This window comes from Taudactylus pleione, unplaced genomic scaffold (assembly GCF_031769625.1).
Source record: "Taudactylus pleione unplaced genomic scaffold, aTauple2 ptg000934l, whole genome shotgun sequence".
NCBI lineage: Eukaryota > Metazoa > Chordata > Amphibia > Anura > Myobatrachidae > Taudactylus > Taudactylus pleione.
This window is the reverse complement of record NW_028285335.1, coordinates 1762343-1834431: the sequence shown is the minus strand read 5'-3', so window position 1 is coordinate 1834431 and position 72089 is coordinate 1762343. Positions and strand designations below refer to the sequence as shown.

General features: G+C 45.5%; 2 protein-coding genes across 2 annotated transcripts; one reads left to right on the top strand and one right to left on the bottom strand.

The window, feature by feature from the left end:
- The first annotated feature begins 25413 nt into the window (after positions 1 to 25413).
- Positions 25414 to 36269, top strand: PROK2 (prokineticin 2). Its single transcript, XM_088459767.1, has 3 exons — positions 25414 to 25832; positions 31294 to 31419; positions 36140 to 36269. The coding sequence occupies exons 1-3, from the start codon at positions 25752 to 25754 to the stop codon at positions 36263 to 36265; spliced, it is 333 nt and encodes a 110-aa protein (XP_088315893.1). The 5' UTR covers positions 25414 to 25751; the 3' UTR covers positions 36266 to 36269.
- A 22959-nt stretch (positions 36270 to 59228) lies between these two features.
- GPR27 (G protein-coupled receptor 27) lies at positions 59229 to 60341 on the bottom strand. Its single transcript, XM_088459763.1, has one exon. The coding sequence runs from the start codon at positions 60339 to 60341 to the stop codon at positions 59229 to 59231; it is 1113 nt and encodes a 370-aa protein (XP_088315889.1).
- Between the last annotated feature and the right edge of the window lie 11748 nt (positions 60342 to 72089).

Below are 72089 nucleotides of genomic sequence, written 5' to 3'. Positions count from 1 at the left end.
ACAGTGAGGCTGTGTGCAGGGGGGATGGAGGGCAATGAAAATGGAGGCGGGGCTAAAGGGGCCAAATCTCTGCCAGTATAAGAGCCTAAAATGGCCACGGGGGGTGTGGCCAAAACGGCTGTGTCTGCCTCATTAATGGCAGACACTCGCCGCCCTTTACGACCCCGGCCGGCGCCCACCCGGGCTGGGGGGACACTCAGTGAGCTGTGAGGGAGGGAGAGAATGGCCGCGCTACTCGCGGCAGGTCCCGGCGGCGCGTGCGCGGCGGGAGTGACTACGCCTCCCGCCGGAAGAGCCGCAAGCACCACAGGAGGGGGAAATGGTGCAGGCATCAGGTGCGCACTGGCTGGTCCTGAAACCAGCTCAGCCGCTGCGAATGCTGCCAGCGCACCATCGGCGGCGGCGTGAGGGGGCATTGCCGCCGGAGGTATGGAAGGTGGGGGCGAAGGGGCATGTCTTTTAGAAGCACGCCGGGATGCAGGGGGCTGCTGCGCTCCGGAGGAGGGCTGGGGGAGCTGCCCAGCAGGGGATAGATGCCTGTGGACAGCGGAGCCAGAAGACAGGGGGTGAGAAAATTCAGCCAAACGGCTGGGGGGGGGGGAGCGGAGCGTTGCTGTCTGGACATATCAAAACAGTGAAAGGAAAATTTTTCCAAGAATGTAATAAATTGAAAGAAATTATAATGAATAATACTGTAGACAAAATAATATAACCAAAGGGATAATGAATAAAAGAATAAGAATATTATTATATTTAACAGGCCAAACAATTTGACAGGACCAAGTTGTGGCACACAGAACACTTAGCCTTCTGGAATCCTGGGAATCCTGGAGCAAAGAGGAAGTCTTTAGCTTCCACTTAAACCTTTATAATTTCTAAAGACCCGCCGTACCTATGCTCTGATAGGACAAAGAAACACAGGTCCTACTGACCTGTCAATCAACAACTATGTAACCTGGTTTCTTTATTACTATCGGCTCCAAGCCTGTACACTTATGTAGCTTTAGGCTTATGCAGCCTTCAGCTACCTTTAGTAGCTGAGCATCCAAAACATGCATAAGATGCTTCAGACGGATTGCCGTCAGGATTAGTGAGAGGCTGAGCACCGTCAATATTCTAAGGACACTCCAGGCAGCAGCTTTCAAGGCTGCCATTTCATGCACCCAGCATGCTAAATACAGGTGCCATGGGGCAATGACGATGCCACCCCCTAGGTTTTGCGTGGTGACACCACTCACCCACTCTTAGCTAAGGTCTTGTACGAGTCACCAGTGCCTTGCTCTGATTTTTTACCTACATGGAACAGGGTTGATGGAAACTGCTGTGAATATTCTATCTCTCCTCCACTGATAATGGCAATGTGCAGTAACTTCTAAGGTGGGGGGCTGGGAACACAGGACAAGGGGAGAAAGAAGAGAAGCACAAAACAACGGGAATGTATCTCTACAATTCTCCTGTTTGTTTAGTCTGTTTATTTGAGTGTCTTACCTCCTAGGCGGGATATTCAGCCAATGACAATGCACAGTATTTCAACGTAAGAGGGCACAATAGAAGTATAAAGCTGCATACACACGTAAAGATTTTCTGTCCAACCATTCAACTAGTTGATTGGTTGGAATGAAAATCTGGTAAGGTATGAAAGCAAATGACAATCAGCAATTTGCTCCCAAACGCCGGAAAATGGACAAAAACTGTTGTTTGAACAAATTGTTTAGATCAAACATTTAACAAACTTGTGTGACGCCATTTTCATCTGTTTTCTGGCATTTAGGAGCAAATTGCTGATCATCATTTACTCCCATACGGTACCAGATTTTCATTCCAAACAATCAACTAGTTGGATGGTTGGACAGAAAATCTTTATGTGTGTATGCAGCTTTAGAATATAATTTGGTACTGTTTTGGCCCAGGTAGATTTTCTGCTGCTTGTGATACATAATGATGTAATGTAGCAGGGTGGTACTCAAGCTGAAAAACAAACGACAAACCTGTATACCTATAGTCGTTTTTATATTACAAAAAGGCTGCAGCAGATTAGGCACTGAATTTGTCACATTTCGAATCACATTGCAGCATTCATAGGTGATGTGTACTAATGCATACAAAGTTATTAACAATACCCTGTATTAATCTAAAATGGTATGCATTCCATTAACTATAGGGGGTAAATTTACTAAGATTCGAGTTTGGTCGAGTTTTTGTTTTTTTTTAATCTCGAATTGCATCGCCGAATCTCGGGTGATTTTCCCGTATTTTATCTTGCAAATTTGCTAAGTGATTTTACCTGAAAGTGATTTTTCCGATGGTGGCAAATCGAGATATCTCCCCCGAGTTGCAAGTTTAGATGAGATTACTCACCCAAGGTTGCAGTGTTTTCTCTCTGCAAAACTATCCCGAGCTAGCAGCCTGCACATATCAGTGAGATATGCAAGGCTGCTTGTGTCTTAAACCTTTTAATAAAGGGTTAAATCTTTTAAAAAAATTATGTAGGGTCCCCCCCCCCTAAAAGCATAACCAGCCTCAGACTGGTCAGTCTGTCCTGGTTCCAAAAATTAGAGGGAACAAAACGAGTAGGGTTCCTCTGTAATTTAGGGACCAGCACCTGGCTGCAGGGCCAATGCTGGTTTTGAATATAGGGGGAAAATATTGCGTAGGGCTCCCCCTATATTTAAAACCAGCACCGGACCCAAACCGACCGGTGTGTAATGCCACAGCCAGGAGACCCTATTACCGGGTCTCCATGGCCAAAGCATTCTCACCCCAAGCCGATCAGGCCAAGCTGGGGATCTCAGGAAAGGTTGGGACCCCCCACAAAAGGGGTCTCCCCTCTCCCGAAACCCCAGGCTTGGTCTGAATCCAGGGGCTCTTTCTCGCACCCCTGGGCTGTGGATACGGGGGGTAATAAAGTGTAAAAGAGTATTAAGCTATTATATTTTACAGTGGAACTACAGGTGCCAGCATGCCTGCACTTTTGCACTTGTGGAACTACACTGTAAAATAAATAGTTAAATAAATACAGAACACACACACACTGCATATAGTAGAGCTTTATTACATACATACATCACTGACACATACTTACTTGCTGCCAGATGTTCATGTCCACTTGTCCGTGTAGTTCCCGTTTGGTGTACCTGAAAAAAAGATCTTATACTCACCTCTATCCTCACGCTGGTCTCCGTAGCATCCAGGGGTCTTGGCAAAAGAAATAAAAAATGCCTCCCGAACAATATACTTACATTAGTATGAATAGTATGTGGTCACACACATACACCGCTACTCGGGCTCCTGACTCATCAGTGTGAACTGTCAGGAGCCGGCAGCCAATCAGCGGCCACTAACTGTAGAGTAGCCGCTGATTGGCTCCAGCTCCGGACTCACTGACCAGCCCATGTGGGAACTGTCAGGAGCCGGAGCCAATCAGCTGTTTTTCATCATTTGCGAGATGAAATACATGCCAAAGCTCACCCGAGATTGTCATCTCGACTAAACTCGAATCTTAGTAAATGTACCCCTAGGACACAATACTGTACATGAAAATAAAATTATATCACAGAAGATGCCATGACATTTTCAACTTCATTTCTTGCGTCTGATTAACTTAATATAGCTGTCACAGTGATTTCAGATGATGTAGTTAACGTTGGTGACTGGTTCTATATTTAAAATGATGGAAAGAGTTACCCAGGTGAGATTAAGGACATTAGAGATGGTAAATAGTGAGCACAATGGAGCAAGCTGCCATCAACTGGAAATGGTCATCATCACCAGATGAAATTATTTTATACATCTTCACAGTTAATCAGGAAGATAAACAGGCCTACAGTTATTAATTCACATGATTCTACAAATTTTAATTCGTTTGTATCATAGCCCTTTGACTGTGGACAGAAATGTAACGTGAGTCACACGTCAAAATTGATATAAAGTATAGTTTGGTTAACATTGTTTTTTGTTTGTGTGTCCATCATACGTTTAGGGTATTATAAGTGTACAGTACAACAATCATATTGTAAAATAATTAGGAGAGCATGGTTAAATAAATATATAAGTCCCCTCAATTCCTATGTCCATTCTGTTGTAACATGAGTCACGCATATAAACAATAAAATTTAACTATTGAGTGTACATTTTTTTTCTGCTTCTAAGCATTAATTATGACTACCCCATATATTATTGTCATACTTTTATAATGTTGAATTTCAGCTTCACTTTTGTGTGTGGTGCAGTTAAACTTTAAAAATTAATATGAAATGTAACATGAGTCACATGGAATGACCTAATTACATTCCATTTTAAACAAGCACTTTCATTGGTGTAATTCTATACTGCAACAAACATTTTCCAATGCAGAATGCATGCATAGAACACTGATACAGGTGCACCTGGTATAGGATGAACACCACCTAACCCCATTAACATCCTTCTCAAACTGAAAAACAATCCCATGTTATGTTAAAATTAAACAATAGGTATGCGTAAGCATTTTAAACAAGGATTTAAAAGCTCTGTACATGTTTGACACCAAGGACAGAGGCAGACATTGATGTCCTCTTTAGTCAAACATCTCCTGTTCTCGCCAATATTATTTGTATGCCTTGGCTAGAAAGACGAATGATTCCAAGGACATATAGAAAAACAAAATGCCTGTCATTTCTCATTGAACAATAATTTTCTATGCATTAGTAATTCATGACTATACAAAAGATGTTGACAGCATATGACACAAATGTCATATTTATAATAATCTTCAGTAAAATTGTACTTTCAAATTTGTAAAGAAATATACTGAATTCATATACTAATATATACTAAATTCAGGTTGGTAAACAGGGAAACCATTATGTGTAGATGGTCAAAGAACTTTGTTATACAAATCGGTATGAATAGTTGAGGGCAATAAGTAAAAAATATATGATCAACATTCTGTATTACAGAATTTGAAAAAAGGTAATTGTACATATTTTGTATTCAATATTGCATACAGTATAACACTATTTATTCATAGCTGGTGTTAAAACATTCATGATATCAGCATTTTGCTTTGTCCACCGGTTTGAAATTTGTTAGACCAGTTTATACAATCTGAATGCAATTTTCAACTTGCTACTATGCAGGAACGTCTCTAAAGATCATGTACAGTGTCATCTTGGTGTATATAATATACTACACTTGCATGCCTATGATGGTGTTGATCAGCAAAGTAATACTAAAACGGATAAAATAAAAATATAGGCACTAAGGGCCTTATTCCACCATGAATCGCAATTCTACTTATACGCACGCACCGCAGTTGCTAATATCAGCGGTGCTATTTAAATGTTTGAATTCATATTGCGATCGCATCCTGACATAAGGACGCCCACTTCCCCTTACATCCGTATACTAGGGGAACATAGCGAAACCATCGGTAACATTGGACCCATATGCACACTTGCACAAGCCCTGATATTAATCAGAAATTGCTACCAGCCACGCACACTATCAGTGCTTTGGCTTCTATAGCCACGCAGTGGCTAATGTAAGCACGCTCCTGCGTTGAAACGCACTGGCATGCCTGCGTTTGCCCGACCACCCCGTCAGCACCCACATATGGCACTTACTGTCAATCACTGTGCTCTGGGTCTGCGTAGCCTCAGAAATCGCAGTTCCCATCGCAATTGCTAGTTTGAGCACTTCGATGCATACACATGCGTAGAGCACAAACATCGACTGATTGCGTGCGTATTATCTGCGTGCGTATTATCATCTACATTCCTTGCTGAATCAGGCCCAAAGACTGCACTTGACCAAAGAAACAAAAGCTTCAACTGTATTGCTGCATTTAAATTAAGAGTCATAATAGTGGAGGGTTTTACATACCCCCGCTCCCCAGTAAAATACACCACTGCCGCTAGTAAGCCCTCAGTTCTTCTCCGTCCGTAAACTGTCTAGCAGTGGCCTGCAACTGGCAGAAGCACTTTCTGCTAGTAGCACGCTATAATCTCAGTCTCGGGGGAAGTGCTTTCTTCCTTTAACAGAAAGTGCTTCCAATGAGAAGCACCTCTGCTTCCATCACGCCAAAGATGTCTTGTTTTTTTACTCCATGTTAGCTATTTTTTTGAGCTTGTGCAATGCAATCGAGCCCAGAGTCTCCGTTCAGAATGAGGATGAGTCTTCAGTTGGGCACAACCTGGGCTGTAGCCCCCCTCCATTTGAATGGTAAGAGCCGCTACTGGTCATAATGTTAAAAGTACAGATTTCAGAACAGCATCCACAAATATTTCCCAAGTTACGGAATTAAGCATCTTAAACTTTAGACATTTATGAGCAACAGGTTGTAAGGTACATTTGGGGGATCAGATGCTGGTATTCTGAAAATAATAAAATTCAATTGTAGAATTCACACAATGTTTAAGTACAATCAAAGCAATCAAGCACAGTATGAACCATGATCAGACAGTGATGGGAGAAATGTAAAAACCTGCAAGATGCAGCTATCAGCGAGATTCCGGCATGTCTATTCAATGTTTTAAAGTGGAAATAGGTTAAAATGCAAAACCAGGGTGTAGGAAGGATAAAATTACAATATAGTGGCGCTGTTCAGGGTGTAGCACTTATTCTTCCGGCGGGGGGTATAGTGGTACTCACCCTGTTAAACATGTGCTTGGTGGTAGTGTTGCTGCTCCAACATCCAGTTGTTCATGTTCCTGGAGTTATGGTGGACTTTGCTGCTTGAATTCCGTATCAGACTAAGGATAGAGACTTCAAGTGTCATCAGCTCATGGGGTTAAAAGAGCAAACTGTTATACACACTTAGTAATCCAGTGTATCCTAATAAGCTCCCTACGCATTTCGCCCTTGCATGGTCTTCATCAGAGAATAGTTAAAGTGCATAGTTCTCACAGGCCCCTCTTTTATTAGGTCTCTGGTCCACAATTTTTATATCATACTGTACTGATAGTGTCTTATACAGTATCCGGAATTTAACTACGGTATTTTACTAGATCTATTTATGCTAGTTAACACTGTACACAGTATGTGTAGACATTAAATTATAACTGGCAGCACTGACCCAAATAGACCACTTTGCAGCACAGCTTCTTAGGCACTGGAAAATCTATACTCTCTCATAACAGCATACCTCCCCTATCTGTATATCACACCCCTCGTTAGCGCAGTACCAACACAAACATTCATACGCATGAATGTAAACCTGGGTGGACCCTTGGACCCCATTTGCTCTTGGATGGACAACCACAAAAAAACACAGTTGTCAGCTGATATATGTCAGCTGTCAATAAAGAGTTCACTGCCTACAAAGGAGCCATATTACCCAACACAGTTTAAGAATGTAATATGAAGAATGATTTAATTAATCACATAGAGTAAAAGATTAGTGAATATATTCAACCTACCTGTGCCCAAAGGCATGGATTAAGTACAATTTGGTTCAGATAACAAAATGCAAGTAAGCTAGGATAAGGAAGTTTTAGATTTTCATTGTTCAATTAAAGATACACCGAATAGTTTAAAAGACAATTATAACAAAAGAGCAGTTTGAGCTCCAACCAGAAAGACTGAATTTACTGGATTACAGTTGGATGAAAGTTTGTCCCCTGAAGAGATCTGCAAATTAAATTTTCAACTGAAATTTACAATCAAAATGTGACCAGTGTCATCAAGCAATGAGCACCATTGTTTGACCTCAGAGATAAATGTGATTACTGTGGTTCTTCCAATATGAAATTTAACTGATATGGGACAAATCCTGAAGATTATATGAAATATGAATAGATTCCATGCAAGAGTACCAGATTTGTCCTCTGTTTGTGGCCTTCCCACACAGCACTTACAGAAAGTAAAGTCCATAAAAAAAAATTGTGTGGGGAGGGGGACACAGAGATTTAAAAATATCAATAAATGGTACTGGGGAGTAAAAAAAAACAGTTAAGGGCTCTCGAGAAATAATTCTCTGATGTTCCAACGAGTTTTATAAAACACTATGGGGCTCGTGTTGAGTTGGTGCCCTGGCTGCTCGTGAAAATATACGATGATGTTGACATTCGCCATCACTCGTTAGTAGCTTCTGATTGGCTTATCGCTGACACCAATACTTTATTGATAGTGCATATATTATAAAATTTTGCAGAGGTAATTTTGAATACCTGCTGTGTTACTAAGGGTTTTTTAAATTTATATCATACCTAATAGTTTTTCGCTATTAAAACAAAGGTTAAGAACCTTTTCAAGTGGTTATGTGGTTTTGTATAAGTCTGTCTGGGTGTAAGTATGCCTGATGTAAACCAAGTACATATGTGACAAAGCTCCGCATCTTGAGATGCCACCGATTCAGCATATGTGCGTAAAAATGCTATATTTAAATGCTGCTTTTGGAGCTTATTTTATTGATGCATAGATATGCCTCAAACTCAGCATTAGTCCTTATATGGCTAAGTAGTCCAGACTGACAGTTGGGTCAATCGATACGAAGTGGTCCAATTATGAATTTTCTGGTTGCTTGTCCATTTTTTTTTTTTTTTTGTCAATTATCTCTACTATATGCCAATTGTTCAAAAACACAATTTTTTTTTTTTTACTTGCTTCCTTTTCGAAATAGTGACCATCTTTAAATCATGGCAGCAATTTTCGTGTTTCTAGGCATTTACGCAAATGCAAATATCTCGGGACTGGGATATGGGACTGGGATATGGTTGGGACAAAAATCATTCTTCTCAGCAAAGTTTGGGCTTCAGTTTTGGTTTGATGCATAAATTACCTTATTTCACTTTAATGGTGAAAAAAAGGACTCAATAAGAACAAAATTTTACGAAAAATTACTTTTCAGGGTTCCATTATCTCAGCTTGGAAAGAAATATCAGGTTTCAGTTTTTTGGTGAGAGGTGAACTAGTAGTTTGTTACAAAAAATGCTTAAGTCTGAGACTTGAGTTCTACTGTTTTGAAAATTACGTTTTTTCAAAATGTTACCAATTTTAGGCCTAAAAATCTTGGGTTGGGAAAATAGGAAATACAGTTATGGAAATATGTACCTTTGTTAACTCTTTCTTCAAAGTCTATAGGGTCCACAAGAAGACATTGGGGTGTAGGTGGGACCTGGAGGACCAGACACCAACAGCAGAGCTTTTCAATCCCAGGATGTTCCGGTCCTTCCCCCTACACCCCGCCCACAGCCTGACGGCACTTCAGTTTTGTTAACAAGCCCAAGACAAGAGCAGGACAGGAGAGAATGCAGACTGGTACACTGAAGAATCACACTCTCACACAGAGATGGAAACAAGTGACCAAGAGAAGAAACTCATAGAAGCCAGGTACGTCAAGGCGGGTGCCCTGTGAACCCTATGGACTTTGAAGAAACAGAGTTAACAAAGGTAAGTTTTACCATAACTCTCATTTTTAGGGTCCATAGGGCTCCACAGGGAGACATTGGGGATATCCCACAGCAGTTGTTCAAGGGCAAGAACGCTCCTGTGCTGATAGAACCCTACTCCCGAAGGAAGCATCCTGAGAGTCAAATATATCAATAGCGTAAAACCTAAGAAAGGTATGGACAAAAGACCAGGTGGCCGCCCTACATAGCTGTTCAGCTGAGGCGCCACACCAGGCTGCCTGAGAGGGACCCACAGAGCGAGTAGAATGAGCAGAGACTGTAGTCGGCACAGGAAGGCCCGTCTGCATATAAGCCTGTGAGATAGTCATGCGAATCCATCTGGCCAGAGTCTGTTTGTTAGCTGGCCATCCCTTCTTGTGGAATCCATATAGGACAAAGAGTGAGTCCAATTTCCTGATGGAAGTAGTACGGTCCAGCACAGACCACATCCAAAGATGCCTCACCTGCCGAGAGGTCTGCTGAATTAAAGGCCGGATCCACAATTTCTGTATTCAGGTGGAAGTGAGAAACCACCTTCCACCTTAGGAAGGAAGGTTGGGCGAGTTCGAAGAACAGCCCTATCCTGACAAAATATCAAAAAGGGGGAGCGGCATGAAAGCGCCCCTAAATCTGATACCCTATGGGCAGATGCTATAGCCAGAAGAAACAGAGAGCCTGATTCAAACCCAGACGCTAAGCCGCGATCACTCGCTATGGGCGATTGTCGCCCATCTGTGCATGCGTATGCGTCACAGTGCTTGAGCCAGTCACTGCGCTCGGGAATCGTGTGCTCGCAGTGCACAGACTGGACGCTACCTTGAGTGACAGATAGTGCCGTTTGTGGGTGGTAACAGGGGAAGATGCTTGTGAACGTGGGAGTGGTGGTGTGAACGCAGGCGTGTCTGGGCATCAAAACAGCGTTTAATGGGCGTCCATAATTAGCATGGACGCGTCATTGTACACGTCACCTGGTTGTATTTCAGCCAGCACTGATCGCAGTGCTTGTGGTGGGGTTGGGTCTTCCTCAAGCACTGCATGCAACTCCGATGGCTCTCGATGTTACTGATTAATCATACACTTCCTGGAAATGATGTGTGCTTAGAAAGAAAAGTGGGTGCCTTTACACCGGCATGCGCTAAATCCGCTCTCAAAGACATAGAGGGCATCCTTAAGCCAGACAGTGCGATCGTGGAATTTGCATACCCGGCCTCTGACAGCTGCGAGAGAGCGCAGCTTAGCATCTTGGTCTGAATCTTCCCCAGAATCTTCGCAGTAAGCCATTTGATATCCACCAATACCAGAGGTTCAAATGGAGGTTCCTGAAGTGCTTTGAGTACTACTCCCAAATCCCATGGAGCCACAAGAGGTACAAAGGGAGGTTGTATCCGTAGAACACCTTGCATTAAGGTGTGGACATCTGGCATAGAAGCAATTTTGCATTGAAACCAGATAGATAACTTGCACTTTGAGAGATGCTAAGCGGAGGCCTAGATCCTGTCCAGCCTGAAGGCAAGAATTTAAGAAACTCTAAAGACCTGAAGGTCATAGTCTCGGGGAGCACACCATTGGAAATATGAATGCCAAATTCTGTGGTAAATCCTAGCTGAGGCCGGTTTACGTGTTCGGAGCATGGTCTGGACCAGAGCTAGAAAATCCCTTGGCCTTTAGGAGGGAAATCTCAAAAGCCAAGCCATTAAAGACAGGCGGGCTAGGTCCGTATGTAGACAGGGACCCTGAGACAATAGGTCTACTCGTAGAGGAAGTTGAAGACAGGGATCCTGAGACAACAGGTTACTCGTAGAGGAAGACTGGAAAATCTATGGAGAGTCTTAGAAGATCCGAGTACCAATGACGTCTTGGCCAAGCTGGAGTTATTAACAGGACTGTGCCTCCTTTCTGTCTGAACTTCCGAATCACTCGAGGAAGCAGGGATATTGGAGGGAAGAGATATACCAACTGGAAAGTCCATGTCACTGACAAGACATCTAAGAAGGCTGTGTAGAGGTCCTTTGTTCTTGCTCAATAAACTGGAAGTTTGTTGTTGTAACTTGAGGCCATGAGATCCACTGCTGGAAGACCCCATTTGTCCACCAGAAGCTGAAAGACTTCTGGGTGTAGAGACCATTCTCCTGCATGCACGTCGTGACGGCTGAGGAAATCCGCTTCCCAATTGAGAATCCCCAGGATGAACTCTGCGGAGATGGCTGGGAGATTGCGTTCGGCCCATGTGAGAATGTGGGACACCTTTGTCATTGCTGATTGACTTCGAGTGCCTCCTTGATGATCAAGGTAGGCCACAGCCGTGGTGTTGTTGGACTGTACTTGTACTGGCCTATTTTTCAGAATATTCTGAGCCAGAGTGAGAGCTCTAGATGGCTCCAAGTTCCAGGATGTTGATTGGTAACATTGCCTCTACTGGGTAACCATCGGCTCTGGAAGGAACAATGGCTGGTTACTGCACCCCACCGTCAGAGGCTTGCATCCGTGGTGAGGAGAGCCCAGTTTGGGATAGAAAAGGAACGACCCTGATTCAAATGGGGAGTCTGTAGGAACCAGGTTAGGGACATGCTAACCTCTAGGGGGAGGCTTATCACCTGGTATTTGAGCAGATGGGGTAGTCCGTTCCACCTGAAAAGGAGCAGGTGTTGCAGGGGCCTAGAGTGAAACTGAGCAAATTCCACCATGTCGAAGGTGGATACCATTGATCCCAAGGCCTGCATTGCAGAGTGAATCGACACTTTGTGATTGTGAAACAGCCTGCGTAGTCTGTAATGTAGTATGGAAATCTTAACTGCTGAGAGTCCAGGAGGGCTCCCAAATGTACCATCCTTTGAGACGGTGTCTGGGAAGACTTCTTCCAATTGATCAGCCAACTATGCATTTGTAGAAAGGTAATGGTTACCTGCAGATGACGTTGAAGAGTCTCTGGGGAACTTGCCAACAGCAAAAGATCGTCCAAGTATGGGAGCAGTCTGATCCCCTGACGAAAAACCAGAGGGGCCGTTGAGAGACCAAATGGCAGAGCGTGAAATTGCTCATGTTGCTGTAGTGTAGCAAACCAAAGATATTGTTGATGAGAAGGCACTATAGGTACATGTAGGTAAGCATCCTAAATGTCCAGGGATACCATAAAATCTCCAGGCTCCATAGCTAGGATAATAGAACGGAGAGTTTTCACATGAAACTTGGGCACCCTGATAAACTTGTTCAGAGATCTGAGATTGAGGATAGGCCGATGTGACACATTGTACTTCTGAACTAAGAAAAGGATAGAATAATAGCCCTTGCCCCGTTGTGAGGAAGGGCCTGAATTATTACTCCTGAATTCAGTAAGGACTAAATGGCTTTGTGAAGCAGCAGGGCCTTTGTTGAGTCCACTGGAGATCCTGTGCAAAAGAACTGTTTGGGGGGTCGCCTAAGGGAGGATAGGGCATATCCGTGGGAGACCACGTCTCTTACCCAGGCATCTGACGTGGTTTGATGCCAAACCTGGGCAAATTGAAGAAGTTGGCTTCCCACCCTGGGAGACCTCAGGGAGAGGCCCGCCCCATCATGCTGCAGGCTTGTCCGTAGACTTGGCTGGTGGACATCTAGGAGCCCAGGTCTGTTTGGCCCTAGGCTTGGAGGCCTTGTCTGATGTCTGGTGCCGTGGAAGGAATGTTCCTTGGCTTTTCCTTGAGGGCGAAAGGATGACGTCCGAGGCTTTGTATTATATGCAGAGGGCAGGAACGCAGTCTTGTTAGCCGCCAAGGTAGTCACAATTTTATCTAGCTCTGGACCAAATAGGATTTCCCCCGAATAGAGGAAAGACTCCAGAGTGCTTTTTTCAGTTTTGAATCTGCTTTCCAGGAACAGAGCCAAATGATACGACAGGCCACTACCGAAGTGGCAGATATCCTGGAGGCCAGGAGAACCGTATCCATAGTTGCCTCATCTAAGTAGGAGGCTGCATCCCTAATGTGAGATACATAGGAGAGTTGTTCCCGTGAAGCATCAGGGGGAAGTGTTTCTTCTAGGGCTTCTGCCCAACTCTGAATGGATTTTGCCACCCAAGTCGTAGCCCTAGCAGGATGAGTAATAGCTCCTGCAAGAGAGTAAATAGATTTATGACAAGCTTCTATACGTCTGTCTGTAGTCTCTTTCACGGAGGTAGCAGTGTGAATGGGTAACGTGTCAAAGGAGTTACATGATAATCCACCGCTGGAGGAACTTCCCATTTAGTGCAATCAATAACTGGAAGAGGGTAAAAGGAATTGAATCATTTGGGATTTGAAACCTTTTACCAAGCATGATCCATGTGATCCGATATCTTGTCTGATTGAGGGAACTTTGGTAAAACTACCTTTTGTTGTTTAAAAAGTGCATTCTTTTTCCTAGGAACGGGTTCATCTTCTTCAATTTGTAAGATGGATTTTACAGTTCTAACAAGAGCAGGGTTATCTAGCTTAGAGGGTGGCTCCTCTTCTCCGGAGACGGAGTCAGAGTGAGAGAGGTCTGCATCTTCTGCCTCCCCAGATGATATGTCTGAATCAGATAACTGAATGGAGTGGGATCAAAACATAGCCCGTTTAGAGGGTTTGGTAGGTAAAATCTTGTCCTTGTGTAGTATTTGCTGCAAGGCTGTAAAAGTAGGAGCCCAACTCTGTAATGAGGTAGACAGCATATTTACCCATGGGGTAGGCAAAGGATTTGCAGGGAGTACCTGCTGTGGCCATCCCACAGGGGGAGCCACTACGGGGACCGCTCCGTTTGGAAATATATGGCCAGATATATGGCACAAGGTAGTGATCAAAAACGCTATATATGATACCAGGGAATGTGCAACCACGTTAGATATGGCACCATGTAGTGTGCAACGTGGTACGAAGTATGTGATAACCCTCACAAATGTGAGGTACAATGACCCTCTATACCTTAGTTCAGGAGTTTCCAACCATGGTCCTCAAGGCACACTAACAGTCCAGGTTTTAAGGTTAGCCATACTTGAGCACAGGTGTCTTAATTAGAACCTCAGTTATTTTAGTTTTACCATCTGTGCTCAAGCATGGACATCACTAAAACCTGGACTGTTAGTGTGCCGTGAGGACCGAGGTTGGGAAACACTGCCTTAGTATGACAGGGTATAGAAGAAAGGGATAGTTATAACTGACAGTAGGAAAGGAGAGTTAACGCTAGCACAAGTCACATACAAATCAGAAAGGAAAATCACATTTCTGCAATGGGCACTATTATCGACTACACAGTGGCTGGTCGGATATAGCACTGTGTAACCTGGCCCTTGGGAGAGGTATACAGGGAGACTGGACAGTGTTTCCAAGAGACTACTTGCCTAAAATGGCTGCCGTGAGGCTCTGAGGGGGCAGAAGGTTAAGGAGCAGCCCAGGGAACACCAGGACCACAGTGGAACCGTGCCCTGAGCTGGGGGTGGGCCTGCAGGGAGAGTGCCTTTTCCCCTGACTGACGTTAACCATCAGGTCCCCTGGCCTTAATATATGCCTCTGTGCTAGTATGTTATTGCCCTGGTGGTCTAGTGGAGTAGCGGGCTGCATCCCCAGTGTCCACATCAGAGGACATTGGAGACCGGAGGCAAGACTGCAATATTAAGCAGGTCCACGTGAACGGGGTTCCGCCTTACCTGTCCCCTGGATTCCAGGCTGCAGTCTGGGGATCCAGGGAGCTTGTTATCTAGTCCCCTCTGAACCCTGCCGGGAGTTCCTAGCAGAGGCTTCCAGTCAAGGCTCCGCGGAGGGGTGATGGGGTGGTAGCACAGAAGTCCGGGGGACAGTCTAGTGCCACTCACCCTTCTTGTAGAAATAAAAATTAAATTAAAAAAAATTAAAGCTTGGGGTGCATAAGGCAGCACCGTTATAATGGTGGTCCAGCTGCTTGCCAGACAATAATGAAACTGAAGTGCCCTCAGGCTGTGGCCAGGCTTTTGGGGGAAGGACCGGAGCATCCTGGGATTGAAAAGCTTTGCTGTATGTTTCAGGCCCTTCCAGGTCCCAGGCGGCACTCAGAGACTCCGAAAGTAGTAAACGAAATGGTTTAATATGATGTCAACGTTTCGGAAGACGAGCCTCCTTTCTCAAGACAATACAATACACGGCCTGGACAAACAAACATATAAATACCTTCCACCATGACTCAATCACTCCTCCCTGCCCGATTGAGTCATGGTGGAAGGTATCTATATGTTTGTTTGTCCATTGGTGTATTGTATTGTCTTGAGAAAGGAGGCTCGTCTTCCGAAACGTTGACATCATATTAAACCATTTCGTTTACTACTTTCGGAGTCTCTGAGTGCCGCCTGCATCGTTTGTGCTATTGGAGGGTATTGCGTGTTCTACCCACAGGAGGGCACCGGAGCAAGTATTGTGCTGGAGCACTGCCTACGGAGTGCCGGTCCATTGGATTGTATATATATATATATATATATACACACACATACACATGTGTGATCTATACACATGGATATATACATATACTGTGTATATACAGTATATATATATATATGTGTGTGTGTATGCGCGCATATATACCATATATATGTGTGTATATATATATGTATACACACATATATATAGTGTGTGTCTATGTCTGTCTGTTATTACCCTGTTTTGTTCGATCAATGTTTCCAATTGTAAAGCGCAACGGAATATGCTGCGCTATATAAGAAACTGTTAATAAATAAATATATATATATACACACATACACAGTGTGTGTATATATATATATATTATATATATATGTGTGTGTGTGTGTGGAGCCCCCAACCGATGTCAAACAATCGATTGTTTCTATCGATGGTTGAACCAATCGGCCATAGATGGTACAGCTGTCAATGACCAGAACTACAGTATACCATAAAAATGTAAATTTTTATGGTATATGGTGTTTAAAAAAAAAAATTGCGTTGAAACAGTTTTAAAAGACTGTTCCTGACCTAATTCAATCATACAAAAAAACGACAATTTCGGAGTGGTTTTTGGACAAAAAATTTGTCAGTTAAGTGGTTAATATATTTAATAACAATCTCTTTTATGTACTCACAAGTGATTAAATTTGGTGTTTTCGCAGTAAGTGGGAATATTGTGTGATCGTCCAATTGATGTGGTCAGCTCCATTGCATTCAGTTTCCTCAGAATATTCTTCACAGGAACCCAGGTTAAGCCCTTGTTGTTTTTCTGAAATGAGGTCCTTGGCCCTGATGAATGGAAGAAAACCACAAAATTTTGCTAATATTATACACTTCCCCCAGCCACCACTGTCCATCGTACACACAGGCAACTACTGTGTCTTTCATCCTGATTGATAGAGATTTGCTCAGTTGGACTTCTTCATACTCTGCAGATGTCGAAGTAGCATTTAATCTTGCTCTCTGACAGAGGATCAAATCGATGGTAGTTCCTGGCCCCAGGAACTTGTTGGCAGCTGTCAAATCTTTCTCTCAGTTCTTCAGCATGAGCTTGACTTGGAACATAAAAGTAGATAATTCCTTTTATTAGTGTTCCCGCTAGGCTGTTTTAGTGGGGCGCCACACCCTGCCCGATTCAAAAGGGCAGAATGCGCCGTCCCCTTTGGTGGCGCCCCGCTAAAACAGCCGTCCCCACCCGCAGGTCGCAGTGTCCCGCAAGTGGGGAAAACTGCAGTGTAGCGATCACCGCCGGTTAGAGATGGCCAGAGGCTGGCTGGCAACTTTCAGGCTGGGGGGCAAGCCCAAGTGAATGGCCCCAGGTTTTCTCCCAAAAAGTAAGAGTGGTGGAAAATTACAGTGGAGCAGGCATAACCTATTTACGAACAACACCTGACAAGGACTAATTTCTTTGAATATATATTATAGACTATGAGGGGTATTCAATATGAAACGTAAACTTCGCTGTCGAAGTTTACGTTTCATATCGGAGAATTTCCTGGGATAAAGTATCGGACGCGTGCCCGCTTTATCCCCGCATTCAATATAAAATCTACGAAAACGGGACCCGGCGAAGTGAGATTTGCGATAAAATACGACATTTTCTTGAAAAAAATTGTAGGACCCCCCTAAAGCTGTAAAAACATGGGGATCACTATGGGTACCCCCGTTTTAGCCTGCAAATTAAAGTCGGGGATTTAAATAGCTGCGGCAGGTGCTTTTTTCCCGACATTGAAGAAGTGATGCAGAAGAGCACTTAGGTTATTTTTTTCGTTTTTTAAGTGGTCCCATCACATTTGGGGTACATGAAAATGGGTACTAGCATATTTTTATGTCCCTAAAGTAATTTTTTAAAAATTCTGCAACTGTGCACCTGCCGCTAATAGCCTATTCTATAATACACCTGCCGCATACTTGCAGAATAGCCCTGAACCTATTTCCCTACTGTAAAACAATTTTTTCCCATTTTTTTTTTTCACCCCAATTTTTAAAATATATTTTTTGGGGTATACTATTTTAAAAAAAAAAAAAAATTTTGACACCTATTCAGTGGTGAAAAGTTATCCATGTTTTTTTTCAAAGACTTTTCGAACCTGCGAAAAGTCTTTGAAATTGAATACAGTGTAAAAGCAAAACCTGCGATAATGACGTCATAGGTGCGAAAACATCGCAAAAACTGAGTTTTCGCTCCCATATTGAATACCCCTATATGTGTATGTCTGTGTGTATATATATATATATATGTCACGTCTCCTCAGTGTGCGGTGCGACTCCCAATGGCTCCCACTGCGAGGGAGACAGGACAGTCTAAGGAAAGGAAGACTGGCCGCCGGGGTTAGTATGGGAGTGGTGGGGGGAAGGGAATGCTGGGACGGAACCGTGATGGGGTGGAGTTCGGGACATGGCCGTGACGGGGAAGGAGGTGGGGGTGGAGGAGGAGGACAGTAAAGAGGGAGTGGGACCTTCCACACAAAAGGTGGAGCAGAGCAAGGGAGGGAGGGGGTTTGGGTTGTCAGAGGTGACCAGGTGTTTGAACTACATAGACATATATCATATCTATACATGTGTGTGTATGTACTGTATGTATGTGTATATATATATACATATAAATATACACACATATATATATATATATATACACACAATACAGTGTCCAAATAAATGCTGCTTCAAAAATATAATTTATGTAAGTGCTTACATATCAGCAGCCACCAGGAAACGACACCCCAATCAGCAGAACTGACACTTGAGTCGAGCAGCCTCCACGGAGCCAATGCTGAGCTCTTGCAAATCTTGGCTGTGTTGTTGATGATGCGTTGGTGGGGGCGTCACCTAAGTGACATCACACGGAGGCGCCGATACACTATGCAGCACAGTGAGGACCGGGGCTTGATAGGGAAGCTTTGCACTCCACTGCGCCGCTATATAATGTGTGGAGTGGAAGGCTTCACTACCAAGTCCTGGCCTGGTGCGGGTGGATGGGCAGTCGGGAGGGTGGTACCACCGGTGTTTCAGTGGGCGCCCCGCTGGTGAGGCAGCCGCCGGTGGCTGCAACAGCCTGTCTCCAGCCACCAGGCATTCATGCAGCGTTCGGCTGCAAGAAGCTGGCGGCCTCCCAGGACTGATATAGTCCCGTTTCGGGGGGCAGATGGCACCCTGCCCCCCGGCCCAGCCCGCCCCTGGAGATGGCTAGTGAGTGTCTCAACACACTGACTCGAATCATTCAGATGAGTGAATGATTCGAGTCACTCAGTGTTTGGTGAGTCGAGACACCCAGCTCCCCAGCCTCTGTCAGCAGTAGCTAGTGAATGGCAGCTCCACCCCCTACACTGCTGATCCGACCTGATCATACTTCTGTGCACTGTCAGATCAGCAGTGTAGGGGGTGGAGCTGTCAGCGACTCACTCTGAGTCGTGCAGCTATTGCCAAGGGCTCAGGGCAGTGAACTGACTCCAGAGTCAGTACAGAGGCTTGAGCTGGCCTGGGGGGGCAGAGCTGTCTGCGACTCACTGAGTCGTACAGCTACAGCCAGGGCTCAGAGGAGTTCACTGATTCAAGAGTCAGTGAGAACCCTGAGCTGTAGTGCTGGGCTGCGGGGGGGCAGAGCTGTCAGTGACTCACTCTGAGTCGCTGGCTCCCCTGCTGGCTCCAGCACTTGCTCTATCTAAAGAGCCGTGTCTCGAGACACTTCACTGAGTTGAGCCATGAGGCTCAACTCAGTACAGTGAATCGATCTGCCCATCCCTACCGCCGGTAAGTAGTTGCCTTGCATATGCGCCCAGCATCTATTCACAGAGAAGGAAGAGCTTGGGGCAGCCCGGAATGTCCTTAAGTGTTGAGCACGCCCACAAGAGTGATGAAAAGGTGGTGCGTCAACAACCACTTTTCAGGCCCACATGAGCCGGACTGCACTTTCTCTAGGTCCGGCGCCAGACCTAGAATGAACACTATTTTATGTTTTGTGAGCAAAAGTTGAAGAGATCTACCCCTCCATCACCCAACCCACCTGCTACTATCAGTGCACAAGATCTTGCTTCTTATTTCAAGAACAAGATTGATAATATCCGAAATGAACTAGTATGCACTTCCTCAACCAGGGTCTTGCTCCCTACCTGAACCCAGTGGCACGTTCTCATCATTTGACCTCACTAATGAAGATGAAGTATCTACACTCTTCTCATCCTAATACTCTACTACCTCTCCTCTTGATCCTATACCCTCACAAATCAGTAAAGCTCTGTCTCCTGTGCTCATTCCACACTTAACTAAAATCTGTAATCTCTCTTTCTCTACTGGTATCTTTCCGTCACTATTCAAGCATGCAGTGATCACTCCCATTTTGAAAAAACAAAATTCTGACCATCTCTTTCAAATTATCGTCCTATCTCCCAGCTACCTTGCCCCTCCAAGCTACTAGAGACTTGCCTACACTCGACTCACACACTTTCTTAACACCCACAACTTATTGGACCCACTTCAGTCAGGCTTTCGTTCCCAACACTCCACTGAGACAGCACTGACTAAGGTAGTAAATGATCTGGTCACTGCCAAGGCTAAAGGCCATTACTCACTTCTAATTCTTCTAGATCTTTATGCTCCTTTGACACTGTTGACCACTCTCTTCTCATACAACTACAATCCTTAGGTCTTCAAGACACAGCCCTTTCTTGGTTCTCATCCTACCTGTCACAAACTCACGGGTGGATAGTGGATGCTACCAGTATACAGGGAATTGGCTAGACCTATTCCTGAGGCACGGAGTCTAATGTGCCGGCGGTTTTCACCAGGGACCCTCGCAAGAAGGTATGGACTTGGCTGCGTCTGACACACAAGTCGCGGCCCTCAGGTTGTTTCCCTATATAGGTGCTGGCACTTGGTCGGTATACAGGAGACTTGAGCGTAGTCAACTTAGCCGGGTCAGAACCAAACGGACGAAGCGGTACCAGGGAGCAGACATAAACGGGTCACACGGAATAGCCAAGGTCAGAAACAGATATCAACTCAGAATCAGGGGTCAGGCAGAATCAGAGTCACAAAACACGCCAAGGGTCAGAACCAATGATCAGGATATGCACAGGAACGCTGGAGTATGGTAATGGAACCTATACTCTGGCACTGGAGTGCTCCCAGGAGCTTCCTTTTATAGGTCAGAGTTCAACTATCCCCAATCATCGCTTCCCTACTTTGGTGCCTGTCCCTTTAAATGCTTTAACAGGGCGGCCGCCGGGGGAGAAGAGGACCAGCTGACAGTGGGTGCCAGGGATCTCCCGCCCGCTGTCACACACCAGCCCGGACTCCAGCGTCGCAGCACCAGGTAGGAGCAACCTGGATTCAGCGGCGTTGTGACACTACCTATCTAATCGCTCTTTCACTGTCCGCTTTTCTGATTCTACCTCCACTTCGCTACCTGTCAGTTGGAGTACCACAGGGCACAGTATTAGGTCCTATGCTTTTCTCAATCTATATCACTTCTCTTGGCAAACTAATCAGCTCTTTTGGTTTTCAGTATCATCTGTACGCGGACGATACTCAAATTTACCTATCCTCCCCAGATTTGTCACCATCTGTGCTGGTCCATGTCATTGAATGTCTCTCTGCCATTTCATCTTGGATGTCATTTCGCCATCTGAAACTTAATATATCCAATACATAATTAATTATATTTCCACCGGCCAATAGTGGTTACCAACCTGATATCTCTATTACTTTTGACAACTCGACAATCAACCCCACCTCACAAGCTCGCTGCCTAGGTGTCATCCTTGACTCTGAACTGTCTTTTGTTCCCCACATTCAATCTGTCTCTAAATCCTGTTACATACATCTAAAAAACATAGCCAAAATTCAACCATATCTTAGGCAAGACACTGCAAAAATTCTAATACACGCACTCATTATTTCCTGCATTGACTATTGCAATAGCCTCCTTATTGGTCTTCCCAAAAACAGGCTCTCCCCACTACAATCCATTTTGAATGCAGCTGTGAGGTTGATCTTTCTCACCAAACGTTCAGTGTCTGCTGATCCCCTCTGTCAGTTCCTCCATTGGCTGCCGGTCTTCTACCGTATTCAATTTAAAATACTTACACTCACACATAAAGCTATTAACCAAACCACACCAACATACATCTCTTCACTTATCTCAAAATATCTTCCAACCCGACATCTCCGCTCTGCACAAAATCTGCGTCTCTCATCCCCGCGCATTACTTGTTCCCATGCAGTTACAGGACTTTTTCCGGGCTGCACCCACCCTGTGGATGCCCTCCCCTCCACTGGAATGAGCTTCCTCGCTCGATCAGGCTCTCCCCGACCCTGCAGAGCTTCAAACGTGCACTGAAAACCCACCTGTTCACCAAAGCATACCCTTCCACCACATAACCAGGTCTCTGTCCCTCCCGCCTCAGCCATCTCTACCTTGCTTACTTCCTGCATTCAGGTCCCCCTCTACACACTCATGCCTCATGTCATGTCTCCCCTCTCCCCTAGATTGTAAGCTCCTAGGAGCAGGGTCCTCCTCCCACCTGTCTCACAGCCTTCTTCTCTAGCACTTCTATGACAGCCTTCACCTTCAGAGCTGTACTGTGTATAGAAAATTGTGTTGCTAATTGTTACTTGTGTTCTGTTTATATTTTGGTTACTGTATTGTAATGTAATGTTCTGTGTACCCTTTACTGTATGTACGGCGCTGCTGACCACTTGTGGCGCCCTATAAATAAAATGTAATAATAATAATCTTTCCAAAAGATTTATTTATCATGCCCAATACATTATGAATTTTGGATCAATCCAAATATCACAATGCTGGCAATTATCTTACCTATATACCAATGTATCTTCCTCCACTGGGCATGCATGACGTTTTCTTTTAAAACTTTACTAAATGCGATAAACTTTGCATGCATGACATTTTCCTGACTGCACATGCGTGAAAATTATATCTATCCTGGAAAAGTTCAATATACATTTTATTTTAAGACTATTAGGGCTCTATTCATTATGTTAATTATCGGGGTCCGGAGCAATTAATCATTGCTCCGTTGCGGAGATAGCTGATCCGAAAATCAGCTGTCTCCTACAGCAGGACAAGGGAGGGATCTGAAAGGATCCCGCTTCGCAACCTGGGACTCGTTCCCATAGGAAAAGAGAGGATTGCAGGAGCAAACACCATCTGAAGGTGGCAATTGTTCCCACAGTCAAGCTCCGAAACTCTTATATTTTCAGAGCTGGATTAATTCTATCCCCATACTAATGTATGGGGACAGAGGGCCATTCCGGGAGAGAAAGGTTAGCAGGATTACGTGATATCTCCTGATGAATGGCCCGAAAACTTAATTTGTACAAAGGTAGTTGAAAATGTTCATTTTCACCTGCTTTTGTAAAAATTAAGTGATGAAGACTAGACCTTATGTCTCTGTATTAAATACAGATGCTATTCTTGTATCAATCCAAAATATCAATGCGGTTTTCTTCCATAGTCCAAAACAACACAAATCATTTGGCTTCTGAGAAAAAATCCTTTAGTGCAGTGGTCTCCAACCTGTAGCTCACGAGCTACCGGTAGCTCACGATCTTAATTTTGGCAGCTCACCTAGCTGCAGCACTGGCGAGTAAACTAAGTGCTCTCCCTGTGGTGTCAATGCCATGAGTGGAGCCACAGGCAAGCACATCAGGTGGTTGCAGCAGCTGTGGTTCCACTCATGGCGTCTATGCAACAGAAGAGCAAGCAGGGCCGATGCAAGGTTTCCGGGCGCCCTAGGCAACATTTCACCAACCGCCCCTGCTCCCTTCAATTCATAATATGCCATGCATCAGCCCACCCAGTTTATCATATGCCACACAGCAGTGTCCCAAGTTATTTATTAACAGTTTCTTATATAGCGCAGCATATTCCGTTGCGCTTTACAATTGGAAACATTGATAGAACAAAATAGGGTAATAACAGACAGACATAGAGGTAAGAGGGCCCTGCTTGCAAGCTTACAATCTATAGGGAAACAGGCATTGATACACAAGGATAGGTGCTATATATATTGGAATTTGGTCTGGCCAGAATGCAGAGTTTCTTGGTGGGCTGCATGATCCAGTCACACAGGAATGTCGGCAAAATGTCAGGAGTATGTGAAAGAAAGACAATATGTGAGGTAATGTGTGGACTGTGAGAGGGGATGTGATAAGACATGGAAGCTATGAAGGTTATGTGGTCGGTTCTGGAATCTGATAAGCTTGTCTGAAGAGGTGAGTTTTCAGGGAACGCTTGAAGGATTGAAGAGTAGAGGTAAGTCTTATTGTGTGTGGTAAGGCATTCCATAGAGTGGGTGCAGCCCGAAGAAAGTCCTGTAACCGTAAATGGGAGCAAGTAATGCGTGGGGATGAGAGACGCAGTTCTTGTGCTGAGCGGAGAGGTCGGGTTGGGAGATATTTTGAGATGAGTGAAGAGATGTATGTTGGTGTAATTCGGTTAATGAAAATTAATACAATTAATTCATAAAATACTACATAGATTACACACTGCAGAGCGCCAAAATCATAATGTACCTCATAACACTGTCGCCAATTCATAATATGCCACACAGCTCTGCCACAAATTTATTCTGTGTCACTCAGCCATGAATTATGCCATTTATTTTTTTGTACTCAGCAGCGCCCTCTAGTGGCTGGCACCTTTAGGCGGCTGCCTAAGGTTGCTTAATGGTAGCACCAGCCCAGAGAACATGTGACTCCCGCCTAACCCTGAAGGAAAATCACACAGCAGCCCTACCTATACAGTATCTTGTTCCTCTACTGCACGTGCCTCCTTGGAGCCAGTAATTAACAGTGAAATGTGTCTGTGCGTAAATTTTATTTACAAACTATATCACTGTAATAATTAAATACATTGTTGTTTCCTATTAAATATTTAAAATTTCTTTAAATGAGCTTCAATTGTTCGATTAGCCAGATTTTTCTTTCTACAATTAGGTTTCATTTTACTAAAGTAGCTCACACCTCAATTAAGGTTGGCGACCACTGCTCTAGTGTGCCGTTACAAGACCAACACTGTCTTTCATATATTATCCAAACTGGACATTTAATGTAACTGCTCCTAATATTTGCATTTCTCTTTAAATTTTAATAGATAGGGATGGGCATTGATTTAGTGAATGCCTGAATTATCATATTCCATCCCAGCGTATCTCGATATTGCACTCAAAGCGTTAAGCTGGCCATCCACTATACAATTTTCTGTCAGATATCTGTCCAATCTGGCTGGTTGGAATGAAAACCTGGTTTTAAAATAGCTATCCCTTGGTTTTAAAATATATTTTTTTTTGTTCCAGCCTGTGGTAGATAAGCCTTTCATTGAGATAAAAAAAAACAAAGTAAGGCTTAATCCACGCATATGCATTGCTCTGTAGACGATATTATGTTTGAATGTCACATTTTTCCTGTTCTGATGTTCTATATTACAATCACCCCATCAACGGTATAGTAACAGCTCTGGTGTGTCTCCTTCTGACTTTTGTTCCTACACATCAGCATAAGAGGAAGAGCGTGTCCACAGAGTGTGCAGTAACCTTGGGGGCTCTGCTTCTCGGAACTGAGAGTTCTGCTATGCTAATCTAGCTGCATGCGGCCAATGCAGAGAGGGAGAGACTGGGCTGTGATGATTGGCACTTAGCAGATCATTGTGTTTGCCCTTTATCTCGCTCCCCTCTCTGAGTCATGGAGGACGGTTTGAATGGCAACCCGAGCTTTATAACACCTCAAGTACATGGAGCATCTAGCCGAGCCTCACACACATACACTCTCTCTCTCTCTCTCTCTCTCCAGCTCCCGCGTCGCCGGCAGCATTAGCACGTAGCGTCTCCTCACACCTCAGCCGTCCAGGCCGCCTCTTCCTTTCGTCCCCTCAGCATCCCGGGTCCGTCGCCGACATCCTCCGCGGAGCTCCGTTTGGATATAACCCCTGACTCCAGCCTTCTTTATTATGAGAAAACTGCCGTGCCTGTCGCTTCTCTTTGGCGCTTTCCTGCTTCTGGAGTCCGGAGAAGCCGCGGTCATCACTGGGGTGAGTAGTGTGCGGTGGTTCACGACTCCGAGTTCCGCTGTGACTGAAGTGTGTGTGTGCCTGACTCCTGAGGTAGAACTTCGCGCCCTTTTCTTAGCGCCACGTGACCCACGGAGCCTCCAAGAGCCCTTTCCCGCCCCAAATGTCCTCCGAGGTGGTGATTACAAATGATCCCGCCTTTTCAGAGCTAATAATAATAGGAATCCTTGTGGGGTTTCTAAAAATAACAAAAATTGTGCCGACAAGATAATAGCTGGTTCACAGATTCCTGTCCCATAAAATCATCTGTTGGAATCTCAGCTATGTTGTAGGACTTTATTTCTCTCCCAGCTTTAATAAACGTATAGAAACAGAAGAGGTTATTTTTAATTATTTATTTCTTTTTGCAGTATTGCCTGCATTTGTCTTTTGGGGTTTTTTTTGTAGCACAACTGTTTGAACTTCCTATGTCTCTTCCTTTCAGTCAAATAATTATTTTATATAGCACTTTATTTCACTGTGTAATTTAGTATTTGGTTCTACAACTGATCTTTAATTTATCTTGTTGACCATCCTGGGTCTATTTGTAATCTCTTTTACTGATGTCTTCCATAAATCAACATTTTTTTCTGGATATACTTTGAGCTCAGACATAGAGAATGACTGCTATTTTCCATTTCTTTTTGAATATATGTAGCAGTATTTTGCTTTTTATTTTTTTTTACTTCGAAAGAGTTATAGTTGTTAAATTCTCCAGCAATGACAGTCAATGTTTGGGCAAGGAAAGTATAACTGTTTATTGCTAATCTAATTTTTGTTTGTAAGTAAATAATATCCTAACCTAATATTTATCGATGCTGCTAAATACAAACCCACAGAAATTGAGTAATTAAGTTCACAGATCAGCCCTTCCTGCAGAGATTCATGAGATTATATGTAAATGATGAAGATAATTTATGAATTAGGTTGGGTCAAAAATAAAAATATTGTAATAGCTATATCTTACTTCCACTAGTTAACATTTGAGTGATTAGGATTTTATTTTGAAGATCCTTTTGGAATATCTGAGTTCGTGCAGAGCTTAACATTTTTGCAACTGCTGTTCCAATATATTTTGACATTGCAATTGATTGAGTTGTCTTAATATCATTTCAGGTCAGTGTATTAAGGCAGGATCACTTTTATTACTTAGAACAAGTATCAGTAACACATTCAGTGTTCAATAATATTTCACAAAGTACCATTCTAAATTGAATACAGAAATCATTGAGATATTTGACTTATAGTAAAACTCATGGTTTTGTTTAATTGCTACATTACGCAGCCTATTTTTTTATAACGTAATATGTTTCTAAAAGTCTATAGTACCGATTTATTTTTATTTTTTTAAGATAACCAGGTGTATTTTTTATATATAAGATTTTATATTCTTAGCTGTTTCCTAAAAAAATGGGTTTAGATGCTGTTTTTTTGCAACTCATAGTATAGCTCACCAGTTTACCATACTTGGACTATGAAATGGACTAATTATTGTAAAAATATATTCAATATTGTGTGCCCGGACCTCGGAATATTTGGAAAATTGCAAATCACAACAAATCTGTCAAAGGATTAGCTGATTGGAACAGATTTCGCACAAATTTCACTGTGTTAAAAGACAATACCTTTAAACAAATTGGGCGGAATTCAATTGTATTCGCGGCCCGCATCTCCCGTCTAAAGTGACAGGAGATCGCGGGCCGCTATACAATTGTCCAAGATGTTCGCGCTGATCGCGCCCATAGAGGTCAGGTTTAGCCGCGTAAAGCAGCTAAACCCGACCAAAGTGTTGGGCGCGATCGCGAAAAGTGATGTTTGGGCGCCCAAACATGTCACTTTTCGCACATTTCAGCTCTCATCCCCCAGGGGGTGCGAGCTGAAATGTAGCGCTGGCAGCTGATCGCGCCCGACAGGAGCAAGAATAGAATAGCTCCGTCGGGCGCAATAGGGGATTAAAACAATTGAATTCCGCCCAATGAGTAGCATTTGTAAGTGCTCAACACATTTTTAGCACATTGGCAGTGCTAGAAAAGAATTAATGTTGTAGCCAGATGAAATTTATGACCGTCAGAACACTACTTGCTACTAATACATAATGATATATTTTTGTACTGACAATAGTGAATTTAACCTGGTTGAAGCTTAGAATAATACCCCTTTTACACCTAAATTCTGGGTCTGTCCTGGAGTTGGAACAGGGTTCCAATCCGGTTTAGACCCGGAATTTAGCTGGCGCCGACCCAGTACATTTCCGAGCCGGCACCGTTCACACCGGAGTCGGGTCTGCATAGACCTGGCTTTTCCGGCGTTGAAGTGGACGCTTGGAAATTACGTCATCTCCAAGCGCCACTGAAGCTGGACCAAACGGCCGGCACGCGGCGCGCTAAAGGTCATCGTGACTCGGAGCACACCGTTCACACTATAGGGTTTCACGGGTTACTCCCGTGTTAAACCCTGCAAGTTACCTGGGTTGGATTTGCTGGGTCACTCAACCCGGCGATCCAACCCTCTCCCCTTTTACACCAAGGAGCTACCCAGGTTAACCCTGCAATAACCCGGGTTTTAGCTCCGATGTAAAAGGGGTATTATAATTTCTAGCACTGCAAAGGTGCTTCCACTGCCTGTATTTTATCTAGCAGTGTGATTTGTAGGAATATAAATTACAGCTCTTGGGTGTTTCTAGTTTATTTTGGCCTTTTTGTTATGTTATAGTGGAGAATAAGTAGTGATTCTAAATAAATCCCACATTTGTGTCATTGACATTATTCCACTGGTTGAAACAGCATTAGCATAAAGGATGAAAGTGAGACAAGTCGTTTTTATTTACTGGTTTCAGTAGTACAAGAAAGAGTGACCTGTCAGAAACAGTTTCTGAAAGAAAAAAACAATTACGTACTATTCCATTTTCCATATATCATATTAGCAATTTAAACTCTGTTAGCTCACTAATTATTATTACATGAAAGCAGTGCCACTTGGACAGTCGTAAAGATCTTTGTGTGCATGTAGCTAAACTTGCCAGCACAAGGCCTTTTTTTAATGTACTGTATTTTAACAACATGTTTGAAGCCCCCACCTGAGGTTTGGGGTACATGCATACACTTATTCTTCTTCCTCTTGAGATGCTCATACTCGCCACTTATGCATAGCTCTGTCCTCTTCCTCATACATTGTGGCAAAGTATAACTACAATTGGCAGATGAACGGGCACCATTAAATCTGGCTGTTGACATAAAGACTCTTTCATTGCACCTTTTCCTCCTGCATAGGTGCTTAATCACATCATACAGGTGTCCCCTGAAATTATATTTTCACTGGTCGGAATGGCAACTGTGTCTTGCTCTCTCTCTCTAATCTCAGTGATATCATGGTGGTCTCCCTCCTCACCCTGATCTAACTGCACTTCGAGGGTATCTCTCCCACTATGCTAAACTGCTCTGCCCACACACTGTACTCACATATGCTAGTTCCTACATTCCTGACTTTTCGGGGGCTGATTCTGAGTCGCACACTTTTGCATCTTTTGCCATAGTAATGTCTACGACTTTATGCTAATGCTAGCATCAGACCTTCACCTGTTGTACAAGTTTGCGCCTGAATGTACAAGGACTGGGACGCCCACTTTGTCTGTTTCCTATGCTGTAATACCTCTTGATGCGCCCCCCCCCCCCCCCCCCCCGTCACCTCCCACAAACGGCACTTTCTGTCAATCACTCTGCGATGGGCCTGAGTAGTCACTGCGATCGCAGTGGCCAGTTCGCGCACGCATGCGCAATCGGCCAATTGCATGCGTAATCACAGTTGCGATCGGTAATGAATTAGGTCCTTAGTTCGCAACCAGTTCAGACACGCCTGCGACACTCACATAACACGCCCATACCTCCCAATCACCGCCCAGGAATGCCCAGCGAATGTTCAATACATTTCAATTATTGTGAGTCTCAATTGCAACTGCGCCTCTGTGCGTACATACCATGTGACACATTTGCTCAATGAGTTTTTATGGAATTTCGCACACGCGCAGTAGCAAGATAACGCTCAACTCCATGAACAAAGGCATTGTGTGCAACTCTGAATGAGGCCCTCTGTTTTTTTTTTACCAGCATTTGAAGATCTGTTGGCACTCAAATATTTTGAAGACATATTCTTTATCACTAATGCAAAATTATACTAGGATATAGGGCCTGATGCAGACCCGGTCGCTAGCAAGCGTCCGCTCGCTGCTGCCAATGTTCGCTAATCTGCGCATGCGTAAGCATCGCAGTGCGCAAACTACTCATAGTGATCGGGACCCGTTCGCTCGCCCTGCAAATGCAGCCCAGTGTAGTGATTGACAGGAGAGGCTGTTTGTGGGTGGTAACAGGGGCAGTCCAGTAAAAACGGGGGAGTGAAGGTACGAACGCAGGCGTGCCTGAGTGTCTCAACGCCGTTTCAGAGGCGTGCATAATTAACAGGCAGCGTCATAGTACACGTCACCAGCCTTTTTTTACACTGAAATCATCACAGTACTTGCGGTAGGGTAGAGGCAACCACAAGCGCTGCTATCGCTTCCGATGGTCCTCGATGTACCAAAGTTTTAATACACGTCCTGGAGATGACGTGCACTAGTGGGCGTCTGCATACACAAAGTGATCGCTCGCCAAGACATAGTGGGCGTGCTTATGCCTTGCTGATCGATCGCCTGTCTTGACATCACTTAGCTGAATATGCATACGCAGGGAGCGAGCGGCCACATCTTGCGAACAGGTCTGAATCAGGCCCATAGCCATTTATTACAAATTGTTTGACAAACAGAGATATTTGAACAAAGAGAGTTAAGGGAGTAATTATAAAATATACGTAGTAAAGAAGAGTAGGGATTGGGCAAGGGTTATTACAAAGACGGGCTTGTGACAGTAAATGATTTGAGAGCAATACATATGCAAGGATTTTTAGCTAGGTACTGTATATACTAGATTCATGGTGGCGGATGAGGCAGGGCTATTTGACAAAGTGCTTCAAGGAAAATTATGAAATGTTTTTTTTTCTCAGTATAATACTTTATACTTTAAAATATACTTACTTCATTATAGTACCAAAATAAATCCCCTGTTTACTAGGGTACACAAGGACATTTTAAAAATTATTCTCAGTTTAACTGATGCATGGCTAGAATGTGACATGTGGAGAGGCTGCGTACGAATAATATACTCCCATCGTGAAGGGGTTACATTTTATTTTATTTTACAGTTTGCTGCTATGAAAAAAAACCTTTTCAGATTTTACAATAAAATCCATGTGACCTTCACAGGCTGTTTTGCTGCTATCTTCTTTTAAACAATCGTAATACCTTTTTTGGCATTAAAAGGATTTTGCATGATGGTATTCCACTTAAATGTCATTTTTCTATTATGTATATTTGCCTTTGTTACATTGTAATTATGCTTACCCACTTTATCAACAGGCTTGTGAAAGGGACCTGCAGTGTGGAGGTGGAATGTGCTGTGCTATCAGCCTTTGGATAAGTAGTTTACGAATTTGTACTCCTCTTGGCAATGAGGGAGATGAGTGTCATCCAATAAGTCATAAAGTAAGTTCTTACTAATACTCACTTTTGTTACTAATGCTATATAGTTGTAGATTGAAATGTCCAACACACTTAGGGCAGGATGTACTAACCTTGCGAAGTACATCCCGCCATGCCTCGCATTCCTACTGAACGCGTATGTACTAATATATGCGAACAGTAGCGCAAAGGACTGCTCTTCCGATAAGAGCTGCCCTTTGCGATCTGCTCTGTGCCGTGGACTTCCGGGTTTACGACCCGGGAGTCCATCTGCGCATGCGCAAAGGGCCGCGGCGGCCGCGGGGCATGCTGGGAGGGATCCGATCGGATCCCTCATAGCAGCATGATGCGGTAGAAGCCCATAGGCTTCTATTGGGTAACGCCAGCAAAAGCTGGCGTTACCCTCCGCATCGGAGACCCGGCGGCCAGCTGATGATACATATGGAAAACGCGTTTTCCGTTTAGTACATCCCGCCCTTAGTATAATTCAGACATTGTTAATGGCACATATGAGTATCTAGAGTGTAAGGGCTTTAGTAGCAAACTTGTTGGTGAAATACATTTCCCTACCATCCTTTAGCAAATACAAAGAGTTCCAGTCTCATCGTATGCAATAGTGGGACTAACCAACCATATAAGCTTACATTTTGTTTGCATATAGCGTTCCCGTTAGGCTGTTTTAGCGGGGCGCGGCACCCTGCCCTCCAGGAGGAGGGCAAAAAGCACCCTGCCCTCCAGGAGGAGGGCAAAAAGCGCCCTGCCCTCACAGCCTGCGGGTGCCGTCCTCACCCGCGGGACGCAGTGTCCCGCGGGTGGAGAAACGTGCGGTGACCACTCACCGCAGGAGAATAGATGCCGGGCGCATGCGCCCGGCATCTATTCTCCCTTTCTGCAGCGCTTGGGGGCTGCCCGGCGTGTCCGTAAGTGCCGGGCACGCCCCCAAGTATGACGAAAAGGGGACGCGTCTTATAGACCCGCCCCCTTTTCATGACCATGCCCCTTTTCGGACGCGTGCGCGCCTTCGGCGCGCGCACAAGGTTGCCCTCTCTAGCTCCGGTGTCCTGCCTGCCGCCGGAGCTAGAGTGAACACTAGCATATACTGTACTAATGAACACTTTTCGGTTTTGGACCAATACCTTACCTCCACTACAGATTTTAAGGGCTATTGGGCCACACTGCCCAGATAATTTTAATTTTGCAGTTATGAATGGTGGTAAAGACAATTGACCAATGGCCATAATAGTTATAGTCATCAATCCTTTGAGAGATTTGCCGAAAGTAACCAATAAGCTTCTAACTGTAATTTAATAGACTGTGCTAGATAAATGACAGTTTTATTTAAACACAGGTGATCATTGAGTGATTTATTATACCCCTTTTCCACTGGTCAAAATACACGGCTTTTCTTCCCAGGTCTCGAGCTGGGTTTTACGCAGGTAAAATCCTGGTCAAACTAAGTGGAAATGTGTAACCCGAGTCTTCCGACCAGGGACCCGTTTACAGCATGCTGATTGGGTGCTATTCGGAAACTGTCTGTGACAGCTATCACCGGGGAGAGATTACAGCCTCCCCATATGGTCCCGACCGTTACGGTTTTTACCCCATCCCCGCTTAATAAGGGGATGGCTGTAATCTCTCCCTGCCCGTCACCCCGGTGGCAGCTGTGACATCACAGCCTCCCGAAAGGACACCCCTCCCCAGGAAGGATCCCCTCCGTGTTCCAAATCCCGGGACAGATCCGGGATTTTAGTGGAAAACGGGTATTATAGATTATATATTTTATTGTTTTATTGTGCGCCTGAATATTTATTTGTGCAAGAAGCTGATTGGTTGCTTTGGGCAATTTCTCCACCATATCTCTCTCAGAGGCTTGATACATCTCCTTCCGGACCTGATCAGTTTTACCACATAGGAGTGCAGAATACATCAATTGTTTGCCTGATTTTTTTGGCATGCACCTATGTGCATACATATACAGTATTTCTCATGTCTTATAATTACATGGAGTACTGTGCAGACACAGGGCCTGATTCAGAGCCGTTCGCTATTTGTGGTCGTTCGTTCAAAAACAAGGGGTGGCTATTCAAATGATCCGTTCGCAAATTGCAGTCTGTTCCCACCTCTAAGTCTGAACGAGCGAGCAAAACATACGCTCGTTTTTTTTATAAAAACGCCCCCTGGCCGCACGCACCATACGTCATGTCCGCTATTTATTAGATTAATCGAGTACATCGTACAGCGTATGAACTGCTCGCTATTCTTGTGGTTGGTGTTTTCAACCGCTATTTTGCGAGCAGTTCTGAGTTAAAAAAAACCAAGTGACGTGGTCAATGACGCTGCTGTATTAAATATGCACTCCCTTAAAACGCCCGTTTTGACCTTTAAGCACGCCTGCGTTCTGATCTCCACTCCCCGTTTTCAAGCACCTTCCCCTGTTACCACCCACATACGCCTCATTCTGTCACTCAAAATAGCAGGCACTCGCTATATTGCGTACCAACGATTTTCGGCCGCACTGACTGGTTCGCGCATGCGTACTAAAAACCGTACGCATGCGCAGATGTGCGAACATCGCTCGGAACGAGCGTACTGCCGCTAGCGAGTGGCTCTGAATGAGGGCCACAATCTTCCCAAAAGATACCTATTATTTACAAGTTGAACTCTACGGGGCTACTTGTGACTTTCAAGCAATAGTGTGAAAACTACTTAATAGGAGAAATGTTACTCTCTCTATAAAGTGCAGTATAAATAGCTGTATATCAGTAATGGTGGGGAGGAAATACACTATCACCAAGGTGCTGCTGGTGGCAAGGGGTGGATTTCTTTGCACCTTTTAGCCAAGTTTGGATACTATGCAGAACGGACCTCTTGGTTCCCTATGACTTATTCCAGATATATAAAAGTTACATAAAGGTGATGGTGAGAAGACCATTGTGACCAAAGCAAAGCTGCAATGACTTTATGGAACATTTCAAGACACATCACACATAGGGCCTTATTCAGTGGTAGACGCTGTTGCGTTTGTTTCCGCTGTTGCTGCTGCGATAATATGCAAATGCTAGTAATAGCCTTCCCCTGGTGCACTAGCCTACGTTCGAATGGGCAAGGTCTGAAAAGTCCACTTTCAGCGTCTCTGCACGCAGGTGCTGTTTCTCTGTCTGAACATGGTCTCTGTGACTGCGGCATAGACATGGATATCGGAAGCCCACCATCAAATGATGGCTGGGCTTCTGCCATCAAAACTTTCGATGCGATGGTAACTAACCATTACATCAAAAGAATTTGATAAAAATATATTAATCTGATTAACGCATGTGCAAATAACCCTCGTTTGCGCATGCGCAATAGCGATGTCAAACAGCTGAATTCAGCTGTATTTTAACATCGGATAGCCATTGCTTCCACGTCTTTCGATGGCAGCTACCATTAGAAAGCCTTCATCTAATGTTGAAAAAGCTACCATCGAAAAGAAAACATCGATGGTAGTGAAACATCGGGAGCCGATGTCCATCCCTACTGTGGCACTGCGTCTAAGAACACAGTTGCTTTCACTGACACTCCTATAACGTGCCCATGAGATGGATTCTTTTTTTGCATTCACTTCAAGTCACCTCCCAGTCACTACCCAGGAACGCCCATCACTTTACCGCCCCCCTATCTGATACCACCTGCCCCATTCGCAATAGCTTCTTTGTGTAGTATGGGTTTTCAGGACTTTGTGCGCATTGCGCAGTTGCAAATCACTGAACTACATGAACATCGGCATTCAGTTCGAGTTGCATGCGTAAGGCCCATTTTGTTTCAATTTACGACTTCCACTTTTGAAATTCTCTGAAATGCCTTTTAACTGGCCCAATCCCCTTTTTGTTATGAGTAGATATTTATGTATGCACAGGGGATGTAGTTATGAGATTACATACGGATTCCATGCACAGTCTACAGGACCAGTAACCACCACCCTTTGATCATCAGTTAACATCTTTTGACCAATAAACAGCACACAACTTTCTCAACTTTTTACAGGACCTTGGGACCAGTAGCTAGAACTCAGGGCCTGATTCAGACCCGCTCGCAAGCGCATAGCGCTCGCAAGCGGATTGATGGTGGTCCAGTGCGCACGCGTGGCGTGCGCAAGCCCCGTAGCGAGTGAGAAATCACTCGCTCCGGGGCTCGCAACAAACGGGGAGGCTGTCGATGTTGATCGACAGCTTGCCCCGTTTTCTAGGCGGGGAGGGGGGATGACTGAACAAACGGAGGCGTTCCCGAAGGAACGCCTGCCGTTTGTGGGCGGCCCTACTGACATCACGAGTGATGTCAGTAGTGGACTTCCTGCTCTATTAGAGCAGGAAGTCCACTTGGGCTTGCGAGACCTGAGACCCTACCACAGGGTCTCCTCGCAAGCCCGATGGTCGCGATAATCGCGACCATCTCCTGCGCGCTCGCACTAGCTGTGGGTGGGCACCCACAGCTTTGCGAGTGGACAGGAAAAAAAAAAATAATAATTCCTCCCCGCTCTGAATCAGGCCCTCAGTTAGAATACTCTGCACTTTTTAAAGCCATGGACCTAAACATATATAGAGATATATTTAGAAAAATGGAATGTAGCTATTTTTTGAGTGAGGCAATATAATCTGTGATCATCACCAGAAAAGATTTGTACACAATAAAATTGGCAGTTTATTTTTTTAAATCAATAATTGCATAAATCTAATCTTCTCCCCTTGTAATGTTTTTTTACCCGTAGGTTCCATTTTTTGGCAAAAGAATGCACCACACCTGTCCATGTCTGCCGAACCTAGCCTGTACAAAGTTGGATGACAGCAGATACAAATGTTTGTCGTACCTTAAAAGCATTGATTATTATTTGTAGGAGATCCCAGACATAATGAAAATAATGTGTTTTGAAGGATGAATTTATCCAGCCAAAAATTGTATTGTAAAGTTTTTTGATGGTGAAAGCTAACAAATAACATTATAGAACTGTGAGCCAGATTCAGAGTTGGAAATAGAGTAAGATAAAGCAAGTAACTCTGCAACTTGGTCAAAACCATGCTGCACTGCAGGTGGGGTAGATTTAAAATATTCAGAGAGATTTAAGGTGCGTACATACGGTACTATTAAAATGGACGATATGAACGATAACGATATCAATCATATCATTATCGTTCATATTGTGCATTTTTCGCCCTCCATCGACCTGCGATGTGCGGGAACGTAAGGTCAATATCGACCATCACCCGTGCATGCAGGCCAAGCTGGTCAATACCCATTGGTGGGTACATGGTGTGCTGGATGATCGATAGCGATTGTCCAGCACACTCGGGAAATCGGAAAACGATATCGTTGTCGATCATCCCGTCTGTACGCACCATTAAATGTGGGAGGAGTGTGTTCTAACTGAAATCTAAATTGCAGTGTAAAAATAAAGCTGTCCAGCATTTGTGGGCTACATACAAAAGCAGCCAGTATTTTCCCCACATGCAAAAAAAAATTATGTATTTGCATTCCTTGCATTGCAACATGGTTTGTCCAGGTACACAGTTACTTGCTATTTCTTAAGGTGCATACACACACAACGATTTTTTGAATGATTATCGTTAAACGATATCGTTTAACGATAATCGTTTGAAAAAATCGTTCACTTTCTGAGTCAAACGAAGAACGATTCTTGTTCATGCGCGTTCACGTTTGTAGTTTGTAGTTCAGTCAGACTTGTCAACTCAACGATTTTCATTAAGTTAATATGCAAAAATCGTTTGTAGTTCATAAAAATCGTTCATTACATTTAAATGAACAACTTTAGTAAACGATTTTAGTTCATTTTTTCAAGGTAGAAAATCGTTTACTAAAATCGTTCATTAACTCAATCGTTGTGTGTGTATGCAGCTTTACTCTATTCCCATCTTTGAATCAGGCCCTGTGTTTCCATAACTGAAGCTTTCAAGTCTTCCGAATAGGTGATGTTTTGATGCTACTCTGCTTAACCACTTAACCACTTAACTATCTAATATTTTTCCAGAAAATGTCCCCAAAATTCTCAATTTTCATCATGATCAAATAATGTAAATATCCGCAATACTATCTGGTATGAAACCCGTATCCTTCTTCAAGACCCACCCTCCATTTCCCTTTAAGGATTTAACTGTTTGGCTTGGTTCCGGAATTCCTTTCTTTATAATATGTATGATCTGATATATTGATGTTGTTACCGCTTGTATTCCAAACAGTACAAACATGTATTGACTCCATTTTGTTTATATATTTGTTTTCTATGATATTCTATTTGCATCTAATTGTTATTTTTTCAATATTGATGCTTCAATAAAGAAAGATATTTAAAAAAAAAGTATGTAAATAATAGCTATTTAAACTAGGGGTGAGCGGGTTCGGTTTTACTCGGATTTACTCGGATCTTTTAACGGCATTTTATTGGCTATCGCCTATCATGTGTTTTGGGTAGCCAATATAATAAATCCGAATTTGCGGTAAAGTGGCGATAAGAACCGAGTAAATCCGAGTAAAACCGAGCCTGCACATCCCTAATTTAAACCCCATTCAGTATAATTTTATTAATAAATATGCAGATTTGTTAATACAATTATGCAGAACAAAGGTTAAATACACTGGTGTAACTACCGTAGGTGCAGGGGATGCGGCTGCTATTGGGGCCGGCCCACCTCCGGGGCCCGGCCCTTCCCCTGCACCCAGGGTGCCAGACCAGCTGTGGTCGCATCCTCCAGCAGTGTGCTGCGCAAGGCAGGCACATCTGCCTTCCTGGTCGGCTCCAACTCCTCCCAGCATTAGTCAGTGAGGAGAGATGAAGTCGACCAGGAGAGGAGGTGTGCCTGCCCTGTGCAGCACACGCTGAAGGAGGATGCGACCACCAGAGGTAAGTCGGGGAGAAGGAGGTAGTGCGGAGGGGGGGCAGGGATCTAGGGTGGCCTGTGAAAATGTAGCTATGGGGCCTCCCTAGGTCTAGTTAGGGCCTGATTCAAAGAAGTACACTAAGCCAATGTTTTCACAGTTGAGTTATCAATAAACTGTGCATGCGTCAAAGTCGGTTACCATAGTTGCAAGCAGCGACTTTTTATTCGCAGAGTGATTGACAGGTTTGACAGGGCCATTTGGTGGCTGTAACGAGGAGCCAAAAATGCAGGCATCACTGCGACTGTCGCCAGTAATCAAACTTGAAGCGTGCTCGGAAATTTTTGAAAAGTAAGCCTAAACATATCAGATTCATGTTACACCGAACAAAACTTGACATTTAATAAAATAAAATTAAAAATAGGATTGCGGTCTACATTAGGGGACAATTTAGTGAAAGTGTACGCAGAAAGAAAAGCCTCTGGTTGTGCATGAGTAGCAAAGGAAGCTTGAGCTGCATTAGAAATGACTTGTATCTTTGCACAAATGACATTTATCCAGCTAAAGTATTCTTTATTATTTTAACATTAATAAGAATACTAATGGCTAGACCAAATTACTTACAAAGTAACACGATAAGCCATCAAGATTCTGATCTGTTTTTTTAATTGTACTGTACATGTTACAATAAAATACACTATTTATCCTTCATTCCTTAAAATAAAAACTATTAGCACCTAGAACAACTAGCAGAACACGTAGGTTCCAAAGCAAGAATGTTTGTGAGAACTTAACCCTGGTCAGCACTTGAACGGGCTGTGATCTGCTCTGGTCCAAACACTTTGGTGTCTTTTTGTAACATAGGCTCTGATTGGATAGAGCCATGGCATTGGGATACAATTACTAAAATGTGTACATTTGGACCTTTCTTTGCATGTGAGTTTGCTGCAGTCCTGGCACATTAGGATCGGTGACATGTCCAGCCCTATTTGTTATTACTCCACACACGATTGGAAATGATGGAGGTGAATCACACCCGGACTATGAAAAGTAAAAGAGGCATTGGGCCTGATTCAGAGCTGAACGCTCTGACCAGAGCGCTCGCTCTGAATCAGGGCCCTCCTCCATGAAAATGGAGCGGCCTCCCGGCCGCTCGTATAGCTGTGGGTGACCACCCACAGCATATGCGAGCGGCCAAAAAGATGGTCGCGATGGTCTTGTCCATCGGACTTGCGACGGAGACCCTGCGGTAGGGTCTCCCTGCCACAAGCCCTGGAGTGATTTTGTCTCTATCAGAGCCAAAATCACTCCCACTGACATCACTAGTGATGTCAGTGGGGCCGGCTTCAGACGGTAGGCGTTCCCATGGGAACTCCTCCGTCTGGCAGGCACGCCCCCGGCACGCCCACCAAAGGGGGCGTGCTGTCAATCAACATCGACAGCACGCCCCCTTTGGTGCGAGACCCGGAGCGATGGAAAGCCCGTCGCTCCCCGGGTCTCGCGCATGCGCACGACGGAGCTCCCTCCGTCGTGCGCATGCGCAGTGGGGAACATCGACCCGCTTGCGAGCGTACTGCCGCTCGCGAGCGGGTCTGAATGACCCCCATTGTTCCAAATACAGATGTGTCCTCATACACATTTGCTACAGTCGCGCCAGACAGCCCCTCTTGGCATGCCAGGTCCAGTGTGGCTCTGCTAGTGGGGCGTCTATTTTTTGCATATTTTTTAGCCCAAAAATGTATCTTAGTCGCATTATGATGTACTAGGACACACCAGGAGGCTGAGCTGATTGATAGGTGACACTTGTACATCTGAGTGCTACTGAGTCTGAAACTATATACAAAGCACTACGATGCAGCGGTCGCGGGTTTTTTCCACGCTACGTTCCTTCCATTGTTCTTCGTATACAGAGCCTGATTCACACCTGTTCGCTAGATGCGATCGCTCGCATCCGGCGTATGCAAATTTGTCAAAGTGACGACATGGGAAACGAGCGCTCGCTAAGGCATAAGCACACCCACTTTAGCTGGGCGAGCGATCGCTCTATGTATGCAGACACCCACTAGCGTATGTAGAGACGCCCACTAGCGCACGTCATCCCCAGGAAGTGTATTAAAACATTGGTATATCGAGCTCCATCGGTAGTGAACGCAGCACTTGCGGTTACCTTACCCTACCGCAAGCACTGCGAGGACTTCAGTGTAAAAAACAGGCATGTGATGTGTACTATGACGCTGCCTGTTAATTATGCACGCCTTAAAAACGGCGTTGAAACACTCAGGCACGCCAGCGTTCGCAACTCCACTCCCCCGTTATTAGTGTCCTGCCCCTGTTACCACCCACAAACGGCCTCTCCTGTCACTCATTTCACTGGGCTGTCTTTGCTAAGCGAGCGACCGGCCTGCGATCGCACAGAGTAGTTCGTGCATTCGCAGAACGAAGCGTGCACGTTCGCAAATCATCAGGCCGCTTGCGAGCGTACAGCGCTAGCGAACGGGTCTGAATCAGGCCCACAGACTCATACACAGATATACAAGTGTCACCAGGTCTCATGTTGCGTCCCTGTGCACCACATTGCAACTAAGATGCATTTTTGGGTGAAGAAGAAGCAAAAAAAGACGTCCATCGCTAGCAGAGTCGCATGGGAACTTTGCGTCTCACTCGTACTACATGGCGTATTGAGGCTAGATGTATGATAACAATTCTGTAAAAGCAACATGAAATATTTCGTTCTACTGTAACTTTCTTTCAGTGAAGTGTTAATGTAGCTTTAATGATTGATTTCAGAAGAGAAATAAATTATTTTACCTATATGTTATAATTTTTGTTATCTTTACACAGGAGCTTGATGCATATGTGTCATTATGCTTTTATTTATGCGGCATCTATTGGAAAATACAGCTATGTACCATGCTCTGCTCTGCTAGTCTGTCACTCTATTTATATAACAGTGCAAGCGTTCTGTATTAGAATAACAACATGGGGGGTGATTCAGGAAGGATTGTGATTAATTATGTACTTGCTATTATGCAAATGCAGCAGCAGATGTACGACATCCCTGTGCTGCATTTGCGATCCCAGCGCTGCGACAGAGGTCACGATGGTGGACGGCGCCGGGCCGCCAGCCAGCTGAGTAAGCCTCAGCTTACTCAGGCTGGCCGTATTGTGAGCCCAGGACACTGCGTCGCTCGATGCAGTCCCTGGGCTTGCCACTCCCGGAAAATGGGACGGCCACCCCCCGTTTCCGGGAGCGGCGGCCGCCACCGCATCGCCACTTCAATACCTCTGCCTGTCAATCAGGCATAGAAGGGTCTGCGTGCGACTACACAGGATCCATTCTGCACACTCGCAGAATAGGACCTGCGCAAGCGCAGATTCCCGATAACTTGCATGCACTTCTGAATCAGGCCCATTGTCCCTAGAATTTGTTTCAATATGAGTGTTTTATTTTTAATATCATAATATCAGGTCCATGTTTATTATTTAGCTATATAATTTTTATAGTCCATAAGAAAAAGATGTTATATAAATATTATCTATCCGAACCATTTCCAACTCCATGTCATTTATCGCTTTTGCAATCGCAGCAGCTGGTTCGCGCACTGTGGTCCTTATGCATGCGCAGAACACAAGACATTGACCGGGTGCGTGCAAACGCAGTCTTGCGAACCAAGGTGAATGAGGCCCTCAGTCGCTTTAATCATGTACATTGGAGGCCATACGCCGATGGGGATTTTGCCCCTGTCATGGGGCTGGTGCAGGTAATAATAGTGCTTCCGATGGTTGCGACTGTCTGCAGACGCTCACAGTGGGCATTCAGACACATGCATGTACACCAGGGTAAGGACTGATACTAGCATTAGCTAAACTGGTCGCAGCAGCGTCAGAATCAGCCCTAACGTTGTCTAACATAGTATCACTTACTGACATTAATCTGCCATGATGCTTTCTCTCATTGATATGTGGTACTCATTAAATATAAAGGCACTTCAAAAATGGAAGTTCAGTAATTCAGTCAAATGGGCTTTACTTGCATTGTACAGGAGAGGTTATTTATTGGCCTAAGGCAATGCTTTTTTTTAATAAATAGTCTATGAAATATAGAATAGTCTTTTCAGCACCATAATTAGACATCGGCACACACTTGTTTTAGCTCTATGCTGGAGTGCCATATTGCAGTACAGTCGGCTGCCGACTGGGCGAGTGTGATCGCTCCCCCCAGCACATCACACAGGGAGACAGAGGATTGACTGCTACTGCTGCCTCTCCCCCTTGTCCAGCGCACAGCGTGACAGCAATGTGTGTGCTGAGCTGGGGAGGGAGCCTGCTACAGCAGTCAGACCTCTCCCTGCCCGGAGTACTGCATCGGGGGCAGGGATGTAGGACACGGGCACCCATTGGACCCCTCCAATAGGCCGGGGTAAGGAGTACCTGCTCTGCACCCTTTCAGCACCCCCTTTACCCACATCCACAATACCTTGCAAGACAGCAAAAACATCGGTAACATTCAGAACCATCGGACCCATACACACAATAGAGGTTGACCTGACCTCACTCAGAAATTGCTGTCATTATCTAGTACTCAGGCTGTGTATGCCGTCGCAGGGGCTTGCCCCTGTAACGGCGACCAAACGCACAGGCACGTCTGCGTTTCCCTTGCCACCCCCCCGTCACCACCCACAAAGCACCACTTCCTGTCAATCACTTTATGAGGGGACCGCGTGCTCATTGCAATCTCTTCCCGATCTCAGCGGCCGGTTCGCGCACGCGCACTATGATACATGCACAGAACGCAAACATCGGCCGAGTGCGTGCGCATTCTCGGCTGCGTTCCTTGCTGAATCAGGCCCATAGTTCACAATTCTGTGTATCCTAGCAGTACCAAACTTATATGGAGGATACCCTGGATATTGTTCGAATTTGTTATACTACAAGCGCCTATAATAAGTAATAACCATTTTTTTCAGGTAACTGGGTCTTATTCACAGTCGGTCTGAAACTTATTTAGACCTCTGTGATCTATTTACAGTCAGTCGCATCTGCAAAACTCAAGCTATGAGGGCCTCATTCTGAGGCGGTCGGAGGATGCAAGCGGTCGCTCAGAAACTGGGCGGCCGCTTGCATCCTGATCGCCCGCCTCTGTTTCGGTCGTTAGGGTGTGGGTTTACACCCACAGCTCTAACAACCGCTCGGGTGATGGTCGCGATGGTCAGAGACCATCTCGACCATCGGGGCTTACGACGAGACCCTAGGGTAGGGTCTCACTTGTCATAAGCCCCGGAGAGCTTCTGGCTCTGTCAGAGCCGAAAACTCTCTACTGACATCACTAGTGATGTCAGTGGGGCCTCCCCCAAACGGTAGGCGTTCCCATGGGAACGCCTCCGTTTGGGCTGCCACCCCCCCGGTCCGCCTTCCAAACGGGGCGAGCTGTCAATCAACATCGACAGCTCGCCCCCTTTGGAAAGAGACCCGCTACGACCGGCGCTGTCGGTCGTAGCGGGTCTCACGCATGCGCACGAGGGAGCCGGCTCCCTCGTGCGCATGCGCACTGGCCAAACATCGAGGCGGCCGTGCGGTCATAGACCGTACGGCCGCCTCTGAATTAAGCCCTGACTCCCCCCCCTTTGTCGCACCTGGCTGAGATGAGGCTGGATTGCGGCTGGAGACGTGGCTTCAGGGACAGTACAGAAAGTGCTAAAAATCGCAGCACACAATAGGAATGTATTGGAGTTAATGTATAGGAATGTATTGGAGTTAATGTATAGGAATGTATTGGAATTAATGGCCGGATAGTGCATGTAATAAGTACCTAAGTGGCTTGGAGCATCTTAATTGCTCAGCGAAGCAGGCGCAAATCTAATTTTTTTTTTCTATTTCAACACTTATAAATATGTGTGCAGACTTCCCATTCCCCAATTGTGCATGAATAAGTCTTTAAGGGGTCTATTTACTAAGCAGTGTTAGGAGACGGAGTGAAAAGTGATAAGAAAGTGATAAGGTGCCAGCCAATCAGCTCCTAACTGTCATTTTTCAAACACAGCCTGTGAGATGACAGTTGGGAACTGATTGGCTGGCACCTTACCACTTTCTTATCACTTTTCACTCTGTCTCCTAACACTGCTTAGTAACTAGACCCCTAAGTTTGAAAAACGAGGGTTACTTGCAGTGTATAATAACTTTTAAAACATTGGCCCTGATTCAGAGCCGGACGCTCTGACCAGAGCGCTCGCTCTGAATCAGGGCCCTCCACCATTAAAATGGAGCGTCCTCCTGGACGCTCGTATAGCTGTGGGTTACCACCCACAGCATATACGAGCGTGCAAAAAGATGGTCGCGATGGTCTTGACCATCGGACTTGCGAGGGAAACCCTGCGGTCGGGTTTCCCAGCCGCAAGGCCAGGAGTGATTCACTAGTGATGTCAGTGGGGCCGGCTTCAGACGGTAGGCGTTCCCATGGGAACGCCTCCGTCTGGCAGCCACGCCCCCGGCACGCCCACCAAAGGGGACGTGCTGTCAATCAACATCGACAGCACGCCCCCTTTGGTGCGAGACCCAGAGCGATGGAAAGCCCGTCACTCGCCTGGTCTCACGCATGCGCACGACGGAGCTCCCTCCGTCGTGCGCATGCGCAGTGGGGAACATCGACCCACTTGCGAGCGTACTGCCGCTCGCGAGTGGGTCTGAATGACCCCCATTGCTCCTGCTGCTTTACTACATTTGAAAACGTGTTCGTGCTTTTCTCAGTTGCGACCAACCAGATGCAGTCATCATTAGCAGCTTTGCAGTCATCACTATTCATTTTTACACTTATGCCAGGTACACACTAGAGTCGATATGTCGTCCAATCCGGCCGAATCAGACGACATATTGGGCGCATCGTCAGCAACATCGCCAGGCGGGCCTGCATGCAGGTTCCGACATGCGACATCGTTAGCGAGGGGCATGTTGTCGAATGCAGCACGGCTCCCGCCGTCACTTCGTCGCTGCCGGCATCGACAAGTGTGTACCCACTTGCCGATGCCAGGTCCTGTCGATAACGAGGGCGGTACACACTACACATCGTCTAGTGTGCACTGGCCTTTACTCCAGGGTCAGACACCTTCTGGAGGCTGCGTTTCAGATTTTTCGATGGCCATGTTAGTCTCAATTTGTGATAACATGCCCACACCAGGTCCTTACTGTATTTCCATTGCGACTGCACGCTCATTGCATTTACCAGGCTCTGGAGCTTGTCCAGATGGCGATAGCCGTTATAGCCTATTCTCTACGTTTCACAAAAGTTTCTGGGGGAGGGATCCCCTCCACTCGTACATGCGTGATCAGTAGACCTCCGCATGTGCAGTAGTGCGCCCAGCTTCCGAAGGAGAAGTGATGTGATGGAGCCGCTGTCCCTCCGTGGTTTTTTATGAATAGATTCGGATGATAATTAATAAATATTCCCCTTTGCATGCCCAAGAATGTGCCTTCCTGATCTTGCTCAGTTCTTCAGAAGCACACATGCTTTAAAGGACTTTTCGTAGTTTTCATTCAAATTAAAGGGACTAGAGGAAGGGGAAAGCATGATGTGATAGGGAGGGAAGAAGGGCGGATTTGTGCAACCACTGAGAATGTGCTATAGGAATAGCAGGCAAGACAGATGATCAGCAGGGTTACAGGCGGTATGCAGTCGGGATGCCGACGGTCTGAATGCCGAATGTTGGCATCCCGGCTTTCTAATCCCGGCAAGGGTCTAATGACAGGCGTCGAAATCCCGAAGCCTGTCATTTTAACTACGCCGGGAGCCCGACGCCCAACATCACGATCGAAGGTAATCCGGGCGCGGACAGCCACGCTGGGGGGGTTAGGTTAGGGGCTCCTGGGGGGGACTTTGGGTTAAGCAGCCCCCAGGAGGGTTAGGGTTAGGCTAGGTCAGCCAATTGTTGCGCTCTGCACATGCATCAAAGTGTGTGTGTGTGCGTGCACGGATCAGCCACTGTGATCGGGACTGCAATCGCAGTGACAACGCAGAGTAATTGACAGGAAGTGCGGTTTGTGGGTGGTGACGGTGGTTGGTCGGCGAAATGCAGGCGTGCCAGTGCCGTAGCAAGGGCATGCATAAATTAGCCAGTGCGATGCCCTACGCAGCCTGAGGCCTGATAGCATGCGCTGAAGTTAGCTTTAGCAAGTGTGCGTGAGGCTGCAATGGTACTCGATTGTATCGATGGTTTCTCAGTCCTGCTAAACATTACGGAAATGTGTAAGGTAAGGTGGACGTCTCTGTGTAGTGCTGCGGCGGCATAGCGATCGCAATGGATTAGCATACTGTCGCATTGAGACTGCGTGCGTAATCGCTATTGCAATCGCAGTTGCGATCAGTAATGAATCAGGGCCCTCAGTGCTCATACCAGCAGCAGAGTGGATGGGAATCATAGATACAGTATACAGCTCATATAAATATGCAGTCTCTATATAAATTCTATTCCTATATCCAGCTTGTGGATTCTATTCTGGTGCCTCACATATGATTACAGGATGGCAATTGCTAGGCAGTAATAGAAAAATGTAAGAAACAGATGTTAATCTGATGCTCTGATCTGATGATTCATCTGGAGGGTGAGAAATATTAGGATAAATTGCGAATCTTAAGGATGTGAACAAACCCAGCAGGTATAGACCTACCGTATGAATAAGACTGATTTTTCTTGAAGTGTGCATTACAAGTGAAATTGTACAAAGAGGGCCTGATTCAGAGCCGGACGCTCTGAATCAGGGCGTGTTTTTTTTTTTTCCGTCCGGCATTTTGGACGCTCACATAGCTGTGGGTTACCACTAACAGCTTATGCGAGCGTCCATGATGATGGTCGCGATGGTCAAGACCATCGCGACCATCGGGCTTGCGACGAGACCCTGCGGTAGGGTCTCGGTGACCGCAAGCCCTGGAGTGATTTTGGCTCATTCAGAGCCAAAATCACTCCCACTGACATCACTAGTGATGTCAGTGGGGCCGGACCCAGATGGTAGGCGTTCCCATGGGAACGCCTCCGTCTGGCAGCCACGCCCCTGGCACGCCCACCAAAGGGGGTGTGCTGTCAATCACCATCGACAGCACGCCCCCTTTGGTGCGAGACCCATAACGACGGCTACCCCTCGTTATTCGGATCTCGCGCATGCGCACGACGGAGCTCCCTCCGTCGTGCGCATGCGCACTAGGGCACCATCGACCCGCTTGCGAACGCTAAGCGGGTCTGAATCAGGCCCGGAGATCCTTATTTATTTTCAATACCATGTTTGTTGCAAACCTGCTTCTCAGAACAGTTTTCATGGGCTGCAACCAGACACGAGAGCATATCAGCTGGACAGGTACAATTGTATCCTATGCATAGACCTGAGTTAATTTGTTCTTTCATCTAGGGACACAAAAATAAATCTACCTGGACAATAGAGTTCTCTAAGGCCGGGTGCACACTATGATATCTGCGCGATTTGCCGTTTCCAGGCTTATTGAAAAGACAAATCGTTCATATCGTGCAGTGTATATGCACAATTGTGTGCTCCCGCGGGTCGTACCCGCTCTTTTTTCGTTGGCTGTGCTGTACGGTCAATCAGAAGATATCGTGTACGAGGTGGTGCAGTTTAATGAAGGACGGAACGAGATATCATTTCGTTGTTCATTAAATTGCACAGGGTGTATGGTCCGGGATGAAGGGAGTCGTTCCGACCATCATCCCGATTGCCTGTCATTGAAGTGTGCACCCGGCATAAGGGTAGAGATTCTATTTGAGACCGTGGACTTGGGCTTTGTCCAGAATGAAGAATATGTTATTTTCAAAATAAGTATTATTTCATTAAAACATCTCTGGCTTTTCCTAAGAAGGTGGCATATGAGTGGTCCTCAACAAAATAACTAGTTGGTTACATACCTCCCTAAAGGATATAACGGCAGCAGCTTGGTCACTGTCATATGCGGTGATCAAAGTCTATGCCAGGATGGTGAATAACCACATTAAGCCCTTTGGAACATAGCTGCACAGAAGGCTTCAAATACAGCTAGTACTGCAGCTTTAATGCAGGGTGTACCTATAACTACTGTATAGGACTGATACTAAATTAGCCACAGAAGGAGGATGGCTGGGGACACAGAAATTAGCCACACATGCATTAAAAAAAAAATGACGCTCGAAAAATGTATTAACGCCATAAGATAGGTAGGTGTTGGCAAGAGTGTATCTACCCCTTGGCTAGGATGGCGCTCGCCAGGGGCAGCCGCCATGGGGGGGCGCCATCTGCAGTGCCCCCCATGGCTAGGGGGTAGAATCAGGACAGGACTGGAGGCCTGGGAACGCCCCTGGCTCCTACCCAGGGTAGATGTTCAGAGCCGGACGATGGCTGGGGACACAGAAGGACGATGGCTGGGGACACAGATGGACGATGGCTGGGGACACAGAAGGACGATGGCTGGGGACACAGAAAGGTGATGGCTGGGGACACAGAAGGACGATGGCTGGGGACACAGAAGGACGTTGGCTGGGGACACAGAAGGACGATGACTGGGGACACAGAAGGGGGATGGCTGGGGACACAGAAGGACGATGGCTGGGGACACAGAAGGAGGATGACAGAAGGAGGATGGCTGGGGACACAGAAGAAGAATGGCTGGGGACACAGAAGGACGATGGCTGGGGACACAGAAGGAGGATGGCTGGGGACACAGAAGGGCGATGACTGAGGACACAGAAGGACGATGGCTGGGGACACAGAAGGACGATGGCTGGGGACACAGAAAGGCGATGGCTGGGGACACAGAAGGACGATGGCTGGGGACACAAAAGGACAATGACTGAGGACACAGAAGGACGATGACTAGGGACACAGAAGGACGATGGCTGGGGACACAGAAGGACGATGGCTGGGGACACAGAAGGACGATGGCCGGGGACACAGAAGGACTATGGCCGGGGACACAGAAGGACGATGGCCGGGGACACAGAAGGACGATGGCTGGGGACACAGAAGGAGGATGGCTGGGGACACAGAAGGACGATGGCTGGGGACACAGGAGGATGGCTGGGGACACAGAAGGAGGATGGCTGGGGACACAGAAGAAGGATGGCAGGGGACACAGAAGGACGATGGCTGGGGACACAGAAGGACGATGGCTGGGGACACAGAAGGTGGATGGCTGGGGACACAGAAAGAGGAAGGCTGGGGACACAGAAAGGGGGAGGCTGGGAACACAGAAAAGGGGAGGCTGGGGAGACGTTAAAAGTACAGAATGTAATTCAGAGAATATGGGGGGAAGGGGGCACCAGTTCATTACTTTGCCAGGGGCGCTCAGACCCCTAGATAAACCCCTGGGTGTAGGCATCACAGGATGCATCCAGCTGTTCAACAGTAGAATAAGCGGAAGGTTTTAAGTCGGAGATACATACCGTACATCAGATACACTTATACCCAACCAGGTCATAAGCACATGAAAGGTTTGTTAACATTTAAATTGATAGTGAAAAACATATTCGCTATTTGGTTTGGTTTCATTAGCAGCACATTGCAGCAGATATAATACTTTTTCTTGCGTAGAAATTAAAATAGCACGACGATGGCTGGGGACACAGAAGGACGATGGCTGGGGACACAGAAGGACGATGGCCGGGGACACAGAAGGACTATGGCCGGGGACACAGAAAGACTATGGCCGGGGACACAGAAAGACTATGGCCGGGGACACAGAAGGAGGATGGCTGGGGACACAGAAGGACGATGGCTGGGGACACAGAAGGAGGATGGCTGGGGACACAGAAGGAGGATGGCTGGGGACACAGAAGGAGGATGGCTGGGGGCACAGAAGAAGAATGGCTGGGGACACAGAAGGACGATGGCTGGGGACACAGAAGGGCGATGACTGAGGATACAGGAGGACGATGGCTGGGGACACAGAAGGACGATGGCTGGGGACACAGAAAGGCGATGGCTGGGGACACAGAAGGAGGATGGCTGGGGACACAGAAGGAGGATGGCTGGGGACACAGAAGGGCGATGACTGAGGATACAGGAGGACGATAGCTGGGGACACAGATGGACGATGGCTGGGGACACAGAAGGACGATGGCTGGGGACACAGAAAGGCGATGGCTGGGGACACAGAAGGACGATGGCTGGGGACACAGGACGATGGCTGGGGACACAGAAGGACGATGGCTGGGGACACAGAAGGACGATGGCTGGGGACACAGAAGGACGATGGCTGGGGACACAGAAGGACGATGACTGCGGACACAGAAGGACGATGGCCGGGGACACAGAAGGACTATGGCCGGGGACACAGAAGGACGATGGCCGGGGACACAGAAGGACGATGGCTGGGGACACAGAAGGAGGATGGCTGGGGACACAGAAGGAGGATGGCTGGGGACACAGAAGAAGGATGGCTGGGGACACAGAAGGACGATGGCTGGGGACACAGAAGGACGATGGCTGGGGACACAGAAGGTGGATGGCTGGGGACACAGAAAGAGGAAGGCTGAAGACACAGAAAGGGGGAGGCTGGGAACACAGAAAAGGGGAGGCTGGGGAGACGTTAAAAGTACAGAATGTAATTCAGAGAATATGGGGGGAAGGGGGCACCAGTTCATTACTTTGCCAGGGGCGCTCAGACCCCTAGATAAACCCCTGGGTGTAGGCATCGCAGGATGCATCCAGCTGTTCAACAGTAGAATAAGCGCAAGGTTTTAAGTCGGAGATACATACCGTACATCAGATACACTTATACCCAACCAGGTTATAAGCACATGAAAGGTTTGTTAACATTTAAATTGATAGCAAAAAACATATTCGCTATTTGGTTTGGTTTCATTAGCAGCACATTGCAGCAGATATAATACTTTTTCTTGCGTAGAAATGAAAATAGCAAGACAAATATATATTTTTAAAATGCAACCACAAAATTATATAATATAGGCACTTACATGTTTATAGCTGTCTCTGTGTGGGTCTACCTATGAGATCATCAGATTACAGTACCGTACCAAGAGGTATATTTACTAAAGGTCGATTTTAATAAAGTTTTTATCGATTTAAAAATCGTTCATAACCGATCTACATGGATGTTGTGTTTCTGAGGCTAAATCACACATTTACTAAGAGACAATTTTTTATTTGCCTTTTTAAGTATTAGCAAATGTGTGATTTAGCCCCAGAAGCACACCGCCGATGTTGATCATTTTCCATCCATTTTAAATCTATCAAAATTGATTAAAGTCGACCTTTAGTAAATATACCCCGGATTAAGAGGTAGCGCAAGTGTCACATCTGCAAATGAACATGGGGCCTAATTCAGAGATGTACGGAACTCAGATGTTCACGTACATCACCTGTGCATGAGATCTGCTCATGCACAGAAGCTGCACTGCGCATCTCCCGCGACATTGCTCGCAGTGCCCTGGACGCCTCGGCCTGTTCCGTGTTGGAGCCGGGGACCGTTTGCCAAAACTGAGGCACGTATCCTCCATTCTTTGGGAGTGCCAAGGACAGTGGCTGCGTTTTCCGACGCAGAATTTACTGGCCTTGGCAGCGGAGATGAGGCAGCCATTCTGAGTAGCCTCAGGCTCACTCAGATGGCCGATGCTGCGACTGTTGGTCGCCATGTAGATCCGTTGCTGCATCTTCGGACGCAGCCCTCGGATCTGAGATGCCGGCAGTAGGCGTCTTTTTACACTGGACGCCTCCTGCGGATTTAGCATATTATAGCGCAGCTGCTGAGTATATACGCGGCGGCTGTGCTATTCCGGTCGTCTGTAAATCAGGCCCATAGGCGTGTACCTTTTTTTGTGTGGGCGTGCGCAGTAGAAATTTGCATCCATCCATGTTTAACCCCCTAGGAAACAAAGACTAAATGACATTTAAATTTGATAAGTTTATTGAAAACGGGTAAATATGAAATAAGCACATCACAATCAGAATGTAGCAAAAAAGTTTTTCATTTGTTTTCGTCCGTTTACACAGTTTGCAAAAAATCCCTTCTCAATTTCAAAAGCACACATTTCCAGGTGGTTATATATATATATAAAAAAAAAAGTTCCTTTTAAAAAGATTGCTAAGTACTTTGTATAAAAGGGAGAGAGAAAGTTTCATTATAACAATGCATAAAAGTAGAATAAAATACTTAAATAGTCCTGGAGGCCTAAATATTGAATAAGCAACAAGCGCTTATGTGATCAAATATTTACAACATTCTTATTTAGTATATTGTAAATAATTTACATTCCGTTACATATTTACAGTTATTTAAAATGATGTATATTTGCTAAATACGAGTCAATTTATTTGGAAAAACAATCTCACAATATGTTGCTGATATCGCATTTATACAACACAACAGGTCACTTCACAAAACTACTACAGTATATACATTGATTTTACTAAAAGGATTGGAAATGAGAAATATGGACAAAGATTTCTTCATCAAATGAAGATGGCAATTAATTTCTAATGTGTAGCATAAATGTAAAGATGAGATTCAGGACCTTATTCATAGGTAAACAGCATGCCGATGACGGACGTAGGCGGCCGCTTTAAGTCTGCGAATGTGTGAATCTCACTGAGCATTTGTCCCGGTGGTTACCGATGGGAGTCGCAGAACGAATTTGGACGCAAGACCTGTGGATTACAGTGTTGCGTTGCTGTCGGCGACTGTGTATAAAGACATTCAGATGGATAATCCGCGCCTCCGTAGACCTTACGCAATGTTCGATGGCGCGACCAATGGTGCGTCTTAATATGCACAGTGGCGGATTAGGGCTGCAATTGGCGGGCGTCTCTATCAATATCATTGGCCCCGGCATTAGCAATTAGCATAAAGAAGCAGTTGTGCTGCAGCAAAAAACGCTATCACAGCTGTAATTGCGAGCACTTCTGAGTCAGGCCCTGAATCTAATGATTAATATCATATACCTGCATGTATTTACATCATAAATGGTAGAGTGCTTTCTAGCCTCCTACTTAAATCACCTTTACTATCCTCACCCCACCACCTCTCTGACATCCTGCACTCCAATTCTATCTTACACCCTTTCAGACTTAAACACGCATCAACCCAGGTCTGGCGTAAGTCTGAAAGGTGTGACCCAGGTTGACCGTCGTGGGTCCGCGACCCTGCTTGCTAACAGGGTTTTTCCTGGGACTTGCAACCCGGGTCGACGACCCAGCTCAAGTGTGAAAGCTGCGACCTGGGTCTTGATGATCCAGGTCTCACCTAAAACAAACTGATTGGCCGGGGACAGTGCAAGACCCCGGTCTGGTGTGAAGGAAGGGTGACGACCCTGGAATAACGTGGGTCGCCCCCTCTAAGCGTCAAAGGGGTAGCCCGGTTTCAACCCGTGCTTGGTGTCCCCTGTCCGAGCCGGGAATTTAGGTCTGAAAGTGGTATTAGTAACGCATGCCCAAAGCTACCAATGTGCAGCCTTCCTGTAAAGCTGCGCTGTAATGGTGATAAGAGTGAAATATAGTCCATGGTAAATTGGTAAAAAAAAAATGGGTGTGTTGGGAGTACACTACAGTGGTGACTTAGAGCCCTTTTCTTCATATGCTTATGTTACAATGTAATTGTACAGTTGGAAGTAAAGCAAAAAAAAAAAAGGCTAATTTGCACCTTGTCACTCTGCAGGTGCGGAAGATTTAAAATGTGCAAAGAAATTTAGGGGTCAATACGATTAGCTATGAGGAATGGCAAGTTGCCATTGCAATGGCATGGCAACGCCAACAACGACACCTCAATTCGCACCTCTTGGGGCCTGATCTCGCCCGGAATTCGTGTTTTTAAGTACGCAGCTTTATGGGGCTGCAAACAAAATTCTGCAAGTTTGGAGCTACCGTAAGTGCGGCAAATGAGTCCACCCCTTAGAGTTGGGAGGGGTGTGTCCTTCTCCTCTCTGGCAGAAGCCTGGAGAGGACATGGAGATGACCTCTTTCAGGCCGGGGCAGGGCTCTTTACATCATTAGGCCCTGTCCTAGTTGCTGCAAAATGTGGGGAGGGGCTAAAATGACCCTACGGGTCCCCAGTTCCCGGTATTATCTCCCCATCCTGCCCACTTCACTAGGAATAGGGTGGGATGTGCTAGATCCACTCACTCTCTAGGGGCTGTGGGGGTCTACCCGGAAAAAAAATAGGAGTCTACTGTACCTTCCGGGAGAGTAGGTAAGTGTGATTTATGTGCTACATGCAAAAGCAGACAGTATTTATCCTAAGACAGAAAAATAAAAATGTATTTGCACCACTGGCATATCAACATAGTTTATCCATTGTTTTTCCCAACTCTGTATAAGCACCTAATAGAGCAAGGTGCATGTCAAAAAGCAGGGTAGAATTAAAAACCTTGCACTCTCCCCTGGAAAAGGGGAAACATACTCAAAAAAATCCCTTGCTTGAAAGCTTTTGGGTAATAAGAGCACTGATAAATGTTTTCACATACACTTTAATGTGCATCCACTAAATAATTACTTTTTGAGTATTTTACATGGATGGCTTTTATAGCCATTTAATTTGCTCTCATCTTTACATTTAAATGCTCAGTTAACGGCCTTATACAGTAGTATAATAGCACCAAAGGTCTACGCATATAGATTACCTATCTTTCCAAATTTTATATATCAATTTAATATTATTAATAATCTGCACTCATAAAGGGCATGTAAGCCCAGTGCCCACTAATGGAGATTAGTATTTACCAAATTGTGTATAACTGAGCTACATAATACACTTACATTATATCTATTTTTGGCAGGTGGCAGCTTTAATTTAAACACAGTACAAGAGCCGGAAAATGACCGCAATGACCCAATGGAAAGCGATTGGATCACCCGGAACCTGTGTGTGTAGTCATCTTCCAATTGCTCTAAGTCGAGGACCCAATGATGGAGGAAGTGATCAGGGCACTCGGCGCGATGGGCCGAATGGCCTAATCTCCTCCAATAAATGATACATTGGTCCTAGTGGCCGATGCTTCAGTGGCAGGACCAGCCCATGCAGGGCTGGTTTAAGAATGAACAGTTTATTTGCTCACGTTTCAGATAGGAACATTAAAGGTGCCCATACACGGTGCGATATATAAGCCGATCCGACGGATTGGTACGATGTCACTGATATCACTGCTATATCGTACCGTGTGTGGGCATGATATCGGCCAGTGCGCGCTCCCGGGTCCTACATCGCAAATCCAGATCTTACTGCATGTTCACCAGATCTGGGGATGCCAGGTACGATGCGGAGGGTGGTGCCAGCATATCGGGAGGTCGCCACCCGATGGCTCCATGTGTGGGGACCGCCCGATATGTCGGCTGTCGGATAGCAGCTCAAGGTGCATATCGCACCGTGTATGGGCACCGTTAGCTATACTTTAATAACTTCTCCCAAAAAAAGTAATACCACCAGTAGCCACTGACCTGTAGCTGAGTAAAATAAAGCAAAGGTCTCCTTTTCTTGTCACTCAGGTTAAATAATATAGAATTTAGGGGGAACTTGCCAACTAATACCTCTTTGTATGATGAACAAGTAAAGGGGAGGGATAGTTTGTACATGGAAATCCTAATGTAACGTCCTGGCTGGTAAAAGATTATAGTTACTTACAGCCCTGGGAATATCCTTATTTCACTCAGTAAGAGGGACTACACAAAAAAAAATTAAAAGCATCCTTTAAAAAGAATAGAAAGAGAGTATCTACCTGTTACAAAGTGGCTTTATCCTGGCCTATGAGCTTTACGCTTCCGCGAATCTTATCAAAGTTCCATCTAAAACTTATCACTTATCTATATGATTTCCCAATTGTCAGGCCCATGGAATAAACAACGTGCTGAGTGATTACACTGGTTGTTCAAACCGGATTTATTTAAACAATGTTGGTGATTAATGGGATTAGAAGTGCGGCCTGATCACATCTTTGATCCCGTCTAATATACACGAATGTTATTTATTAATTACCTCAGCTCTCTGGTTATTGAATGGATGATGAATTTATAATTTGTCTCATTTGAAAATCCAGTCTAATATCACTTCAGCTGTGTTTTTTGCCCAAGCACCGTGTTCCTCTACAAGTCAAGGAAATACCAAAATTCAACCCCAAAGACCTGTTGAAGTATATGTGATTGATGGAAGGGCAAAGCTACCATGTTAGCACAGAACTTTTTTAAGCATAACAAAGCAGCCTATCGGGAAGTCTGTTATTCAGACAGATCTGGGGGAAAACCTTCTAAAGAATGGAGGAGTTGCCTATATCAACCAATCGGGTTCTTTCTAGTGTTTACCACTTCAAACTATAAAATGATAGGTAGAAGCTGATTCGTTGCTATTAGCGATTTCTCCAATTGTCCACTTTTTGGAAGGTTTTGTACATCTCCCACAGCATGTAGTCAATACCATAACAATTGCATACATCTTGCTGCCACCAAAATCTTGACATAGCCATATTCAATATAAGCCTGCTTGTCCATGCCTACGCCCTATACCCAAAACGGTCTCCCACCACAACATGAATCTCTGTGAATCTCTCATGTATATAGAATCTATTCTGACATTCTACCATGGTCCTTCCAGGTAAAATTGTTAAAGCGATTTCTTCCTTCAGATAATTTTTGCTTTACTGGTTTATGGACGTAACTATGCTTTGCTTTATCTTTTTGACTCACTTCTGTGCTTTCAGTAAGGCTTTTATATCAGCAAGAAAGAGTTCCTTATCTCTGTTGCCCAGGGACAGGATACAGCGTACCACTGATACGCAAAATGATGTGATAGAGCCATGTGCAACAGTAATAAATAACTGCCTAGATCAGGGGTTCCCAACCACGGTCCTCAAGGCACACTAACAGTCCAGGTTTTAGGGATAGCCATACTTGAGCACAAGTGACTTAATTAGTGCCTCAGTTATTTTGATTAAACCATCTGTGCACAATCATGGATATCACTAAAACCAGGACTGTTAGTGTGCCTTGAGGACCGAGGTTGGGAATCACTGGCCTAGATGATACGAAGGCATTGGTGGAAAATACAGACAGAAGGAGGAATGAGAAATCAAGTTGCAACCCTAGGAGGTCATGTACAAACGGAATCGGTATGATTGACCGCCGGAACCATGCCCGGCGGCTGGAATCCCGACAGCGGCATCCCGGCAGAGGAGGAAATCCCGATAGCCCAAGGTAAGTATTTTCTAACCTAATTCTACCCCCTAACCCTACCTTAGGGGTGCCTAACCCTAACCTTCCCCCCCAGTGCCTAACCCTAAGTCCCCTCTGGGAACCTTAAACCTAACCCTCCCCCCGCGGCTATATCCGCGCTCGGCATAGCTTAGATCGGGATGCCGGGCGACGGTCTCCCGGCATCAGCAAAATGACAAGCGTCTAGATTTAGACGCCTGTCATTCAACCCTCGCCAGGATTAAGCAGTCGGGAAGCCGGCTGTCGGGATTAGTTCCGCCGGCTTCCCGACTGCATACCATACAAATCAATAGATGGAAACCCCCTTTTAAATTCAAATGTCTACTCTTTTTTCAAATAGATCTGGTACTTTTGTTTGGTAAAGGGCGCAACATAGATTACAGGTTGGAAACAAAATGAATTTCCCTATGATCCATAACTCATATTGTCATTTTCCACTTGTAGTTCTAATGAGTTGCTGAATATTTAGCAAATATATTTGTAAACCTATTTGTAGATGTTCTTGAGCTAGGTACACACTTGAACGATGTAACAAACAATGCAATGGTCATTCCAATTTAACTAAACCCAGAACACACGATATCATGTATACACACTGCGCAATCTTCTGAATTACGGCACAATATATTGCGTCAGGGGATTGTATCCGATTAATCGTTTCTCCTGTACACACTGTGCAAGCCTTGGGTAATCCACTGGCAAACAGAGGAAAGATTGTACCAATATATTGTGCGGTTGTATGTACACACTACACAATGTGCACCACATCATTCATTTCATCGTCCCATCTGACGTGCAGCACATCAGATGGGACGATGTGATTAGCGACTGGTGAAAACGACGGATTGGGTGTACACACTATTATGGTCGTACAGACTGGTCGAAAGTACCAAGATTGAACAAAATATATCGTATAGTGTGTACCCAGCTTTAGATACAATACACAACATGGCATCAGTGTGTGTTTAGAGGGGACCATAAAACAATTATTGGAACTTGAATATTTATCATCAACATTAATTTGGGAATGTCACTATTGTGTGTTAAGTTTCCATTTATACAGTGCAGTGTGGTTTATTCTTTTACAGTTGTAATAATACCTCATCAGTCGCATAATGCTGCCCCGTTAACCTATTATTATATGTTGGGACATAGAGAAAGATGAATTAAATATCAATATCAATAGCAGCTGTAGCGGTAATTAAAAAAAAAAACAAAGCAACCTGTCATAACCAGTCCACACTACCAATTTCAGATTAAAAAGGCTATGCAAATACAAAGCAAAGTCTAGGTTGCCAATGAATGAATGAAGTAAAAACAGATTATTAACTATTTACAAAATACTTTGCAGGGGATCTAATCTACAAATTGTCATTTATAACAACTTCATAGGCATTTCCTCACATCATTGTGCAGGACCTCCTAATCAGCAATAAGACATATATATGTATCGTGATGTCAGTGGACACCAGCTGCATACAAAATACTTCCAGGAACAGGGAGATTCCCACAGCTTATCCTCCATAGTTCCCTGTTCCCTGGACACACAGATGAAAGGTGTGCTAGTAGCTAATTTACTTTCCAGCACACAATACTGCACCCAGATAAGACACCAGAGTGTCATACTATGCAAAAAAAAATCATTCCATAGCAGATTCTCTGGTGCAGTGTGTCACTATCTCACCCAAACTACATCTTTGGCTGAGATGGATTTTAATGAAACATGTGATCTCTGCATATTCCAAATACAGTTGTGTAGAAAGAGAGGTTACAATGGATCAATCTTATCAAGGTTATGTATCAATATATGGCTCCCTCTGTGTCTGTGGGTTCCTGCAAGGCAGATTAGCCCTCAAGCACAACCGGACTTCTTTGTTCAGCATGAAGCAGACAATGGGATTCACCCCAGCCTGGGCAAACGTCAGCCAGACTGCCACAGTCAGGTAGCCCTGGGGAAGAGGGGCAGACCTCAGGAAGACCCTCAGGTAGCAGGCCACCAGGTAAGGGGCCCAGAGGAGGAGGAAGAGGAAGGTGATGACATAGAACATCTTGCACAGCCTCTTCTCTTGCTTGAACTCCTCCAGCACCAGCAGCCTCTTGATCTGGCTCTGGGTGGTCTGCCTCATGCCCACCAGGGTGGGTGGCGTAGGGCCCCTCCCGAACCCTGCAATCCAGTTGGCAGCTGCTTGCCCAGCAGCCCCAGGGCCATGGAAGCTCCAGTTCTGGCTGATGGCTGGGGTCAGCTGGGCTGGCTTCATTTTCCGGTGGTCATAGATGAAGAACAGCAGCTTCATGTAGATGAAATGTGTGGCACCCACGATGAAGGCCAGCATGAGTAGGAAGCCCAGGCTGTCGTTGGCTTTGACATAGCGGTGCTCAAAGGTGCACTGGTCCTCCTCCCTGATGAACTTGTAGGTGCCCACCTCGAAGACTGGGGGCAAGGCCATGGCCATGGACAGGATCCATGCCATGGCAATGACCATGGCACATGCCCAGCCCGTCATCCTCTTACAGTAGAAGCGGTGGTGGGCTATGGCCATGTACCTGGTCAGGCTGATGGACAGCAGCATGAAGGCGGCGTGGAAGCAGAGCAGCACCGAACCAAAGGCCATGATCCTGCAGGTCCTCTTGCTGTGCGCCCACTGGGACCCGCTGCTGACGGATTTCAGCACCAAGGGGAAACAAAGCAAGCAGCGGACGGCATCGCCCAGGCACAGGTCCAGCATCAGGTAATAGGGGGCTCTGTGCAGGCTCCTGTCCCGCAGGGTGAGGAGGGCAAACAGCACATTGCCAAGCAAGCTCACGCAGGCGATGATGCCCAGGGATGCCAGCTTGCCCACCGTGCCAGGGCTGAGTTCGGTGGGCAGGATGGATGCGTTGCTCTTCTCCAGCTCCTGACCAGCCATGGAGACAGCTGCAGCCGAAGGGATCCCTTCCAACTCATGTGCAGATAAGGAATAATAATATCATCATTACCAGCAGCAGCAGGCAGCCCAGGCGCCGTGATAATAATGTATGCAAGGTGAACCCACCGCATGCACTGTGCGCTAGATGCACACAGAGCCCACGTCTGATTGCAGCAGGGCCATCATCTATCCCCTGGCACTGGTGCCAATCTCCGGGAGCCGAGCATGGAATGAGGCAGCAGGTCCATTGACGACATCTCCCTGCGATGGCTGCTATTAAGTCTGTGCATCAATGGATGATAGATGTTCTCCTTCTCTGCCCTTCCCTGCAGACGTGTAGTGCTGCTGTTCGGCTATCGTCATAATGCTGCTGCTGTGAGGATGTCTGCTTTAGGAATTAAATGGGAATTGTACAATGTAGGGATCATACTGTAGGTTGGGCGCTGTACTATAACGATTCCGATCAAAATGATCATCAAGGTAATATATGACCACCAGTCATATCGCCTGGTATACTGTAGATCAATAGATGGACAGAATCTGATAGTGTATTGGGAAAATAAGTACAGTACAGGCTGTAAAAACATAGACACATACTTGTATCTATCTATCTATCTATCTATCTATCTATTTATCTATCTATCTTTTATCTATCTATCTCATAACTATCTATCTATCTATCTATCTATCTATCTATCTATCTATCCCATATCTATCTATCTCTCTCACTCTCTCTCTCTCTGTTTATCTATCTCATATCTATCTATCTATCTATCTATCTATCTATCTATCTATCTATCTATCTATCTATCTATTTATCTATCTATCTATCTATAATCAACTTCTGTTTCTTTATCTATTTGTCATCTATCTTCTATCTATCTACCTATCTTCTATCTCTTTATTGATCGATCTATCTATCTATTTATCTGTCTGTCATCTATCTATCTATCTATCTATCTATCTATCTATCTATCTATCTATCTATCTATTTGTCATCTATCTATCTGTCTGTCATCTACCACTCTATCTATCTATCTATCTATCTATCTATCTATCTATCTGTCTATCTATCTATCACTATACACATAGACAGGTCAGGTGCACATGTAGATGAGAGCATTGCCCAGATCCCCTTATGGTGAGGTGGTACTTACATGGATATTGCACTATACACACAGACAGGACAGGTGCACATGCAGATGAGAGCACTGCCCAGTTCCCCTTATGGCGAGGTGGTACTGAGTACATAGATATTGCACTATACACATAGACAGGACAGGTGCACATGCAGATGAGAGCACTGCCCAGTTCCCCTTATGGCGAGGTGGTACTGAGTACATAGATATTACACTATACACATAGACAGGTCAGGTGCACATGCAGATGAGAGCACTGCCCAGTTCCCCTTATGGCGAGGTGGTACTGAGTACATAGATATTGCACTATACACATAGACAGGACAGGTGCACATGCAGATGAGAGCACTGCCCAGTTCCCCTTATGGCGAGGTGGTACTGAGTACATGGATATTGCACTATACACACAGACAGGACAGGTGCGCATGCAGATGAGAGCACTGCCCAGTTCCCCTTATGGCGAGGTGGTACTGTGTACATGCATATTATCTATCTATCTATCTATCTATCTATCTATCTATCTATCTATCACTATACACATAGACAGGTCAGGTGCACATGCAGATGAGAGCATTGCCCAGATCCCCTTATGGTGAGGTGGTGCTGAGTACATAGATATTGCACTATACACATAGACAGGACAGGTGCACATGCAGATGAGAGCACTGCCCAGTTCCCCTTATGGCGAGGTGGTGCTGAGTACATGGATATAGCACTATGCACACAGACTGGTCAGGTGCACATGCAGATGAGAGCACTGCCCAGTTCCCCTTATGGCGAGGTGGTACTGAGTACATGGATCTTGCACTATGCAATCCAACCCAGGTAGCTACCAGGGTTGGACCCAGGATGGACCTGGGTAATGGTGCAGTGTAAACGGCGTAACCCGGTTTATCTGACCTGGGTCATGCCTAAAATGAACTGATTGGTGGTTGTGGATCAGTCACCTCCCACTTTTTATGACTTCACAAGTTTAGCAGGGCAGACCCAGGTTCAGTGTAAACGGGGTTGACCTGAGAATAACCCAGATCGATGGTGCTGTGTAAACGGTGTCTGACCTGGGTCTGACCTGGATTGGACCCAGGTCGGACCCGGGTTTTTGGTGGAAAAGAGGTATAAGGTACCATATATGATGTGTCAACCAATGAAAACTATTGCTTACTAAATGCATTTGTGTTTAAGAGATGAAGAAATGTAATCAGTGGCGTATCTATAATGGGTGCAGTTTGTGCGGGGCACACGGGCTCCCGGGTCCAGGGGGGCACCGCACCGCACACACTGCACCTATATTATTTTAAACGTACCTGCCCGTGGTCCCGCGTCGGGTGGCAGCACTGCTCAGAACAACGGAAAATGGCCACCGATGCCATTATTCCGGTGTTCTGCGCATGCGCAGTAGACCCGGGCACACTCAAGTGTCCGGAGTCTACTAAGGCTCTGGTGGCTGGCTAGCCGCGTCAGTCGGCTGCCAACCACCGGGGAGAGAGGACGGGGCCCCACACGGGAAGTGCACACGGGCCCCCTCCTCTCTTAAGACGCCCCTGAATGTAATCCTTAAGGGTCAGCCATTTCACCATCACCAGTTCTCATCACATCACATGTCTGTAGCTCTTACACAGAATCACTCCCAGTTCACTAATAATAATAATAATAATTATAATACAAATGCTCAATATTTTTTTTGCAGTAAAGTTTTTATCAAGGGACTGCAGTCAGATCCGTATAATACATTAGGGTTCCAAACTGGATCAGACCCGGAATTTAGCCGGTGCTGACCCAGGATATTCCCGACTTGGCGCCGTTCACACCGGAGTCGGGTCTGCAGTGACTCGGCTCTTTCAGCATGGAAGTGGACGGTTGGAGATGACGTAATCTCCAAGCGCCACTGAAGGCGCGCTCCAGGTCATCGTGACCCGGATCGCGCCGTTTACATTGCATGGTTTCACGGGTCATTCCCGTGTTACACCCTGCAAGTTACCTGGGATGGATTGCCGGATCACTCAACCCAGAAATCCAATCCTGTTCCCTTTTACACCAAGGAGCTAGCCGGAACTACCCGGGTTAACCCTGCAATAACCTGGGTTTTAGGTCTGGTGTAAAAGGGGTATTAGTGATAGTAACCATGCTTTATTTAAAAGCAAGATAATACTGAGTATATATTAATAGACCAATACATTTACAGTAAAAGAAAGAGTTACCAATTATGTTCACAAATATATATGTAAAAGTTCCAATATATTGATATATCTTGAACAATCTGATATTTAGACCTCCCTCCCCCTATACCAGTTATTAAATGGCACAAAATGCTCTAATAACAAAGTTACCACTTAATTTAGTATTGCACTTATTTATGTAGATGTAATTGAATAATGAGCAGGGTGTTTCAGTGAATTAAATTGTAACAGTTTAATTTAACAGTAAATGGCAGGAGATAATTAAGTAGCATTTTAAATGTACTCTGTATAATAGTCAATGTCAAAACAAAAAGAAAAGTATTCCCATTACGGGGCACTCACAAACCAAATATTGCTCTAATCTAGTTCAAAAGAATTTTATTTACTAATGACCCATTCTAATAATAGAGATACGTTGGAAACCTTCTCATTGTTCTATAGCCATCCAGGACAAAAGGAGAGAAAGATAATAACAAATGAGGGCACTCGCAATATATTCTACTAAATTCTTTATGACCCTAATTATTATTGATAAAATTCCTAAACCATAACTTTTATTTCCACCTTAAATTAGGTCAGTGAAATATTATACGTTTTTATTTTATCTTTTTGTATATTTTTTATTTTATTATTTATACAGTTAATCTTCACTATAATAAAAATAAATGTGAAAATGCATAAAAAAATTTGCCACCGTGAATGTCTCCTGTCGTCAAATTTCTGATCTAGGTATTATTTACTTATTTTCCCTAAAATTGTTGATATGATATATTAGAGGGTGTCATCAGACTGTCGGACCTATGTGCTCATTTATATTGTCCTATAGCAGGGGTTCCCAACCACGGTCAAGGCACACTAATACCCCTTTTCCACCTAAATTCCGGGTCTGACCCGGAGTTGGAACAAAGTTCCTATCCAGATCAGACCCGGAATTTTGCCGGATATCCCCGAGTCGGCGCCGCACACACCGGAGTCGGGTCTGCATAATCCCGGCTTTTCCGGAATGAAAGTGGTCGCTTGGAGATGACGTCATCTCCAAGCGCCACTGAAGCCAGACCAATCGGCCGGCTAGCAGCGCACTCCAGGTCATCGTGACCCAGAGTGCCCTGTTCTCACAGCAGGGTTTCACGGGCTACACCCGTGTTAAACCCTGCTAGTTACCTGGGTTGGATTGCCGGGTCACTCGACCTGGAGATCCAACCCTCACCCCTTCTACACCAGGGAGCTGCCCGGGTTAACCCTTCAAAAACCCGGGTTTTAGCTCCGGTGTAAAAGGGGTATTACAGTCCAGGTTTTAAGGATAGCCATACTTGAGCACAGGCAGCTCAATTAGTACCTTGCTCTGTTCACTCTGAGGGTGTTATTCTCCCCATGTAATTCACGTGCATTATTAATCATTATACTTGGCCAGTATTCTCAGTGTCTCATCACCAAATTATTCAAGAGCACACTTATACCCCTTTTACACCGGAGCTAAAACCCGGGTTATTGCAGCTCCTTGGTGTAAAAGGGGAGAGGGTTGGATCGCCGGGTCGAGTGACCCGGCAATCCAACCCAGGTAAATAGCAGGGTTTAACACGGGCTTAGCCCGTGAAACCCTGCTGTGTGTACGGCGCACTCCGGGTCTTGATGACCTGCAGTGCGCCGCAAGCCGGCCGATTGGTCCGGCTTCAGTGGCGCTTGGAGATGACGTCATCTCTATGCAGGTCTATGCAGACCCGACTGCGGTGTGAGCAACGCCGACTTGGGAATATCCCGAGTCGGTGCCGGCTAAATTCCGGGTCTGATCCGGATAGGAACTCTGGGCCTGATTCAGACCCGCTCGTGAGCGCTCGCAAGCGGGTCGATGTTGGCCCAGTGCGCATGCGCATGACAGAAGCGGCTCCGTCATGCGCATGCGCAAGACCCGGATAGCGGCGGGCAAGCCGTCGCTCCGGGTCTTGCTACAAAGGGGGCGTGCTGTCGATGTTGAGTGACAGCACACCCCCTTTGGTGGGCGGGCCGGGGGCGTGGCTGCCCAGATGGAGGCGTTCCCATTGGAACACCTACCATCTAGGGCCGGCCCCACTAACATCACAAGTGATGTCAGTGGGTGGACTTCTTGCTCTGTAAGAGCAAGAAGTCCACTGGGACTTGCGGCAACGAGACCCTACCACAAGGGTCTCGTCGCAAGTCCGATGGTCTCGATGGTGTTGACCATCGCGACCATCATCCTGGCTACTCGCACTATCTGTGGGTGGTCACCCACAGCTGTGCGAGCGGCCAGGAGGCCACTCTAAAAATACAATAGGCAGGCATTGATTCAGAGCGAGTGCTCTGAAAGAGCATCCGGCTCTGAATCAGACCCTCTGTTCCAACTCCGGGTCAGACCAGGAATTTTGGTGGAAAAGGGGTATTAGATATATACTCAATTACGTTAACCCTCAATTGTTCAATACTGTGACAAAGATATACTATACATTGGTTATTGTGTCTTCAAGAGCTATTAATTTAGTAATGGCAAATGGTAAATGGAATACAGCGCTCATGAGGACCATATATTAGTTAATGGTAATCAGATGAAGTGCAATAGATAATAAAACTTAAAATATTTAATAGTAAATGTATAAAATTAGCCCAAAATGTGGATTAGATGCGGTTGAAGAGGGGTGCTCAAAACACCTCTTCACCATTGGGACACATCTGGAATATTGACTTTCATGTCAGTCCTGAATTTGGAACAGACTCCGTGGACCATACAATTTCTTGTTTGGGGAATCACCAAGAGACAGACAGACTTCTTCAACCGCATCTAATCCACATTTTGGGCTGCTGTGTTTCACCACTCCAAGGGACATTCCATGAGCGTGATGCTGCTCTAGTACACTTTGGATCCCTATCATCGTGAGTTGGTTAGAGACTTATCCAATTGGATTACATAATATCTTGCCACTGTCACCCAAGGAGTCCTAGAGAATTACATCTCTGATATTATTCCATTTGTATGCCTATTATATGCAGGGGTAGCACTAGTACGGATTGGATTATATTTTATATATGACCTAATTTTATACATTTACTATTAAATATTTTAAGTTTTATTATCTATTGCACTTCATCTGATTACCATTAACTAATATATGGTCCTCATGAGCGCTGTATTCCATTTACCATTTGCCATTCCCTATTGAGTGTGACTACACTCAGTTATTACAGCTGCTGTGGGAACAATTGCCCATTTGAGCGCCTGTTGTGAAGTTTTCTTCACATTTTTTGTCTCCATTAATTTAGTAATGGCCCACATCACCCTAGTGTTATTTTACTTATTTAGGCAAATCCCATTGTATTGTATAGACACTGTCTTGTGATTATGGAACCACTTATTTTACTCTGGTGTACGTCCCTTATACCCCTTTTTTACACCAGAGCTAAAACTCAGGTTATTGCAGTGTTAACCCAGGTAGTTCCGGCTAGCTCCTTGGTGTAAAAGGGGACAGGGTTGGATTCCTGGGTCGAGTGACCCGGCAATCCATCCCAGGTAACTTGCAGGGTGTAACGCGGGAATGACCCGTGAATAATAAAATAGAGAAAAACCTCAGCGGTCAAAAATCACACTTGTACTTCACAGTTAACCTGCAGCGGCCAAAGATTAAAGGGGAGAAACTGCAACCCCACAAAAAGGCATAAATAAAAAAACAATATCGCACTGGTATAAACCATATAATCTATTTAATATAATATAATATACAATGTAATAAAATATAACAATCTAATATATCTTAGAAATTGATTTAAAAAACAATAGGAGATACATGTCTAAAAATAGTATAAACTAATCATACTAACACAATAAATCAGTATAATGCTAGTGAAGAAATAAAGCTGAGTTATAGTTCATTAGAAAATTGTAATGTTCTTAGAAGTTTAAAGAGTACAGTAACCCGGATTCCTAATGAGAGCTATTTAACTTAAAGTGGTAAAGTGCAAATTGTTTCCATCAAGATGTATATAATATCTGTAGATCAGTTACAGTGTGTCCACCGCTTGTATATAAATAAATCCGTGCTGTTAGCTGAGAGCAGAGGGGAGAGTCTAGTTGTCAGCGTAGACACAAGCCACTAGATCCCACTGTGGCTGTGTGATGCTGCCCATCCATTACACGATGCGGGGACGACGGCACGATTACGACGCCGTCGTCTCCCGTTTGGTGAAGTGCATACACTGAACGTTCAGACCAGGGGCGTTTCTAGAGAGGAGGGGGCCCGTTTGCAGTCTCCGACACGGGCCCCCTCCTCTCCGCCCGGCGTCCGGCAGCACACTGAGCTGTATATGGCCAGCGCCGGAGTTATAGACTCTGGCCACTAGAGTGTGCCCAGAGTCTATAGTGCATGCACAGGTCACCGGGAAAATGGGCGCGGCGGCCATTTTCCCTGTACTGTGCATGCGCAAACGACAGGAAAATGGTCGCTGCGACCATTTTTCAGTCGTTTTACAGCGCCGGACCCCCGCGCCGACGTGGGACTCTGGAGAGGTAAGTACTATTATGGGTGCAGGGTGTGCGGTGTGGGGCCCCCCTGGACCCAGGGGCCAGTGTTCCCCGCACACTCTGGACCCATTATAGATACTCCCCTGGTTCAGACGTTCAGTGTATGCAGATCAATCATCCCCGAACATGGCAACCTGACGGCGGTCGTCAGGTTGACCGTCATGTTCAGGCGATGATTGATGTTAAAAACGACCATCGGGCCCGCGCATTGCTGGTCGTTTTTAACCTTTTACTGCCCGATTTGCGGGCGATTACCAAGCTATGGAGCAATAACGACCATCGTTATCGCTCCATCGCTAGGTTTAATCGCCTAGTGGACGGGCAGCATGACTCTCCGCTAGGTTCCATAGATAGCCTGATCGGCTGTGTTATCCCTCAGTAGGGTAAAAAATGACCACCGTATCGGGCAGTCACAAGCCGACGGATTCTGCTGCGGCTATGTGACTTCCCGCCAGGCTCCACGAGTAGATGTTTGTTTCGCAAGTGTCTCGGAGCACTCAGCTGGGGACGGGGATATTCTCACCACACATGTAGTAGCACGGTCACGGCTTAAGGGAACTCCCCACATCGGAAATTAGTAAGCTTCTACGGGACAAAAAAGGCAATTCAGGTATAACTCCGGGACATCAGCATACTCCAGACAATGGGCAGCAACGCGCGTCCCTATCCTGGGACTTTTTCAAGCTTAACAGACACCCAATTGTATAAGCATAGATTTTGTCAGGTGGTTATAACATATTAAAATAACATTTCATAGTGCACGCTCAAACCGTGTTCACCACGTATATCCTGGCGCTTGTTTTGCTGTTTAGCTTAATCATAGGAGCTCCTGTTTTAGAAATCTTATCAATAATATAATATTATGGGTCATCAAGAATTTAGAAGAATATATTGCGAGTACCCTCATTTGTTATTACCTTTCTCTCCTTTATGGCTATAGAACAATGAGAAGGTTTCCAACGTATCTCTATTATTACAATGGGTCATTAGTAAATAAAATTCTTTTGAAGTAGATTGGAGCAATATTTGGGTCGTGAGTGCGCCGTAATGGGAATACTTTTTGTTTTGACTTTGATTATTTATATTCCTGGGAGCACCTCCCCGCACTGTATTAATGATTATAATAGATTTAGTTACAGGGGAAGAACTGAATGTGAGTTGTAGTCTGTGCGGATATTTTCTCTTTCTTACGGACTCTGTGAAATAGGTCATGTTGGAGACATTGTATGTAATACTACTTTTCCACTAGCTCCAATAATCCAGGTTTTAGCACCTGAGCGCGCAGCAACCCAGGTTCTTGTGCTGTGTGAAAGGGCAGGGTTGAAGTAAGCTGAGTCGAGTGACCCGGCATTTCAACCCTGGTCACGAGAAGGGTTGAACACATGTTCAACCCGGCTCGTGAAGCCGTGTGCACAGTATCAACCCGGGTCCCGTTCTCTGCATAGGAAGAGCCGGCACTTGGCGATGAGATCATCTAACCGGCATTAGTGCCAGGTTGAGCTGCCTGTCTGACAGGGGTCTCGGCCGGATTGCGCCCGGTATGGGAGCGTGAACATAAATATGCAGCATGTAGTTGAATGCTAGCTATTGTTTTTTATTATCTGCCATATTCTTCAGATGGTGGGCAGTAGAGGATGGCTGTAGTATTTTTCCAAACGGATAACTGGAAGCCTGTTGTATGGAAAATGCCGGCCCCCACAATCACAACTTTGTCCCAAATATCTTATAACTCCTAAAAGTTTATACATCTATAGTAGCTTTGACGTAAGCCAGCTTTTATTTTATAACATATATACATTCGTGTTATTTTATTTTTTGCTCTAATTTTAAAAAAAAATTATTTTGTGAGTTTGATGGCCCAAAACAGTTTATTGCTGCTGCACTAGTTGCATTGTAGATCAGACAATGTGAAAAATACCTTGTTAACGCAAATACAATTTTACAAAAATAATTTCCAATTAATGGTAAAAAGGCCCCCACACTTCTGCAACGGATCACCACGATGTAGCGATCCTGCAACCAGGCATCGCAGGGTCGGTGAAATCCAACATGTTGGATTTCAGGATATGCCGATCACGATCAAAAAATGATCGTGATTGGCACATCGGTGAAATTTAACATGTAAAATTTCACCAATTCTGTGACGGATCACGGAACATCAATGGCCGCCAGTCAGCATTTCCAACCGGCGTATCCGATCGCAACATCGCGGCAAGCTGTCGAAGATGTATGGGGACCTTTAGGCAATGGTTCTCAAACTCTATTCTCAGGACCCCACCCAGGTCACGTTTTCCAGGTGTTTTATTGCTCACTGACACATTTTAAAAGATTTACAGGTGGAGCTAATTATTTCACTTGTGAGAACTTGTGGTCTAATGCTGGCCATACACTAGCGCGATTTCGGGCCGATTGCCCGATTTTTGACGTGTCTTACTATGAATCGTGTGGAAATCGTGTAGCATTTAGGTAGGAATACGATCCGACGTATGCTCCCACAGCTCTTAATACGTATCGTATGATCAGGTGTGTAGCCCATCATATCTATCGTGACCGTATGCAGATCATGCCGTGTATTTGCGCATACGATGCATCGTGCGTCTGACCGGTGTAATTTGTTAAAAAGAGTGAGAACCATCCGTGCATCTGTGAAAAGAAAACAAAAGTGGATTAAAAAAAAACGGCGCGCCCCCCTCCCCCCCCAAAAGAGCAACCAGCCAAAATACGGGGGACAACGACGTAGCGGCCTCCGTATTGTGCCCAACCAGCAATGGGCTCTAATCCAGTCCTGGAAATAGAGGGGAAAAAATGCGTAGGGTCCCCCTGTATTTTCCAGAACCAGCACCAGACTTTTTCTAGCGGGGGGCTGATGCCAGAGCCCGGGGAGCCCTTTCATCGGGTCCCCTAGCCGAAGCATTAACCCTGAGCGCTAGTCAATCCAGGCCGGGGATCACTGTGGAGCTGGGGACCACCCCAATAAAAGGGTCCCCCCTTCCACGGCACACCAGGCCGAGGCTGATAGCCTGGGGCTATCCCAGGGCTTTGTTTCAAAACACTTTTTTATAAAAAAAAATTCACTGATGCACGGATGGTTCTCACTGAACCATCCCTGCATCTGTGTATATTTTATTAAGGACAGATGCATGCATCACGGATCTCCCTTACCCGTGCGTGCATCAGTCTTTTTTTTTTTTAACAAATGACGCCGCTCGGACGGTCAGATGCACGATGCATTGGGGCAAATGATCGTATGAACATTGTGTGTCAAAAGCACCAAGTTGTGCGGCCAGGACTGCCAGATAGCTGCTGGGCAGTTCAAGGGAAATCGTAAGATGAATCTTAACTTATGCTGGTCGTACTAGTGTATGGCCAGCATAATACCCAGCGGCTCTGCAGTAGTGAACCTGGCAGCAGGGTGCAGTTTCAGACACTCTGCTAGCCAGAAGCAAGGGCCGTGATGCTGTGACAGTGCCGACTGTGCCGTCCACAGAATCCTGCGCCTATTTACCGACTTTTGAGGAATCTTTTCCGGGAGCAGCCGAAGAGGAGCTGCAGCTCTAAGCTTCGGGGGGGGAGGAGGGGGGCAGACTATAGATGTCCTTAGGCCCAGCCCGCTCTACAGGAAAACCCCACGATTTGTGGGTCCGTGAGGAGGGGGCGGAGCTAAATTACGCAATTCACGCCTCAAATTTCTCTGGAAATCTCCCCATCCTGTCCACTTCACTAGGAATGCGAGAGATCTGCCTACTCTTTCTGGGGTGCGAGATACAGCCCTGGTGCTGTGGTGGCAGTGCAGAATTGCCCTGCTATGGCACTGATACTATGCTCGGTACTTACACTAAGGGGTCGGCTCAAGTAGCTGCAAGCCAGCTTAACCTGCGTGTAAGTCCGTGCATATGTTAACTTAACG

Coding starts and splice junctions, on each gene's coding strand:
- PROK2 (XM_088459767.1), top strand. CDS start 25,752: ATGAGAAAACTGCCGTGCCTGTCGCTTCTCTTTGGCGCTTTCCTGCTT. Junction 25,833..31,293: donor AAGCCGCGGTCATCACTGGG/GTGAGTAGTGTG, acceptor CTTTATCAACAG/GCTTGTGAAAGGGACCTGCA. Junction 31,420..36,139: donor GTCATCCAATAAGTCATAAA/GTAAGTTCTTAC, acceptor TTTTACCCGTAG/GTTCCATTTTTTGGCAAAAG.
- GPR27 (XM_088459763.1), bottom strand. CDS start 60,341: ATGGCTGGTCAGGAGCTGGAGAAGAGCAACGCATCCATCCTGCCCACC.